The sequence below is a fragment of the Microtus pennsylvanicus genome, chromosome 17, assembly GCF_037038515.1.
Source record: "Microtus pennsylvanicus isolate mMicPen1 chromosome 17, mMicPen1.hap1, whole genome shotgun sequence".
NCBI lineage: Eukaryota > Metazoa > Chordata > Mammalia > Rodentia > Cricetidae > Microtus > Microtus pennsylvanicus.
The window spans coordinates 37,660,982-37,730,384 of record NC_134595.1 but is presented as its reverse complement, the minus strand read 5'-3'; the positions used below and the strand labels follow the sequence as shown (position 1 = coordinate 37,730,384).

At 49.8% G+C, this 69,403-nt stretch overlaps 3 protein-coding genes across 10 annotated transcripts; 1 reads left to right on the top strand and 2 right to left on the bottom strand.

Moving 5' to 3' along the window:
• Positions 1-107: 107 nt before the first annotated feature.
• On the bottom strand, positions 108-13,268 carry Wnt6 (Wnt family member 6). 3 transcript variants are annotated; one of them, XM_075951325.1, is made up of 5 exons: positions 12,714-13,268; positions 3,833-3,897; positions 2,705-2,925; positions 2,140-2,474; positions 108-861 (listed from the first exon to the last, which is right to left on the bottom strand). In XM_075951325.1, the coding sequence occupies exons 1-5, from the start codon at positions 12,791-12,793 to the stop codon at positions 285-287; spliced, it is 1,278 nt and encodes a 425-aa protein (XP_075807440.1). In that variant the 5' UTR covers positions 12,794-13,268; the 3' UTR covers positions 108-284. The 3 variants fall into 3 exon arrangements, with proteins under 3 accessions (XP_075807440.1, XP_075807441.1, XP_075807443.1); XM_075951326.1 differs by lacking the exon at positions 3,833-3,897 and having other exon boundaries at positions 12,714-13,265; XM_075951328.1 differs by lacking the exon at positions 12,714-13,268 and having other exon boundaries at positions 3,833-3,898.
• Positions 13,269-33,977: 20,709 nt separating this feature from the next.
• Positions 33,978-43,583, top strand: Prkag3 (protein kinase AMP-activated non-catalytic subunit gamma 3). Of its 6 annotated transcripts, none has more exons than XM_075951140.1 (14): positions 33,978-34,035; positions 34,358-34,397; positions 34,817-35,008; positions 35,317-35,699; positions 36,824-36,905; positions 37,038-37,096; positions 37,178-37,223; positions 37,401-37,455; positions 37,858-37,984; positions 38,130-38,295; positions 40,474-40,511; positions 40,671-40,817; positions 41,132-41,350; positions 41,868-43,583. In XM_075951140.1, exons 1-13 carry the CDS (start codon positions 34,003-34,005, stop codon positions 41,246-41,248), a joined length of 1,485 nt encoding a protein of 494 aa, XP_075807255.1. In that variant the 5' UTR covers positions 33,978-34,002; the 3' UTR covers positions 41,249-41,350; positions 41,868-43,583. The 6 variants fall into 6 exon arrangements, with proteins under 6 accessions (XP_075807255.1, XP_075807256.1, XP_075807257.1 ...); XM_075951141.1 differs by having other exon boundaries at positions 34,838-35,008; positions 41,868-43,582; XM_075951142.1 differs by having other exon boundaries at positions 34,856-35,008; positions 41,868-43,563.
• Positions 43,584-44,017: 434 nt separating this feature from the next.
• Positions 44,018-69,141, bottom strand: Cyp27a1 (cytochrome P450 family 27 subfamily A member 1). The gene is made up of 9 exons (XM_075951138.1): positions 68,424-69,141; positions 50,092-50,282; positions 46,397-46,596; positions 46,095-46,292; positions 45,806-45,978; positions 45,071-45,237; positions 44,812-44,893; positions 44,518-44,730; positions 44,018-44,367 (listed from the first exon to the last, which is right to left on the bottom strand). Exons 1-9 carry the CDS (start codon positions 68,679-68,681, stop codon positions 44,248-44,250), a joined length of 1,602 nt encoding a protein of 533 aa, XP_075807253.1. The 5' UTR covers positions 68,682-69,141; the 3' UTR covers positions 44,018-44,247.
• Between the last annotated feature and the right edge of the window lie 262 nt (positions 69,142-69,403).

Below are 69,403 nucleotides of genomic sequence, written 5' to 3'. Positions count from 1 at the left end.
GTGGGTCCTGTCCATTGGTTTAAATGTCTTTATTGATACTTAACTTGCCCAGCCAACCCAGTAATTCTGAGGAGTACCATCTCCAGAGGCCAGAGTCTGGTGTGTGGTTTTTTGTTTTTTTTTTTTTTTTTTTTTTTATTTCCATCTGGGAGGCCAAAGGGAGGGAGAGTTTGCATCGTCTCCGGCACTGGACCCTTCTGGGGAATGCTGGAGGGGCAGGGTCCTCAAGCCTTCGTAGGCACGTGTAAACCTCAAGCTCCCAGCCCCTGCAAGTGTCTCAAGGCTTAGATATGTATTTTCCCTAGAGAGCAGCTGGGTTCAGACAGCGCCGCCTGCTGGAATCCAGTGGTCCCGCAGATTGCCAAGAGGGCTGCGCGCATTTGCGAGGCAGGCGGCGGGTCAGAGGCACAGGCTGAGCTCCTTGCGCACGCGGCAGCGGTGGCACTGCACCACGCAGCACCAGTGGAAGCGGCACAAGCAGTTCTCCTCGAGCTGTACGCTCTCCTGGCGGTGTCCGCGACCGCAGCACAACAGGTCGCAGCCGCTGAGGTCCGGGGCACTGCTGTTGCAGGCGCGGCCGCGCGTGCCCGGCGAGCCGGTGCGCCGATTGGGGGCACAGAAGTCGGGCGAGTCGGCAGCGTAGAGGAGGTCGGCTCGGCCTGGAGGCTTGAGCGTGCGGACTGCGGGCAGCAGGGCTTTGCCGTCGTTGGTGCCCATGACGCGAGAGGCTCCGTGGAAGCGTTCCAGCAACCTTGCGCCCACCTCGCGGAACGGAGGCAGCTTCTGCCAGCAGGTGCGCAGAGCGCACGAACCCGACAGCCCGTGGCACTTGCACTCGGTGCGCGTGTGGCTCCGCACCGCCTGCAGGAGCAGAGGGGCGGGCGATAGGCGGGGCAGAAAGAAGCAGGGGACCAACAGAAAGCAAAGGAAGCAGAGGGTGGCGAAGGAGGGAAGGAAGGAAGGAAGGGAGGGAGGGAGGGAGGGAGGGAGGGAGGGAGGGAGGGAGGGAGGGAGGGAGGGAGGAAGGATGCAGGCAGGTAGACATACGGTTAGAAGGAGAAAATTCAGAAAACGACCGCTTAGAGGGGAGGAAGAATGACAAAGATGAAGGAGTAAGAGAGTGGGAAGTGGAAACAGTAGAGCAGAAATTCCAGGGTCCGAAGCCAGGGAGCGGGAGAGAATAGAATGGACGCAGTGGTGAGATTCTCCATTCTTCCTGGAGTGGGGAGAAGTGTCAGCTGTCGCAGCCTAGCCCTCCTGCCAACCCAGCCTCCTCATTCCTGCCCCTCGCGGCCCCAGGCAGAGCTGAGCAGACACAGCCAGCCGCCTGGGCCTCTGTCTCTGTCACCCCTCCCCAACCCTCTCAACAGGTATGTGGGCCTGTCCGGACATTTCTCTCCTAGGCCCCCTCCTTCCAGTTTGCCTGACGCCTTGGGCTGAGCCCTAAAGGACACAGAATGTGTGGAGGGATGTTCTTCAGCTACTCAGGAACTGAGATGTAGGATGTAGGAGGCCCCACCTGAATGCACTAAGGAGAACAGGGTCCCGTACTCTCTCTCCTCCCTTGCTTGCTGGTCTGAAGCTGGGTCTGGGCCGTCCTGGCCTCTGCCGATTTCCCACTGGACTCATGATCCTTCAGCCCCTTCCAAGTCAGTTCTAGGCCCCATTCTAACCCTCGCTTTCTCTGGTACCTCTACCACCAGACCCCAGACCTTCCCGTGGCTTCTAGTCTTAATTTCATTTCTAGCCTCTCAGAACCATGCTCCTGCCTTGGCATCCACGTCGTCATGTTTCAGAGGGATGCGCACCCCTCCTTGGGTCTCTACTGGCCCTCAGTACTATTCTAGACGTACTATCCCCCAACTCTGCTCACTGTTCCTCTCAGCACCCCCATCCCCAGCCCTCTAGAACGGACATCTCACCCGCCATGTGTATCCATGTCCCTGCCCAAGTTCCAGTCTTCCCAGCGCTCCCTGTCTTGCTCCCACACACACACCATCCTACAAGTCACACCTTTACTCGTGCCCACGCTACCACAAATACGCTGCCACCCACACTCTGCCACACCCACTGGCGCTCTCTTGCACACCCACACTTCCACACTCAGGCATGATACCTACAGCTCCTGCCCATACGCACCAGCCTGCCTGCCTCATTGTTGTGCAGTTGCACCAGTGCACGGATGTCGCCACGTCCCCGCTTGTGCTGTGCATCCATAAAGAGTCTTGACTTCTCATCCCCGAAGTCCACATCATCTCCACAGCCTCCCCACTCCCAGGCTGCACTGGCTTCTGGGGAACCTGCTGGTCCTGGAGGTCCAGGGGTGCCCAGAAGACCAGTGGGCCTAGGTGGTGCTCGCCCACGGGGTGCCTGGCAACCACACTGCAGGAGCTCTCCCATGGAACAGGCCTGCGTGACCGCGTGGCTGGCGCCGGCTGCAGTAATAGCAAACACGAAGGCTGTCTCTCGAATGTCTGCGGAGGGAGGACGGAGCCGAGGTCAGTGAGTGCCCAGTATCATAGATGGAAATAGGAACCCCCTCCTCAGCCTGTCCTGGGCCATCTGGGAGACAGGTGTGGAGGGGCAAGGTGGACAGAATGCCTATGGGTAAAACAGAGATAGGGTTCAAGCAGCTTCCCCAAACCTGCCCCTCCGCCCCCCCCAAGGAAAAAGCGCCTCCCTCCGGGGCCTCTCACACACTAACCCTGCTGCAAGACGCGCCCAAAGGCCTTGCTGTGACTGGAACAGTTCCAGCGTCGGAAACGGAACTGGAACTGACATTCTCGGACCCCCAGCCTTGCGCCCCGGGCAATCTCTGCCACCACTTCCGGCTCTGCCTGGCACAGCTCAGCCTGCCGTCCTGCCAGCCGCCTGGCCTTCCTGCAGATGCTGGTAGGATCCATGACCAGGGGACTACCCACAGCCCTGGGGAGCAGAAGAGCAGGTCAGGAGATACACCCCAAACACAAAAGACCTGGGGTAGAGTTGGGGGGGGGTGAAGAAGAGGGGACTAGCCCCACTCAGCCCACAGCCAGGTGCTGCAGTCTCTCAGTCCTACCCCTGAGACTGATATTGCTCCCCCCCCCCCCCCGTTCCCTTTCCAAGTCTGTGCCCCTCTCTACTAAAGTATAGGCTGAAAACTGCATCACAGCAAGGATTCCGTCTTATCCCTCCGTGGGCATCTTCATTAATAAACCCTTAAAGGAACTTAGGTGAAGGTAGCTGTCACCAAGGAGGCCAAGGTTAAAATTCAATAGACCTTGCCCAAAGGGGAAACAAGGAAGAAATTAGTAGAAAAAAAAGATCAAGAAAGCTGTTTTTTTTTAAAAAAAAAACCCACCCGCTTAATAAAAGAAAGTATTCTAAATAAAAGTAATAAAAGTAGATCCTATCAAGGAAGGATGTGGGCTGCAACCCGGACAGCCCCAGTACAAAGCAGGGGCCATCTGAACGACAAAACAGCCAACGAGGTACTAGAGAGTCTCGGGAACCGAGACTCTGAGTTCAACTTCTTCTGTAAAATGAGAAATTGTTGCTTAGATGGCTGAGGTGGGCCTCCTACCCTGCTCCCCTCCCCCGCCCGTTTCCCTGAGCTAGACAGCTGGAGGAAGGAGCTGGGAGCTGCTCAGCATTGTTGGCAGATAGGTGATGATGACCCTTCTCTTGCTCCAGGGTAGCTGGCTTTCCCAGAGAGAGGTGGCGCCAAGCCAAGCCCCGTGTGCTAGCGTGGTATAACCAACAGCAGGGCGGAGGGGGGGTGATGTTTGGTTTGGTGGGTAGAGACCTGATGGGGAGTTCTGCACACTGTCAGCAGCCTCTTTGCCCTGCCCACCTTCATTCCACCTGAGGAGAGAGCTGCCACTCGCTGTCCATAGGTTGTCAGCCAGGAATTCACACCTGGGGGGAAACCGCTTGAATCAGATAGCTCCTATTTGAACACAGCTAAGAGCTCGGGCTTGAAGGGATATGTGGGCAGAGCTAGGGAGGTTAACTGGAGACCATTTAAAACCCTTCTGCAGAGGGCAGGGGAAGAAAGATTGAGGGGTGGGGTGCACACTGGAGGCAGTGGGCTATAAACCTTGGCAATAGAGGGTGACAGGTTGGGGTGGCCACCTTCTCAGCTTTGCTTCCGTGCACAACCGCCCCACAGTCCCCTGGTTACTCCACAAGTGCAGGCTGCCCAGGCATGTTCTGAGATGTGATGGTCTTAAATAGCAGCCGGAGGAATGTAGGTCTTAAGGTAAAACTCTCAGCACTGGAGATGAGGCGCTCAAAGAGGTGTTTGCAGAAAGATGTGAAAGCCCCATCTCTCTCTCTCTCTCTCTCTCTCTCTCTCTCTCTCTCTCTCTCTCTCTCTCTCTCTTTCTCTCTCTCTCTCTCTCTCTCTCTCTTTCCCTCCCTCCCTCCCTCCCTCCCCCCCCTCTCTCTCTCACACACACACACTTATGAGAGGGGATTAGGAATACTGTTATCCCTATCCAAATACTTCAAGATCAAGCATCTCTTCTGGGCAGAAACATGCAGCAGAGATTCCCTTATATTGAGCTTGGGACCTGCCCAGCACCAGCCCTAACCCCTCTCTTAGCCCCAGAGAAGGAACAGATGGAGTAATGAACAGTGAGCCAAGGTTAAGACAGCCCAAGCTGGCTCACCACGGCCCAATGACCTTGGAGAATTGATCAGTCTCCTCTGCTCCTCCACCTGCCTAAATACCCTACCCCCAACTGAGACTGCTATGGTCCCATTGGTACTTTGTCCATTCCCTGTTTGTATCCCCTCTTTACTAATGTCTAGACTGAAAATTGCACTACAAAAAGAATCCGGTCTTATCTTTTTGTATACATCTTCATTAATAAATCTGTCCACTTATCCACCTCATTAAAAAAGGATTTGGATTTGAGTGGCTTCCAGCAAGGTTGTTCAGGTAGGGAGATAAGGTTATGAGCTTCCTCGTTGTTGGGAGAGTCTTTTTTTTTTCTTCTTCTTTTTTCTTTATCTTCTTGTGGAAGCTTTTTGGGTCCCTGATTTATATCCCTGCGACATTTATTCAGAAGATTTGCACGTCTTGAATTCTACATTATAGACAAATAGATGCAGCTATATATTGGCAATGAATGCTTACCATATGTTCGGGAATGAATGAGCCATAAGCCCCCCTCGAGTCCAGGTCCCATTGATGTGGTGTCATTTCCTGACTCTTAGTGTCGCCTCAAACATGTCCCCCCCCCAGATGAGAGGAGCGAGCCTCTCTGCAGCTGTTCAGCTCCCCTCTACCACCTGCACACTCTACTCCTCCTGACCGCATGAGGCTCTGAAAACTCACAGTCCCCATCTCCACGGCACCCCTACTGCTAAGTTCCCCCCAGCCTCACCCCCACCCCACCCCTGCCCTCGGCACACTCCCTACTTTCCCAAGGTTGGATGGGCTTATCTTCCCAAGGTCACTCTGCCCCGTCCCTCCCCCGCTCCCGCCTCCTCCCTTAGCAGAGCAGGAAAGAGTTTGGGGGTAGCAAGGAAGAACTGCTAAACCCTCTTGGCCTTGTCCACTTCCCAGGAGCTGGAGATAGGAAAGGAATCATGGGGCTCTGCAGGCAGGGCCCCCAGGAGGTGGGGCTGGCCCTTCACAGGGTTGAGGGACTGGCTGGCTTCCTGGGAACTTGTTTACCAGCTGGTCAGGAGGAGGGATGGGCAGTGATAACACTGGAATCCCAGGGGACCAGCTTGTTCCCTGCCCTCCTGTCCTCACTCCAGTCCTAAAGGCATAGGAAGTGAAACTCCAGAGAAGACACAGGGTAGTGAACAAACTACCCAGCCCTACCTCGGACCCTGGTTTTTGTCAGTTCTGGGTGGGCTGAGCCATTCCAGACCAGTCAGTTTCCTCTGTGGGCTTCAGAAGAAACGGTGGGTTGCTGATGCAAGAAGCCCTCCAGTCTCCGTGGTGATGTCTGACTCCACCTTGGAGCAGCCCTCACCTCCTCTCTGGTGCCCTCTCATTTACTTTGTTTCCAGTCCTTTTTTTCCCCTTATGTAATGAACTCTGCTTTGGGGGACTATGGATCAGTGGTGACCTGGGGTCAGCCCAGAGAAGGTGCACACACGTTTAGAGCAATTTGTATATTTTAAATCCTTAAACGCATGGTGGTAAAGAATCGATACACGACATACTCTCTGGGATATAATCTTACTGCCACATGTGGGCACAGAGAACATGGCTTGCCCGAAAAGAACTCAGTACAGACAAGAAGGGACAAGCCGTAACTGTCCTGGCCTGCACTGAGAATTCTCCCTCCAGGACTACAGTTGATGGGTCAGTGGTCTACTAAGATGGCATCAGAGTCCAGCCAATTCCTACCAGCGGTATCTGTGACCTGTGTGACCCAGAGACCTCAATATTTGGCTTACTCTTCTGCCTCTGGATTCGGAGAATAAAAGGGGATGGTGAAGACTAGCTCGTTCACCTCAGCTACTTCACGGTCACGCAGGTGAGCAAGATGAGCAGAGGTGATGGTTGCTGGCCACTTCCTGGAGGGGACTCCTCATTGCAAAACAGGTTATTTAAAAATCAAAACAGAGGCCGGGTGGTCATGGCGCACGCCTTTAATCCCAGAACTCAGGAGGCAGAGGCAGGCAGATCCTTGTGAGTTTGAGGCTAGCCTGGTCTACAAGAGCTAGTTCCAGGACAGCTAGGACTATTACACAGGGAAACCCTGTCTCGAAAAACAAAAAACAAGAAAAAAAATAGAAACAGAGCCAGGCATGGTGGCACACACCTTTAATCCCAGCACTTGGGCAGCAGAGGCAGGTGGGTCTCTGGGAGTCAAAAGCCAGCCTGATCTACATAGCAAGTTTTTGGCCAAGAGCTTCGGCTATAAAATCTCCACAGCAACAAACATCCACCAACAGGAGCTGGTCCCGTGGCAGCTCCTCAGGAAGTTGGGGTAGAAGGATTGTGAGCTCAAGGGCCTTCTGGAAAACTCAGTAAGATCCTATCTCAAAATAAAAAGTTTGTCGTAGAACCCTTGCCTGGCATGCTTGAGGCTGTGGGCTCATCCTCCAGTGCTGCGAGAACAGAATGTGACCACCCAAAGCTGGTATGGAGATAACTGCCTGAGCCATGAGAAGACCCCAGGTGGCCTCTCACGGTTGTACCACACAATTCATTGCTGCTCTGGGGCCTGACTCCATCCCAGGCCACATTTCTGGTCTCAAGGCCGCTTCCTCGACAATTGTAAGCCATCAGGATGTTCTTAGCCAGCATCCCTCCAATCTCACCTTAGAGGTCTGACCCTCAGGAGCCACAGCCTGCATCCTGGCTGTCACTCATTTGAATGTGCCTTGCTTGTGATTGCTTGTCTTGTCTCCTCAGTCTCATTAAAGACAGGAATCTCACAAGTGCGCATGGTGTCCTCACTTCAGTGGGACACACTCAGGGCTTTGGGGGTCCAGGCGTGAGCTGGATCTAAGCTCTGTCACTTGCTTGTGTAATGTAGTGTGAGTTCCTGGCATGCGAAACACACTTAATATTTGTTAGATGGGCGGTAAAAGTTAAACACCAGTTCCTCGACTGGAAAATGGACATCGTAATCCCTCCCCGCCATGTATACTGGCCTGGACAGAGAGTGGATTCCATCAAATGCTGTATTCTCAGGCCTGCTCAGTGCAGGGCAAGAGGTTGGGATGTAGGTGGTAGGTGTGGGATCCCCAGAATGTCCTTTCTGCAACATTCTGTCTTTCCTGTCCACTGTGGGTCTCCATTCAGCCTATCCAGGGACCAGGGCGCCCAGGATCCATCCTCTTGACCAAATGGCTCACTGAGGCCAAGGGACCACAGACTTCCTAGGAGTGCCTAACCCCTAGGAAAACCTCACAGCAAGCATGCCAGTCTCTCCTACCCGCCCCCAACTCCTTACCCCCAAGATCCTACATCCAACCCCACCTCCTAGGAGCCAGCAGAGGGAGCTCTGAGCCCTGGGGCTGTGGGTGGGGGTGTGTGGAGGTGGGGGAGGTGGGTGGTGGAAAGGGGGCAGAAAAATGTTGCCTGACGGCTGCTGAGGCTGCCGGGCCTGTGCCCGCCCGCCTGTCCTGTCCTGCTCTGTCTAACTCCTAACTCGGTAATTACTGCTCCCCTCCCCCAGTCCCTACCCCCATCCCAACCACCACATCAAAGCCAGTGATGCCCCAGCTCCATTAACCCCTGCCTCCCCACTGCCCACCTGTGGCCCCCACTCGCCACTCGCCCTTCCCCACGCAGACACATTTGGTTCCCTGTGTCCTTCCTCACACTTTTGTCTTTTTGTCTCCATCTTTTTTTTTTTTTTTGAGAGGCAGGGGCTTTCCCTTCCCAGACAGAGTTCACTGTGCAAAAGAACTTCCTGCTTGCCAAAGCTCCGGAGGCAGTGCCCTCCACTGGATGCCTGCTGGACAGTTGTTATACCTTCTGCTCTTCCGTGTAGAATGGCGAGCACTCTTCTGAGGGTGGGATGGGGGAGGGAGCAAGGAGCCCGTGAAAGCCTTGTCCCTCATCTTGATTCCCACCCCCATCACACACAAGGAGAGAGCGCTGAGAAAGAGGCAGGGCTCAGAGCCCCAATCATAGCTACCAACATGCAGGCTTAGCACTGGGCAAGTCCCCTCCTGTCCCTGGACCTTCTACCCTCACCACTGACCATAACAGACTAGGTTACTTCTCGGTCCTTTCTAGATCACATGCGAGATTAAAACAGAGGGCTCCGGGCGGGTATAACCAGCCAAAGTCTCCTCCTGGCCACATTTCTCAAAATGCCGGCTAGGGGGCGCTCTCACCAGTCTGCAGTGGGTAGGCGTCCGGTTCCCTGAGGCCTCCTGCTGGCTGGCCTGGGCTGGCTGCTGCCCGCCCCATTCCCTCCGCAGCTGCACTTCCCCATCAAAGTACACATTCTGGAATCCCCCTTGCAGGGCCCTGGTGATGGGGCCTCCCACTGACCTCCAGCCACCAACTCCTGGCTTCAGATGTGAACGGGGCAGGAGGGAGCCTCACACCCCCAGCCCCCACTACACCCCAGGAAATGTCACAGTGCCAGGACTCTGGTGGGCCCAGGGCATGTTCTGGCCGGGATCAAGCCAGCGTCCTTTAGCCCCTGCCCTTTTCTGCTCTTAGCCTCATTGTCTCCCCAGAAGGGAAGCTGCCAAGGCTGAGGCCTGGAAAAGGGACTGGATGGCTACCCCACCCCCAAGCCATCCCTACTCTGGAACTTGGATGTGAGTAAGCCTCAGCATTGGCCAGGAGAGGTCAAGGGCTCCAGATAAAGACAGGATGGTCTAGTGACCAGGACGAGTATGGGCACACAGAGCATCCAGAAAGCCTGAGTACCAGCAAGAGGTCTGGTCCTTTTCCTGCCTCCCTGTGGGGTCAGCAGCGAGCCTGCCCCTGGGTTTTAGCTAAGTGGATGACTGGGTGTAGACTTCTTCCTGGTGAAACAGGGGAGAATTGGTTTTGCTCACAGGGAGGAAAGAGGAAGAGCGAAGAAGGGAGATGGACTTGGCTCTTCTATGAGAGTGTGCTATTTTCTACAGCCACTGATTGAAGGTAGAAATAAAGATGGCTCAGACATTGTGGAGAGGGGAGCAGAGGAGGAGGGGGGACCTGGTGATCCAGGAGCCAGAGCCTCTTTCCTGCCCTTACTCTCAGGACAGAGGGAGGGCAGAACACAGGTTGGATGGATGGCCTGGAGGCAGGAACTGAGCAATATGACCTCAGGAGGGCCTGGCCAGTGTCCTGGAATCTGGGATTCTGGGATTCACAAAGATATGGTTACACTGGAGAGATACACAGAGGCTGGCGGCAGAGTTTGGAAGGCATGCGCCGCCACATAGCAAGACCCTGTCTCAAAACTAAACAAGAAAAATTAAAAATAGAAATCTTGCATTGCCTTGAGAGGAGGTGGAGGGAAGAGAAAGGTGGAAGATAAATGTCTTTGGAGCCAGAAGGCCTGGTTCCTGAACTGACTGATCCAGGGCCTGGGTCACTCTCCTCCAGGACCCTCTTTTTTTGGGGGGTGGGGTTTGGTTGTTCTGTTTGTTTTGTTTTGTTTTTTTGAGACAGAGTTTCTCTGTGTAATAGCCCTAGCTGTCCTGGAACTCGCTCTGTAGACCACCTGTCTCTGCCTCCCTAGTGCTGGGATTAAAGGCATGTGCCACCACTACCACCCAGCTCAGGACTCTCTTTTAGTGGCCTAGGCAGTCAGAGTCTTCCCAGCCTCTCTCATGACCACAGCTCGATTCTGGAAATGGCTACTGTAGGCCACACTGCTTTTCTGGTCACCCACGGAGTTTCTTCCTTTCTCTGAGAAGAGGGCAGCACAGAAGGTCCCAGACACCAGTTCTGAAGTACCTAGCTCTAGTGAGACTGGGGAGCTAGGGTAGAAAGTGGCCAAGAACCTCAGGCTAATACCAAGCAAGACTTCACCCACAGGCTCAGGCCTGGCCTGGGAAGGCTATGATGGGGGAGGAGCATGAGCAGGAATCAAAGACCATGAAAGTCAACCTGGGATCAGACCAAAGGAATAAAGGAAAGGGGCCAAGGCAGGTGGGAGGCGCAGGTTCTCGCTGAGACACAGCTGAGAGAGAAGCATGTGCTGGCCACCTTATCACGCTGGCCCTCACTCTTCACTCAGCTCCCCACTGCAGCTGTGGCCATGAAGGCCCCTGTGTTCTCCCACACCTGCCCTCCTCCCCTCCTCCCCCACTCCCTGCTTCCCAGCTTCAGGGTCAATCTCCAGAGGGCCCAGGCCCCTCTCCCTCAGCTTGGCTCCCACCCAGCAGTCCTTCCCAAACAAAGGAACCCTCACAGATACAAACCCAGAAAACCTGTGTCCGGCACCTATGTTCTCTTGGGGTTCTAGAACTCTCGAGACAAAGGAACAGGACAAAAAGATTCCCAGAAAAGACAATTACCAGTAAAGTGCGGTAACTTCACAGTTGCCCAGTGCTCAGAGCATGGTAGGAGCTCCGGATTGCAGTGGGGTGGAGGCCACTGGCCCCTCAGAATGACAGCTTTGTGGAGGAAGTGGTATTTTAATTTGTTAGAAAGAACAATTTAGACCAATGGGGAAGGAAGAACGAGATGGCAGGGACAGCCCTGCCCTGCATCTTGAGAAAGAGTAAAATTAGGAAAGGTGTCTAAGAGGAGAGAGGGAGCTCTTTACCAAGTATTACTTTTGACTCTTTTCTCTGAATTTAAGGGAACCCCACTTTTCATCCCCAGGGGGCCTATGGGATGAAAAGGTGGATGGGGAAGAAGGCTCCTAATGTCAGATCATTCTATAGATCTTCCTTCCCTGTCTTCTCGGCAATCCTAGCAGGTAGGGAGACTGTTCTTTAAAAACTGAGTTGGTAGGGTAGGGTGGGGAAGTGATTCGCTTAAAACCACAGATTTAATGGCTGAGATTAGATCCGGCTGTCAAAACTGCTAAGGACTGCATTGCAACTAAACTAAAGACGCATGTTCCCTAACCCGAACCTGGGTCTTGTATTTGCCGTCTCACTGACACCCACGAGGATGTCTCTCCCGCATCGCGGAAGGATAGCGGCCAACGGCTTCCTGTGTGGGCATACTACTCAATCTCAGTCGGAGAGAGGGATGGGCCTGCCCCACCCCTGGGTCCAAAGCCGCGAAGGCGGGTGAGAGAGGGTAGAGAGTAGGAGTTCAGCCAATGAGGCGGCGATATGCAAATATAGAAGTCCTTGCTTTCTTAGGATTGGCTAATCCACTGCCCAAAACCCTCCTCTCTGAACACAGAGCTATTCCGGGCGGGTGTTTGTGGCTCTAAAAACTAAGAGGAAAAAAAGTCTTGAGGATTTGGATCTGAGTTGTCCCAGCGGGGCCCCCGCTTCTCCTCCCCTATCCTACCCCTCAAGGCTCAAACCTCTGGAAATCTTCGCATTCTAGGTGTCTGCTCAGGCTAAATCCAATCCCCAGAGTCCAGTCTGAGAATTTGCCCCATCTCTCGACTGGCCTGGCTCTTACTCGCTTCACTAGGACACTCCCCGGTTCCCACATCTCCGCTACACATTTTAAAAAAATCTTTACTTCCCACGTCTGGAAGGGCCGGCTTCCAGAATCTCCTTCCTGTCTTTCTTACTTGCTGGGGAGAAAGCAGTAAAGAAAGTCAGAGTCCTGACTCAGTTTCCCCATTTACATTCCCTTTTCCTCCACACCGCCCATGCTGAAAGAGCCAGCAATGGTGAGGCCATAGGTATAGGTAACGGACGGACTGAAAGAGGCAGCTGTTTGACCCTCTGCCTTACAGCTTCCCACCTTGTTCCCATCTTTCCCCTCAAATCCAGCTACAGAACTCTCCTCGCTTTTTCTCCTGTCCTCACCTAATCTCTCACTATGGATCTCATGACATCCAGCAGCTTTCCCTGACCTACCTGCCAATTCCTTGCGATATGAATTGGACACATTTCTTTGGGGGAAGGGAGAACACAGGGGGAAGAAACACAATAGAATATCCAGGCATAGGGAGTGTCAAAGTGGCACTTCAGATGTCTGGGGCAGAGACTAGAAAGGAACTGTCTGCGAGGGTCCTGGTGCAACCGCCCGGTGGTTGGGATCTCTGAGCGGGTAGAGCCTGAAGGCAGCAGGATCGCGGCACTGAGCCCCAAGACTGGCTCTGGGTCCCCACCCTCTGGCGTTTGGAATTGCGCGGGGGACAGTCCCACTCAGCACTCACCACCACAGTCCACCGACGTGCGCAGGGCACAGGAGCAGCAGCAGCAGCAGCCCGAGGCGGGAGGGCACCGGCGGCAGCATCGTGAGCGCTCTACCGCAGTCTGGCACGGGTGAGGGGGGCGAGGTTGCGGGGTGAGCCGGGGCTCGCGGACCGCCGGGCTTTAGGGCAAGCGCGGAGACCGAGGCGGCTGCCGGGAGACGAGGACTCCGCCGGCGGCGGCGGTGGCGGCAGGGGGGGCCATCCCCGGCGAGGAGGGCGCGGCGGAGGCGGAGAGCGGACCGAGCAGCCTGTGTCTCCTGCAGAGCTCGCTGGAGAGAAGAAATCAGAGCCGGGGGCGGGGGTGGGAGGGGAGCGGGGCCGAAGCGTGGGCGGGGGAGGGGGACAGGGGGGCCTCGGGGTGGCAGTTGCGACAGTCAGGCGGCGGGACTCCTGGGAAGGAGCCGTGCGCCCCGGGGCGGCGGGCGCAGAGCGCAGCGAAGGGCGGGAGCCGGGTGCTGGGGCGGGGCCCGCGCGCGCTCCTGGGTGCGGGACCCGCCCGCCTGCTCCTCTTCTCGCCTCTCCGAGGTTGTCCTCTGCCATCCCCGGGCCCGCTGCGCTGAGTGGCTGGAGGAATAGTAGGGAAGAGTAATGGGGGAGGAGGTGGGGGGGAGAGGAACTGGGAAAGGGGGACTAGCTGGGAGAAGTTTGACAGGTTTGTTGACTGTAAAGAGAGAAAACTTCCCAGGAATGAGGGAGTTTGGGGGGGAGGGAACATTGTGCAGGGAGATACAGATGGGGGCTAGTGAGGAAGTCCGCTCAGGACGCGGGATGCTCGCTCCACACAGGCTGTCCAACTCGACTGCCGGCCCAACACACTTCGGAGGCGTTACTTTCTTGCGGATAGCTAACTCCGTGTTACTTGCCCCTTCTGCAGCCGCTGCCCCAGCAAGGGAGCCAGCCCGAGGCCTGGGTTCTAGTTCCCCAGCCAGCGCGGGGGGGGGCGGACACTGTGGGGGAGATAAGACTGCAAGTGGAGCCTCTCCAGGGCCTGCGCTCCAGCATTCGCTACTCATAAGTGAGATGGAGGACCGAGCTTGCGGACTTCCTAGAGAAGAGGGGTCAGCGCTTGCTGTAGTGGGGTCTCGCTTGTCCTCGGGTCCCTGCCTCGAGTTTCTCCCCCAACTTGGCCCGGGCAGAAGGGGTGGGAGAGCCAGCTGCAGGTGAGGTGGTTTATCTGATTCTCTAATGCCACAAAAATGTCTTTGATGCCCCTGACCCCCTCCCCACGCGGAAGAGATCAAAGGCCTCGTGGGGAGGAGGGACAGCTCCATTCATCAAGCCAAGTGGCTGGCAGCGGGGCGGCAGCCTCTGCTCCTCTGGCCTGGGGCAGAGGCCCCCCGACGTGCCCCAGGAGTGGCGAGGGACAGGTGGTGCGGACATTCCGAAGCAGGAGCCAATTTCTCTGCCACCACTATCTAGAGGGCCCATCAACCTTAGACAGGGACCTTAAGCCCACGTGGCAGACATTTCACACCAGAGGGAAAAGTTCCTTGTCGTTTGGGGTGGAATTTAGAAGTGGAAACCGAGAACACTGCCAATATAGACAAACACCACTGGTGGGCGAAGAGAAGGCAAGGTCCTGAGTCGTCCAGAGAACAGGGAAAATGAGTGAAGATGAGATTTGGGGCCAGAAAGGAGGCGTGAAAAGACCACAGATGACTCCATCAGGAGGGGGAGCGGATTGCGGAAGGAAGGTGAATGACAGAAGAAGAGAGAAGAGGAGAAACCTTATCCTAGACACAAAAATAAGGCCTTGGATTGTCTGGAGACCCCCAAGGCAGGGCCCTGGTGTCAAAGATGTACCAGTGAAGTCCTTGTCCTGGGTACTGAGGTTTGAAGAGTGTAGGAGCACTCTGGGGAAGGAAGGAAGTAGGGAGGAGGGAGACAGCAGTGCTCAGGCAGATAATGGACCAACTGCGTTCCTCCCCTTCTAGCGCACGCTGCTCCAGCACGTAGCAGTTTTGTTCATCCCTTGTATTAGGCAGTACCAAGGCTGAGCATAGCACATTCAAGGATATACCAGACTGGGTGAATACTGAAGCTAGCTGGTGCCAACCTCGCATCTAAGTGGGCTTTTTTTGGGGGGGGGGTCCCTGGAGGCTGCAGGTGGCCAATGACCAGCTCCCTGGGAGCCAGCGCCTCTGTTCCAAGCCCCTTATCCCCACCCTGCTACTGTTATTGCAGATTATGAAATACTCTCCCTGTCCTGCATTCTTCTCCGAGGCAAGAATTTTAATGTATTTGTCTTTGTCATCAGGGGACCTGAGCTCTGGGATCGCCCTGAGGAGGGAGCGCCCCAAATCTAGTCTTTGCTGATTCCAGACCCCAGGCTCTCTCAATTATCCCCCCCCCCATGCCCTAGCCCTGCCCCTTGCCTCCCCCTCCTAAGACACTGTCTCTCTGTGGGGTGGATAAAAATGATGTTATTGAAACAACAGAATTGGGAGCAGTGGCAGGGAGCAGGGATCAGCTCAGGAAACTGGGGCGTTTGCCAAGAAGCCTGCTCCCCCGCAGGCGGCCCTTCTGCCCCCACCCCCCACCTTTCCTCTAAACACACACAGTTGGCCCCACCCCTCCTGCAATGTGCTCCAGCCAGATCTTGCAGCCATCCCTGGACTCTCCAGGCCTTCGTCCATCTTCCCCACTCCCCCACCCCCAGCCCCACTCCAGAATCGGTTGGCAAGTATTGCTTGCAGAAGCATCAGAGCGGAGAATGCTGAGGCCTGGGACCGTGATGAGACAGTCCTTCTAGAGACCCTACGCCAGAGCTTTGGTCCCAAGGGGGAACCAGGGCTCTGGGGAGCACCCTGCCTTTCCACTCCCTTTGTCCTTTGGTTGGAGACTGGACAGACTCAAATCACTTTTGTCTTTATGCCCCCTCAAACCTTCAGAGACCTGAGTCTGGACAGGTTCGGGAGGTTTCAAGTCACTTTTACCTTAGGAGACTTTCCAAAAAGCAGTCGAAGACTGAGACACAAACAGTTATAAACCTGTATGCACGCGTGCACACTCACACATATATCAGAGGGACACAGGTAAATGGACACCCTACAGAAACCACACCCTTGCCTCCCCTTCCACAGTTCTAGGTAATTCTCATGGGCAGATACAGATGGGGAGAGCTGATGGGCTGGCTGGGGCTGAGAGTCACGCCAGCCTCCCTGACAGTCACACCCGTGTACACACAATCACACACGTACACATGCCTCTGTATAAATGCCTGTATAGAGAAACCTTGCTGGAGGTCAAAACGGAAAAGGCAATAGTGTAGCAATGGCAGCTTGAGTTTGGAGACGATAGTCTGAGCGTTGGGAGCCTCCAGCTCCCCCTCCATCACTCCGCCTTAGCGCTGTGAACCTGTAAATTCCAATTCTAGGTTCTGGTGCAAAGACCCTGAAGGGGAGACACAGGGTGGAAGAGGAAGGAGGGGCAGAGGTGGGGACTGTGGAGGGAGAGAGAGAGAGAGGCAGCTGGAGACAGATAACATCGCATCGCACCGCTGCAGGCAAAAGCAGAGTCCTCTGTCTTCACTGGATTCTCTCTCCTGCCTTTAGTGTCTTCATGTCTCCGCCATGTACAGAATTTGGTCTCTAAATCATTCCACTGTGATTTTTTTTTCTTTTCTCAGGATGGCTGAGCTGCAGGAGCCCAGGAATTTAGGCCTGTGAACCTTCCCCTCTGAATAACCTTCATTCTTTCCTCACTCCCTCCTCCTCCTCTACGTGTCTAGCGGTGGGGTCTAACTCTCAGTTTCAGGAAGGACCTTGAGAATTCCCACAAGCCCTGGGTCTCTGGGGCCCAGAAGAAAAGAGATAGGAAAGCCCAACCTTTAGAGAGATGGAGAGGAGAAAAAAGAAAGAGAAGGGAGAGAATCATTTCCGCTCCTCTGGGTATCCCAGGCAGCTCTATTCAACTTCCATACCTGGGCAATATATCCCCAGAGTGTGCCCATTTTTTGCCTTATCATACCTGCCTCACAGGCCCAGATCCCAAGGAGATTCCATCTGAGCCATTGTCTCCACAGACACCGACCCCACCTCAGAGCCCACCTGCCTCACCTCTTCCCATTTCTATCCCTTCTCTCCAGTCCAGTCCAATTGGAGCAAGAAATAACCTGCCCAGGAGAATCTTGAAATAGGGGGCAGGGGCTGAGCACAGAGGGGTTGCTACCCACCGAGGCTGTGTTGGGAGGATGCCAGAGAACATCAGCTTCCACTTAGTTCGACCCCAGCAGACCAACAGGAGTTAGCTCAGGAACCTCTGCAGTCATCTTGCCCCAGGCTGTCGCCTGCATGGGTTGTCCTTTGTTGTTTTGTCTTTGTTTTTATGATAGTGGATCTGATTCTCGAACTCAGGGCCTCAACCATTCCAGGAAAGCATATTATCTTTGCGTTTCATCCCACAGCCTAACCCCTGTGGTTTGGACTGGGGTGGGGGTGGGTGGCAGCCTAGTCAGAGCTCCAGAGGCCTCTGTCCTGTGAACTACTGACTGCTGGGTCTCTCAGTCCAGCAGCAGGAAGCACCGTGTGCTGGGCAGCCAACTAAATAGTAGGGAGTCAATCGTTCTGATTAATCAAAAGAAAGACAAGAAGAAAAGGAAACTAGCCTTGACAGCACCTGGGAGGATGGAAGGACCTAGGAACGTGTTTGGGGAGCATTGAGCCACTCAGAAAACGAAGTAGTTTCTCTAAAGAGGAACACTCTAAGATCTAAGAAGATAATCAGGAGACACAGGAGGGAAGGGCATTTTAAACAGAGGGAACAGCTATAGTGAAAGTCCTGCTAGGGCTATGGGGGTGCACAGGTGGGGTCAGTGAGCATGGGGGTGCACAGGTCAGTGAGCATGGGGGTGCACAGGTGGGGACAGTGAGCATGGGGGTGCACAGGTCAGTGAGCATGGGGGTGCACAGGTCAGTGAGCATGGGGGTGCACAGGTGGGGACAGTGAGCATGGGGGTGCACAGGTGGGGGTGCACAGGTGGGGACAGTGGGCATGGGGGTGCACAGGTGGAGTCAGTGAGCATGTGACAAGTCTGGGAGGCGATTAGGCTCAGGGATTTGGGGTGACCAGATGAAGAAAAGCTCTCTAGTCATGAGAGTGATTTTTTTGTTTATTTGGTTTTCGTGGGGGTTGTTTTGTTTTTGAGATGGGGGGAGTCTCTGTAGCTTTGGAGCCTGTCCTGGAACTCACTCTGTAGACCGACCAGGCTGGCCTCAAACTCACAGAGATCTGCCTGCCTTTGCCTCCCAAGTGCTGGGATTACAAGCGTGCATCTCTACCACCTGACCCAGAAATTTTTTTTTTAATTATTGTTTCAAAAGCCATGGAGTGCTACAAGCTAAATTCATTGCCAACAGAAAGAAAAAGAGGTGGAAGGAGAGTTCTGTAGTACAAGAGACCTAACACATATAAAAACCAAAAGATGCGGGGCTGGAGAGATGGCTCAGTGGTTAAGAGCACTGCCTGCTCTTCCAAAGGTCCTGAGTTCAATTCCCAGCAACCAAATGGTGGCTCACAACCATCTGTAAATAGGTCAGGTGCCCTCTTCTGGCCTGCAGACATGCACACAGACAGAATATTGTATACATAATAAATAAATAAATATTTAAAAAAAAAAACACCAAAAGATGCAAAGTTGTGCTCCAGTGTTTAGGCGACAGGCAACTTACAAATGCTCAACTTACCATGAGGCTGTAGATAAACCCTCTCTCAACTGAGTCTATCCCTCGTGGGCAATGTATTCGGTCCATCTAACCCACTGAGCCTGGCCCCTCGCGAGTATGCTCAGAACCCTTACGTTAGTCACTATTTCATATAATATATACTGTACTGAAATGAAGAGTGGAAAGGGTGAATGGGGGGCAGCCCACAAGATGGTACTTTATAGACATGAAGGGTTGAATATAACCCTGAAAAACACAGCATTCGAAACACACAAGCAGCACAGAGTACAGGAAGGATCATCTCATGTTTCCTCCTGGTTGGGCTGCCCAGGAGCTCAGGAGAGCATGCCTATGTCTGCCTAGGACTAGTCCTAGAAATGAGATCCAAAGAGTGGTGTCTAGAGGATGCAGAGAACTTTCCTGCGCTCGCTCGTAAGGGCAAACATTGGTAAGCGGGGCGAGCCAAGAGCAGTTTGTAAAAGTTTGGGGGTAGTTTCTCTGAGGCTGAGAGAAGGAGGCAGTTGTGTCTCTAGGCCCCCGTGGAGAAGGATAGCTAGCAAAAGTCTGTGTCTTTTCATAGAAGTTTGTTTCATTGGTGTGCAATTAATTGTACACTTGTTTTATGCTCTTTTCTGTATTTGCTATTTCACTGGAGAACAAAGGTGTGTCTGTATGTGTGTGTGTGTGTGTGTGTGTTTATATAGATACATGGTCAGATTTTATTTTTACAGATAGGAAAGCCACAAAGGTAGAAAGAAATTCATTGTCTTACTTTCCTTGCAGTGCTGAGATTTGAACGCAGGGCCCTATGGTACATCACATGTCCGGCCTAGAAATATCCTTCTATCTTCAATAGGGGCAACCTTCGAGTTCTACATGGTCCTTGAACCAAGTATATAAAAGCCTGATGGAATTGCAGAAAACAGGGTTGACCTTTAGGAAGGCCTGTCTATATGCTATAGAGAAACATCAGGATGTCTCAGAGTTTTAACCCCTAACAGTAAAGTGTCATTTATCCTGCTAAAAGTGTTAACTTGGGGGAGGGGGAATCAACATTGGGTAAGGCTGTGTCAGGGAGTTTGGGTTGTGAATTCGAGATACTCCCAAAGTAAACATTCATGAAGATCTGTCAGGCAGGCAGTTAGATATACGGGCCTGTAGCAGAGGGATGTAGGGTGCAATTAGTTAGATCTATGAGCTGAGTCATTGTGATGTAGGGTACAATTACCCTGGATTTCCCAGGGGACAGGATGGGGCTGAGAGTAGCCTTGAGGAAGAAAGGTCAGTCATAGCTAAATGAGGCATGCGGAGGATGCAGAGGAGACGGAGGAGGGGCTGCAGACAGAGGCAAAGAGCCTGGCAGCTTTGCTGAAGTCAAGGTAAGGGAAACCCCAGGAGGCAGAGAGTGGCATACTTATCAACCCCTCTAGGAGATCAATAATAGAAATGTCTTCTAGAAAGCAGGAAGAAAAACACCAAGTGAGCTAAACCCCAGGTCAATTTTGCTGATGCTCAAACATCATCCCACCACTTCCTTGCCGTGAAACTTTCACTGGCACCTGTTGGCCGGCCAAATACAACCTGCATCCTCCTGTCCCAGCCCAGTTCGACTCTTGCTTGTCTCTCAGCCTTTTTGAATTTTGTCTCCAGGAAAAGTCCTGGCTGTCTAAATGGCTTTTAGTCAAACCCTAAGCTCCGGACCACCCACTCCCTTCTGTATTCTCTGACCTCAAGTCTCCGGCAGCCCTGTTCAACTCCAACTTCCCCCAAGATCTTTGATACCTCCTGCAAGCCCTCCACTTCCCAGCACTTTAAATCTGCTTTGTAAGAAATAAAGCATTTAGGTTGGGTTTGTGTGTGTTTCTCCTCTTTTCTCTCCCGTTTGTGTTAGAGGATTTGAGCTGAATCTCTCACCTGAAGGTGACACTTCCTAACTTTGAACTGCTGTCGGATTACCAGAAAGGGGATGGTATTCTTCAGTGGAGGACAAGCACGGAAGCTTATTGGATATAGTAGCGTTTCCTCACCCAACCAGGTCTTCTAAGCTTAGACCAGAAATTGGAGAGTCCATCGGATTCCTAGGCTGGGCCCTCTCCAGGCCCTGGTGGTTAACTCCACACCCTGGTTAACTCCAAGAGCCACCTCACCCAAGGACAGGCCCACAGCGCCATCTCCTGGCCAATGGCGCACGGTTCCTTAGGAAAGAATAAAAGGAGTGGGGGGGGGAGTGAACCCAGAATGAAGTCCAGCTTGTAAGGCTAGCAGTACAGCTTAGGGGCTCCAAAACTAAAGCCTCGAGGAGGCGCGGAGAAAGCCCTCGTGCATTGGGACGGAGCTGTTCATCTGGCCTTGCTTTCTGGAGATTGTGCCAACAGTGATCAGAAGTCCTCATAGGACTTCTGAATTGCAATCAAAAGAAGTTACTCAAAGGGGGAGGGGAATCCCTGTCTGTATGTGAAACTCTAAATACATTTTTGAGTGTTTGAATAGCCGCAAGTAGCCATGTTTACAAACAGGTATGGCTTGACCACTCGATAGACTATTACACAGGCGCCAGCCACAGAGAAATCCTGTCTCAAGCCTCACACACCCACCCCCTCAAAAAATTACACAGGCTTTAAAATGTGAAGTATGCTCATTGTATTGGAACCAGAAACGTCCACTATAAGATTGTGCCAAGTGATGAAAAGAGCTCCAAACGTAATGCCCCAAAGTCTCAGTTGGCCCAGACAGAGTAGTCAAGGATGGCCTTGAGCTTCTAGCGCACCCCCTCCACCTCCCCAGTGCTGGGATTCTAGGTGCGATCTCCATTCCAGGCTTCTACAATGATGGGAATTGAACCTGGGGCCTTCTACATGCTAGCCTAGGACTCTACCAACGGAGCCACATCCCAACCTTGCTAATTTTGTTATTAAAACATCAGCTATTTAATTGGGGGAAAAAAACCAAATAAGTGGGGAATTAATTAGGAAAATGTTTCAAACTCGTCAGGCTAAGTGTCTTTCAGGGACAGTCATGGTCAGAGACTTGCGGAATTTCTCTAAGCATTTCTCCCTTAGCACAGGCCTGGCCCAGAGTGTGTGCTGCATAAATGCCTGTGGAGCCCCAGGTGAACATGGCACTGGGCCCGATACACCCGCCACATACCACTCTTTGCCGTTCTTCTCTGCCCTTCAGCCCGTGGCATCCAGTTATTCCTTCTGACTGTGTGAGGGCGCAGCCCACGCAGGAAGGCTATCACTGAGCCCCACAGACCAACCTTATGCTTCCCTCTGACGGCGCCTCCATTCCAAGTCAGCACCGCATGGCCAGAGGCTGGTTCCCTGTGAGCCAGGTCTCACATTTCAGATTCATATGGAGACTCACCGAGTGGGAAGTGACGCCACCTTGGGCGTGTAAAAGGGATCGGTAACAGGATGGGTTCTGTCAACTCCAGTGTTGAGATGACTTTGGAGTGTCAGCAGTTTGCTCTGAGTTACTTCTGTAAAAGGCGGGAAGGAATAGGACTGGCTGCACGAAGCCTCCACCAGTTCCCTACCCAGAAGCCCGGAGTACCTGAGGGAGTTTGTAGTGTCCCTTGCCAAGCTGAAAGGGTCATGGCTTTGCCGTCTTTGTCATTGGCTGTGTGGGCAGCCCCAGCAAGGTCAGCGACATTTTCTGCCACCCAGGCTTTGATTCTGGAGGATCCGATGACTGGAGACCTACACCTGCCGACTGCACTCCTGGATGCTGGTGAGAAAGCCCTTCCTGAAGGGGAACCTGGGCAATTCAGTTCTGGGTTTACATGGATCCATAGAACCATGATCACCATCAGGAGTGAGATGCTCATTCCCGCGTGTGATACTACGCCAACCCCCCCCCAATACCCGCTCACTCCCCAATCTGTCTACCCCACACTGGCATGTCCTAGACAAGCCACCCAATGCAAATCAGATTCCCACGGAGACACCACTGCTGATGGTATGCCCAGAGTGACCCACAAGATACCCAGCATGCTCAAGAATGCCCTCCTGACATGCCCGTATCCCACATTTGCCCCTGCCTTTGTCACAAGGCCTACTTGTCGCGCTCACATTCCCACTGTTTGCTTCCCCGGCACACCAAGTGTTTCCACTGCTCAGACCCTAACTCCACTATTACGGCTTACCTACCACTTTGGGTCATTTTGCTTTAAGTTTCAGAAGGCAAGCAAGATCTTTTCAGTTGAATTCAGATGTGGAAGCCCCCAAAGGGAGTGGCACTATTAGGGGGTGTGGCTTTGTTGGAGTGGGTGTGGCTCTGTTAGAGGAAGTGTGTCACCAAAGAGGTGGGCTTCCAGGTCTCATATATGCTCAAGTTATCGCCCAGTGTCTCAGACCACTTCCTGTTCCTGCAAACCAAGATGTAGGACACTCAGCTACTTCAGCACTATGTCTGCCTCATGTCCCCATGTCCCACCATGATGATGATGATGAACTGAACCTCTAAAGAGTAAGTGAACCATCACAAGTAAATGGTTTCCTTTATAAGAGTTGCTGTGGTCATGGCTTCTCTTCACAGAGATAGAAACCCCTAACTAAGACACCAGAGTATGATAAAATTCAGAAAAATCACTTATTAGTTCTGAAAATGTAGGCAGAGAACTAGCTGGCCTGTGCCTTCCTTGAGGATCTTATCATTTGGGGTCAACTACCCCAAGCTGTCTAAGGATTAGACAGCATCCTGAAGGCACAGAGAAAGACCAGTACCAAAAGATACCAGGGTCAGGAGTGGTGGCACATGCCTTTAACTCCAGAATTCAAAAGGCAGACACAGTTGGATTTCTGTGAGTTCAAGGCCAACCTGGTCTACATAGTGAGTTCCAGGACAGTCAGAGCTATGCAGAAAGACCCTGTCTCAAAAAGAAAAAAAAATGGTACTAGGTATCTTCTTCAAAATTATTTATTTTGTTTGTTTTATTATTTTATTTTACGAGACAGGATCTCCTACCACCCCAGCGTGGCCTCAAAGTTGCAATGTAGCTGAGGCTGGTCTTTAATTCCTGATCCTCCTTCCTCCACTTCCCAAGTTCCAGGATTACAGGTTTGCACTCCACACTCAGACGAGATAATGGTTGTTATTATTATTATTTTAAGTTTGTTTCTATTTATGCCTATGTGCATATGTCACATGAGCACAGTTGCCTGCAGAGGCCAAAGGAGCTGGAGTTGCAGGTGGTTGTGAGCTGCCTGACATGAATGCTAAGAACCAAATCTAGCTCCTCTGGAAGAGCATCAAGTTCTCTCTCTCCAACTACAGAGCATCTCTCTATGGCCCATATTTTTTTAAGTGAAGAATTTAAGGTGAGGATCAAATATTCCTGCACTAAATGAGGATAATTCCCAAAGAGCCAGAGGTATCTACGGCTCCATCACCTTGGAACTTTAAGTTAAAATGAGGCACTCTAAAGGATAGGTGCTAAGTCATAACAGTGTACATGGAACACAGATACAGCAGATACACCGAGAGTCAAGTGAGTTCAAGGCCAACCTGGTCTACATAGTGAGTTCCAGGACAGTCACCTGGGGGACAGGACCTGTACCTAGAGGTTAAACTCACGCCTGCTTTGAGGGGAAAGGACGGCACTCCAGGGGCATCAACAGGACCCAGTGTCCCTGAGCACAACAAAGGACAACCCAAGCTGGTCTCTCACCCTTAACTAGGGGTCTCTATGTGTCTGGTACACCTGAGAGGCTGGAGGACCCAATCTGGCAACTTGTCGGTCTTTGGCTTTTTTTTTTTTAATCCCAACAACGGTGCGCTCCAGGAAGGCCAAAGTTCTGGTCTTGGGAGCTGAGTGCTAATTTTGTATTCCAAGTCTGGCGCTTTCCCCACAGGACAGGGAAGAGTGGACCTGGCTGAGTCCGAATCCAGTGTAAATCACACAATCCTTGTGTGGTGGATCCCAGAGGCCAGCAGAGGGCGCCATATCCTAAACAAATTAGAAGCACTCAGACTCACCACTTCAGCGCTAGAGACACGAAAGCTCCTTGCGGGTCAGTGGAGGGGCTGACTGGACCCCAGAGGCTGTGGTCAAAGTCCTGGGAAGGGACAGAGTGAGCCAGGGGTCCAGGGCTGTTCTGGGGAAAGTTGTTTCTCTCTTTCTCTAAATTAGTGGTTCTCAATCTTCCTAACGCTGTAACCCTTTAATACAATTCCTCATACCGTGCTAACTCCCAACCATAAAGTTACTTTTGTTGCTACTTCATAACTGTAATTTTGCTACTGTTAAGAATCGTAATGTGCCGGGCGGTGGTGGTGCACGCCTTTAATCCCAGCACTCGGGAGGCAGAGGCAGGCGGATCTCTGTGAGTTCGAGACCAGCCTGGTCTACAAGAGCTAGTTCCAGGACAGGCTCCAAAGCCACAGAGAAACCCTGTCTCGAAAGAAAAAAAAGAATCGTAATTTGCTGGGTGGTGGTGGGCGTGCGCCTTGAATCCCAGCATTTGGGACAGTGGATCTCTGTGAGTTCGAGGCCAGCCTGGTCTACAGAGCTTCCGGGACAGTTAGGGCTGTCACACAGAGAAAGTCTATCTCGAAAAACCAAGATAAAACAACAACAACAACAACAACAACAATCATAATGTAAATATTTTTGGAGATACAGGGTTTTCTATGGGGTCGCGACCCATAGGTTGAGAAACACTGCACTAGATTACTATTAGAGTTTACCCTCAACCATTAAGAGTATCATTCCGTTTTAACACCACCCTCCCTTGGGTGGTGTTAAAATTTTTGAACTTTTGAGGGGGATATTACTACTTCCATTATAGGAATGTGGGGATCAAGGCTCAGTGAATATTTGCTGTGATTCGCTGCGAGTCACGTGACCAGTACCAGGCATGTTTGCGGCCAGGCAGAGCAAGAACTCTGTTGACACCCTAAAACAAGGAAGCTACACTCTACCCAAAATTTGTTGGGTTTTTGTTTTGGTTTTTTGTTGTTGTTTTTTTTTTGTTTGTTTGTTTGCTTGCTTGCTTCTGGTGCTCGGAGCTGAATCTAGAGCCTGTTGCGTAAGAAAGGAACTTCAGCCTTACTGCAGAGTTCGCTGTTGTTCGTGGTGAACTAGAACTATTGAAGACAGCCACACAGCAGCTCTGTAGGTGAGAGCTTGAACCTGGCCTAGAGGTGACGTTTATTTTTATAACCTGATTTTACTTCTCTTTTGCAGAAACGAGGGCTGAGCCTTTGGGGGCACTCTCAGGGAAGGTGGAGAGACCCCGAATTAATTCTCAGAAGACAGGCTACATTAGAATAATTTCAGCCACATGCCATGGTGAACTCAATTGAATTTGCTTTAACTAATTTGGAAATTGGTTGGATCCCTGGGGCACTGGGAGGAGGACCGGCTTTTATTTAATTTAAACCAGGAACTCTGGTATGTTTTCCTTTTATCTTAGCCATTTTCCCAAATACAGAGGTGGCAATAGAGTTCTGGGGTCCTTGTCCCACGTCCTGCAACTGCCACAGAGGAAGGGACCAACATTGCCTGCTATTTATTCCACAAGGAAACATCCCACAGCCCAGCTGTTGGTCCCTGGAAAATCCTTATCTAGCCCAGAGTCTCAGGGTGTGTGTGGGGGGTCAGGGAATACCTAGTTCAAATGATTGTCAAGTTCAGTTCCACTATCCAACCTGGATTCGCCAATAACATCCTCCAATAACCAGGTTCAGCTGGGCTGTCCAGCACAGGCTCGCCCTTCCCTGTTTCTCTTATGCACAGCAACTTTGCTTCAGGGCCCATCATTCTCACCATTGTCTGTTTTCTGTCTGGATGCAGTTAGTGCTCTCTTATCCCAGCCCTGGGGAGGTAGAGACAGGAGGATCCCTGGGGCTCTCTGGTGGCCCAGCCTAGCTGTGTCGGTGAGCCTCTGCTCAAGGAAAATACCCTGCCTTGAAAGTCAAGCTGTATGGGTCCTGCGGTAGAGCACCCAAGGTTGTCCTCTGGCCTGCACATGCACATGTGTATATATGCACACACTCACGTGCACACATACACGCACACAGGCACACACACACAGGCATACATACATGCATGCACACACACGCACACACACATGCACACACGCACGCACACAGGCATACACGCATGCATGCGCACACACGTGCACACACACGCACGCACACATGCGTGCACAGGCACATACACACGTGCATACACACAGGCATACACACATGCATGCACGCACACACACACATGCACACACGCATGCACACAGGCATACATGCAGGCATGCACACACATGCGCACACACACACAGAGGCATACACGCATGCATGCACACACATACACGCACGCACACAGGCATACATGCAGGCATGCACACACATGCGCACACACACACAGAGGCATACACGCATGCATGCACACACATACACGCATGCACACAGGCATACATGCAGGCATGCACACACATGCGCACACACACACAGAGGCATACACGCATGCATGCACACACATACACGCACGCACACAGGCATACATGCAGGCATGCACACACATGCGCGCACACACACAGAGGCATACACGCATGCATGCACACACACACGCGTGCACATACACACACACGACATGAGACTACAAAATAAGAGCCAGTGGGAAAATTGGGGAGTCCCTGAAAGGAGAGCTCCCCACCAGGCTTTGTGGGATCTGAGAGCAGAGGTGGTCTGGGGACATAGATCTTTGGAGCCTTCCAGAATGTTCCAGGCTCAACCTGCTAGGTGAACAGCAGAATGATTCTAGTACCAGCAACAATGCAGGAAAGATACCAAATTTGAAAATCTTGAGAAATTTCCTGCGACTTAGCATAGCAAAGGGGCAACGAAAATATCAAATGTGCTCAAGAAGAGGCCAGATATGGAGAGAGGAAAAGAGACAACAGAAATGAGCATCAACCTGTGTGGCTTACCAAACTGAGGACCAGATGGGTGATGGGTGCAGCTGTGGATGCCTGTACACTCAGATGATGACAGAGGACCAAACGCCATCCTGTGTCGGATCTCAGCATTATGTAAGTATTTGAGGACCTCAATACACTCTCAGGGGACAGGAGATGGTTCAGTCAGTACTGTGCCTGTCAAGCAAGCATGGAGGCCTGAGTTCAGATCCCCACACCCAAGTAACAGCAGGCATGTGTGCCTGTGATACCAGCACTGGGGTAGGAAGGGTGGGGAAAAGGCAAATCCCTGACACTCATAGGCCAGCAGATTAGCCAAATTGTTGAGCTCCACGTTTGGTGAGACACCCTGTCCCCAAAAGTAAGGTGAAGGGCTAAAGAAATAACTCCGTGGTTAACAAGCACTAGGTGATTTTCCAGAGGCCTGGAGTTCTGTTTCAGCACCCATGTTGGCTAGCTCACACCAGTCCGGTAACTCCAACTTTAGGGGATCTGATGTCCTCTTCTGACTTCCACGGGCATCCGCACTTACTTTCTCACGCCCACGCAGTCAGTCACACAGATGCATATGATTAAAACAAACAAAAATGAATATTTAAAGTGTGAGAAATTCGGGAGATAAAATTTTAAAAAGAGATGGAGAACTGTTGAGAAAGAGGTTGCTATCAACCTCGGCCGTGCATGTGCCCTCTCAGAGAAAGAGAGAGACAGAGACAGAGAACATCTCTGAAGCCCTGAAGGGAGACCTGAAGGTTTGCCCAAAGAGAGGCGAAGACATTCTGGATACTAACAACCGTCCACAGTATCCCTCCAGAAAAAGGTCCTGGGGAAGCCCGTGAGGTCCCCTGGGTGGTACTAACAAGACACTGGTTCTATCCAGGTCTGTGGACCTGTGCTGTTCTCCAGCCATAGACAGGGTGGGCAGAACTTTTGGGGTCTGGTGACATCACAGAGGCCACTTTCTCAGTGTCTGGACCACTTAGGCCCAGGCTACCCCATTTACAACTCACCAGTGGTAGATTTTACCTAGGGCACTCCCCTCAACCTCCTCAAGGTGCTTTCATCCCTTTGACATAAAAAAAGTAACACTTTAAACAGGATCTCCGACCTCATGTGCCAGACAAATCTGCTCCGCAGTGACGGCGGCCAAATTCACCCAAGGGTCAAGGTACACAGCCCTTATTATATGTCCAGTGTGCAAGACAGCCAAGAAGTAGGGTTACACGAAACATAACTCCACAGCCAGAGATGAAAACCAATCACCAAGTCTATAGCTGAGGGCAGCGCCTTCTGCTGATTCACCTTGCCCAAGGGGATGGGTGGGGTGGGGCTGGGAGCAGCGGTCACGAAGCAGGTGCAGAGAAGGGGGCAGGGCCCGGGCAGGGTCGAGGCAGGGCAGGGAAGGGTAGAACCCTGTTAAATGGAAAACCACAGGCTTTTCAGAGTCGGACAGCTCTGTCCCCGCTAGAGGTCAGCTCAACTTTGGTGGCTGTGAAGGTGGGAATCCGAGCTATCCCACATGGTCTGCCTTCTTGGAACTGGAAGTCTGGGGATGTGGGAAGCAGATGGCGTGGTGCTGGGCAATAGTAGCCACTTACTGAGCACCCAGTAGCTGCCAGGCCTGAACTTTGCACAAGTCTTCTCGCATGTCAGCGATGGCTGCTGGAATCCAGAAATGGGAAATGTTAGTCTTGTCTCCATCACTTGATATTTTTATCAAGTTACTTAACCTGTTTTTGCCTCTGTTTCCTTATTTACAAAACAGAAGTAATAAAATGGTTCACCTCACGGGGCCGCAAGGGACCACATGTTCAGCTGCCTGTGAGGCATTTTGCAGTGTCGGGGAGATACTGAGCATTGCATAGTAGTCTATCAGCACACGGGAACTGCTAAGCCTAGCCCACTTCAACGGTGTACACATGCTAGCCAGAGAAAGGCTTGGCAGTTTGAACAAAGGTTCGACTTCTCGGTGGCTCCAACAAGGCAATTTGTTTCCAACATATCTGTCCAGAACTAAGAAAGCCTGATACCGATGGGGTTGCGGATATGCTATGGTCTGACTGCGTCCCCAGAGTTCATATGTTGGAAAGGTCTCACCTATATGACTGAGATGGGGTCTTTGACGGGTAATGAGGGCAGAGTCTTCCCTTGGGAATGGATCCATGCTGCATTCATGAGTGTAGGCTTGTTATCTTGAGAGTAGGTTTTCCATTTGAGCGAGTTCAGCTTTCTCTTACACTAAAGCATTGTTCCCTTGCCTTTCCGCCTTCTATCATGAAGTCCCTGATGGCTGAAGGTTCTTGATCTTGGATTCCTTTTACCTCCAGATCCATGATAAATAAATTTCATTGTAAATTACCCAGTCTGGAATGTTCTGTAAGGGCAACACAAATTAGATGGAGACAGGTAAGTAGATCTCGATGAGGGTAGAGGAGGTTCTGCCGTTTTCAACCTACGTCTTCCACCATGGTGATCTAATGGTTAAGCCGGTACTAACTATCATATAATAAACCCCATTAGGAGACGACGGGGTGTTTCTGCTTTCCAAGGGCACTCTTATAAACTTGCACGTGATAATGTTGCTGAAATCTCATTGGCCAGGTTTAGTCACATGGGCACAAAATCTGCAAAGGAAGCTGGGAAATGTAATTGTGGAGTCTTACTGACAGAGGAAAAAAGGGAGAAAAATCCATGGGTTTGCCTACCCCACCGGAAGAAAACATTCATATTGTCTGAGAGCAGTGAGCCCGTTCCAACTGGACACCAGTTCTCTGAGGCATGAGTATCCCATTACCAGGTGACCCTGTTCTTATATCCCATAGCTTAACCTGTCCTTCATAATGTCTATTAATGGCAGTGGAAGAGAAACAGGATAATTAATGCATTCCAGAATAGGAAAGGATGACCAATATACAGAGGCCACCTAAGTCCCGGCAACACGCCTGACTGCTGACCGCTGTCTCTTCTCTGGACCTCAGCTTCCCATGCGGAGCAACTTTGCCCATGAGAAGCTAGCCCTTACCCAGAATCCACTGCAGCTGTGTGTGGGTGGCATACCTTGTCTTCCAGCTATTGGAGACATGCAGGGTAGGTGATAACTGGAGAGAAGGGTCAAGAGAGGCCTTGATGGTCACGTCTGTGGATTCTTTGCCAAACTGACACCCTCAAAACTCCTGGAAGGCTTATTTGGCTCCAAATTTGAGAAACCACAGCCAATGGTACCGTGTAAGCATTGTTCACACGCCAGGATTCTCTAGACTTGGAGTTCTTGCCTGCTCTCTCTCAAACTGGTGTGGCTCTCTGAGAAAACTTGTTCGGCTCTAAAAGGAATTCACCTTTCCTTGGCACATTTATTTGTGGGTTTTTTTTTCAAGACAGGATTTCTCTGTGCAGCTCATTGTTCTGGAACTCGCTTTGTAGACCTGGCTGACCTTGAACTCAGAGATCCTCCTGCCTCTGCCTGGGATTGAAGGCGTGCACCACCACTACCCGGCTGGTTTTTTTGTTTGTCTGTTTGTGTGTGTTTGTGTGTGTGTGTGTGTGTGTGTGTGTGTGTGTGTGTGTGTGTGTGTGTTTGACAGGGTCTCATATATCCCAGGCTGTCTTGAACTCCCTATGTAGCTAAGGATGCCCTTACATTTCTGACCCCCTGCCTCCACTTCCCGAGTCCTGAGATTACCAGTATGCACCATGATGCTGATTTTATGAGGAGTTGGGGATCAAACCATGGCTTCAGGCAGGCTGGGCAAGCACTCTGAGGTACATTCCCAGTCATCTTCTCTTCTATTCATTCCCATATCTCTTCTCATTCCTCTTCATTTTCTTTCCTTTTCCTTTCTTTGTATGATGTAAGCCTGGAATTCGGGTTCTCACATTTGAGATCAATGCTGTCTGTCACTGAACTTCATTTCTAGTTCAGAAATCTCCTACTCCGTGTGTGCCCTCTGACCAATCCCACTGCCTTGGAACCACTTGGGCAAGGACTGGAGACCCCGCCCCACCGTTGTTGCCTCTTCCAGTGGCCTCTACTGATAACCTGAGTGTTTCTCTCTTGTAGGGCTTTGATAGTAACAGCAGTAGTTGACACTGTTTGCGTTCACACTGGTTGCGTGAGACGTCCGCTCTGTGGATCATCCCCAATGGCACGTGATACAGTGGAGCTGGAAAAGCCACCCCCAACTCCCCCAGCACAACCTCATGTCCCCTGCACAGATTCAGAGCAGGTTCAAATCACACCACCGCCTTCTCCTATGAGGCTCCAGTCTCCGTGTTCCACACAGGACCCCCTCCTCTGGAAAGTTTTCCCTAGCTGCCTGATGCGCAGGGATCTGGAGCATCGTGCACCGTGGCCGGTGTCCTTTGCGTCCTCCTTGGTGCAGAGCTGCCCTTCCTTGTGCAAATATCTTTCAGCTCATTTGATTGCTGGCCCCTGGGTGGCCAAAATATGTTGGCTGGATGTGATGAAAAGTCCCTCTGGGGATCAGCCAGACCCAATTAAGGTCTATGCTGGCTGTCTGCTTGCCAAATGGCCTTGGAGAGCATTGCCCGTTTCCTCAGAGTTCGTTTCCGTGCCTGGATGATGGAACGAAAACATCCCGTAACAGAGACCGCCAGATGGGCCTACTGTCTAGTTTTCTTGACTTTTCGAGGTAGAATTGAATTTTAACTGGAATGGCTGCCCATAATAATGACTGAGATCCTAAGCTCCCTGCCCCTTGAAGCCAAACATGACCTCGTGGCTAAATTTGGTCATTTAGCCATAAGTGAAAGCGAGGGAGTAACTTCCCCTTTAGGGCTTAGAAGATGCATGAATTCTTTTTTTTTCCCCTTTTCCCTTCTTCTGGCTGGAATGCTAGTGCAAGGGTAAGGTAGAAGCTGGGATGGCCATCTTGTATTCAAGATGGAAGATGCTCTGAATGAGTTCAAAACCACCCTATCAAATCTAGACTGCCTAGAGACTATTATTGTTTGAAGTACTCTCTCTCTCTCTTTCTCTCTCACTCTTGTGTGTGTGTGTGTGTGAGAGAGAGAGAGAGAGAGAGAGAGAGAGAGAGAGAGAGAGAGAGATGTGTAGTGTAGTGTACGCATGCATTTTCAGAAGCCAGAGGAAGATGTTAGGTGTTCTGTTTTATCAGTCACTGCCTTAATCCTTCCCGGGACAGGGTCTCTCACTAAACCTGAAACTAGTCTGGAGACTAGAAAGCCCCAGTGATCCTTCTATTTCCACATCTTCACAGAAAGTGACCACATCTAACTTTCTATGTGGGCTCAGGGGATTTGAACTAAGGTCCTCACGCTTGCAAAGCAAAGTTCTTACTCATTGAGCCACCTCTCAATCTCCTGAGGCATTCATTGTTTGTTTGTTTGTTTGTTTGCTTGCTTGCTTGTTTTGGAGACAGGGTCTCACTAGGATCTCACAGAGATCCACCTGCCTCTGCCTTCTCTGCTCTTCTGATGCATTCTTTAATCCGGTCTTTGTTATGACAACCAACTATCTATCTGAATTTTGTGTTTGGAAGTGGTGCTCCTTAAAAACCTAAAGCAAATGCCAGTTTAGAGACTGACTAGCAGCTAGCAAGGGAAATATCACACCCTGGCAAGCTGTGGACCATTGTCACATTTCCACAACATGTGGCAGGGACTGTCTGTCGTCTGCAACGCCTAGGCACGTGCTGACGGCCCCCTGTGCTTTAAGCTGGCCCCATTTGCTGTGCCTCAGAAGTTCCACTATCTAGCAACAGACCCAGGCTCCAGAAACCCTCCTGCACCATCAAAGACTCCTCTCTGCACAGTTCTGCCCCCCTCCTCTCAGAGGCAGCTGCAGGTGCTTTGAAGGAAGAAAGGAAACACGTTCAATAAATCCAGCAGGAAATCCAATAGTCTATTCCTGAGTGTCCATTCTAGGACCGTGGGGTCCGGATGGAAGACACCGGAATGACAAGAGGAGGGGAGGGACAGGGAAAGGGAAGCTAGAGCAGCTGGGTCAGCGGTCCCCATTTGGAACTCTGACTCAGGCCCTAGGAATGCTCAGGAAGGGGGTGAGCTGCCACCGCCACCGGAGACAGGCTGGGTTCCCCTCTGGCGCAGGGAAATGCCAGCCAGTACTCATGGTGGGTTAGGGGCTGGGCTCCCGCATACTCTCTTGTCTCCCAACCACTGGTCGACTCAGGTTTTGTTCCCTCTACACACAGATATGAACCCTTGCTCTCAATCCCATTTCGCACCTTTGAGATGACCAGAAGAGTGCCGACCTGCCTGACCCGCCCTCTCCATCACTTTCATCTTTCACCCTGAACTGGCCCGCCGGACTCCAAGGGGGGGAATATCTAGATATCCCCTGGCTGCTCTATCAGGACCACCCACAGCCCCCTCACCTACTTCCAGCCTCGAGGGTATCCTTCCTAACTCATCCCACCCTCGGCTAAGGAAGTTTGCACGGAGGAGAAAGTGAAGACGGTCAACCTTCCTCCACTGAACTCTCAGATAAGAGTTCCACCTCCGCAGCGCCCCCAAGCCGCGGTGAGGAAAACAACTGCGGCTGAGCGCTCCCTCCCAAGACCTGACAATCAGAGAGAACCCGATCCCTTAGGGCACGCTGCCAGGTGCCAGCCCAGAATAGTGCCACCCCGCCGCCGCCTGTCGCGCACTCGCTAGCGGACTAGAGCTGGCCGCATGGAGCCTGAGCTGAAACACACACTGCCTGGGGTACCGGGGTCCCAGGGGGCCGGCGCTGGGATGTAGAAAGACAACAAGCATGTGGCCGTGTCTGCGTGTGTTTGACCCGCGCGCGTGTGTTTGACCCGTGCACTGTACTCTGTGGGTGTGAGCGGGCCGGATCCGTGCATGTATGTATTTTGCGTGTACGTGTCTGTGTGGGATTCTATGGCTGTCAGGAGAGTGCGAGCGTGTATGTTGTACATATCTGTATACACGTGGTGTGAGGGAGGGAGTGCTTCTTAAAGGGGACAAGCCAGGGACTTTAGAACAAGAAGCTTTTTCCCAACAACGCAGACACTTTATTCCATAGACCCTGACCTGGAGCCACAGAGGGGGTCCAGAGAGTCAAGGTGGGTGGAGCATTGCTGCCTGTGGGACCAGCCTCTTCTCAATGGCTCCCTTGTCTCCCAAATTTCTGAACCCCAACCCCTAACTCCTAGCTTGGTTTTTGTCAAGAAAGGACCCTGCCCTTCTCCTGCCTTCTCCCTACTTCCTTTCCCCAGCGTGTGTCCCTCCCCCCCACCTTCCCTTTCCTCTTTGATGAAGATCTGAACCCCAGTGCTAACCTTACCACTTCCCAGCTGTGTGATTTTGGGCAAGTTGCTTAACCTCCCTGAGTTTCTGGTCCCTTGTTGCTAAATAGGAATTCCGATTTACACTATCTGCCTCGGAAGATTTCTATGAATAGAAAAGGAAAAATATGTCCGGGGAGGGGTATTTGAAAGCTCCCAATACCCTCACTAATGGCATTGTGTTTGTTTTGTTGTAGCATGCCCTTCTAATCAAACAGGTCCTTTCATCCTCCCAGAGATGAGCTTCTTAGAACAAAGAGAAAACTCTTGGTTCTCACCAGCTGTGGCCACCAGCCCAGAAAGGACCCGCGCACCACGGGGTGTCAAGGCCTCCAGGTGGACCAGGCAGGAGGCTGTGGAGGAAGCAGAGCCACCAGGTTTGGGAGAAGGTGAGGCCAAGGTCAGTTACGGTGACAGGGACAGCAGGGATTCCAGAGTGGGGCCTGACCTGAGATCTCTCCAGCACACGGAGCTAGACAGATCTCATCTTGTGCCCTCGGTCTCCCTATACGAGAGGCAGTAACTGCAGCCAAGGCAGGGCCCCGGTGCAGCCGCCTTGAAAGATGGGAGAGAGCTGTCTGCTAGGACGCTGAGACTCCACAACCTCCTGGTGCCCCAGTTCTGCCGATCACTGAAAGTTCAGGGAGCGTGCTTTGGAAGATGCAGTTGCTATCAGCCTTGCCTCCTTCCCCAACAGGTGCCCAGTCGGGACCAGCTGCTGAGTCCACCAGGCAGGAAGCCACATTCCCCAAGGCCACACCCTTGGCTCAAGCTGTTCCCTTGGCCGAAGTGGAGACCTCCCCAGCAGGGTGGGACCTCCTCTTGCCCGACGACGGTGCAGCCTCAGCCGTGGATTCCAACACGAGTGACCCAGAGGCCTGGGACTGTGAGCTCGAAGGTCTGGGGGAGGACAGGCCGCGGTCCTGCCCGTCCCCACAGGCCCCTCTTCTCAGCTTGAGTTGGGATGACGAGCTACAGAAGCCTGGGGCCCAAGTCTACATGCACTTCATGCAGGAACACACCTGCTATGATGCCATGGCCACCAGCTCCAAACTGGTCATCTTTGACACCACGCTGGAGGTAAGACCCTGACTTGGCCCTAGTTAAACTCGGGGCGCAGCCTGGGGCCTCTGTGGCTGCCATCCATAACCTCCTGGATGGATCAAGTCATAGTCCCTTCAAGTCCCTTTCCAGGGCTCCTTAGAGTCTTAGAAAGGGAAGGGAGAGAGCATGTTCTGCGAGGACTCCCCTAACTGCCACTATACTCTGTCACCTTGAGTCTGCCAAACCTGGGGTTGGTTGCTTTACCTCCATCTTCTCTAAAACTGGGGACCAGAGGCTGGCTCCTCCCTGTTTCAAAGGAGTCTTAGGACAACCCGGGACAAAGAAAGAACACTTTGTTAACTGTGAAGTGCGTGTAAGACATCACAGTGTCACTCGGGACCAAGCAGAGGGTACTCTGGCGACAGGAAACAACAGCTAGTGTTCTGGTAGCTGTTCTGCCACTGGCTAAACTGACTCCATTGTGATCGCTGTTACTGCAAATGATGCGTACATGCTCAAGGTGGGGTATATGTGTCGTCCGCAGAGCCCAGCCTGGTTCCGTGAAGCACCGGATGTGTACTAGAGAGTTAGATGCAGTGGTCCGCATTTGTAAGCCCAGCACTGAGGGGACTGAGGCAGGAGGGTCTCAGGTTCCTGGCCAGCCTGGAAACCAAACATCAGCATAACAGAAACAGAGAACAAAAGGACAAGAGAGAAGAGGGGAAAGAGTTAAGGAAATGGAAGAGACTGGGCGGAAGGAACAGGATGAGAACTAAGTATACTCAGCGCATAGAGGTAGTTTTGCTTAGAACAGGGTCAAAATAAACATCCAATTTAGTGAAGAAATTGTTGTAGCTCTGAATACGTTATGTGAATACCGAGTGCTTAGATGAGCAAAAAACGGTGCCATGTCTGTATGCACACGACTCCATGCGGAAACCCTGCTGTGTCTAGTGATGGTTCCTCGGTGCCTCTGGGCACAAGCAGCCTTATCTGTGTGGTGATCATGATGGCTGTGGTCTGGTCATGAGAAAGAGGCGGACTCATGTGGAGAAAAACCAGAATGAAGACCCCGTGGGGGGTCCCAGGTATAGACAGCAGGTGGGGAGCATGAGGCACTGCCAGTGCTCACCCCGCCTTTGTCTGTTCCTGCCCCCCAGATTAAGAAGGCTTTCTTTGCCATGGTGGCCAACGGCGTGAGGGCAGCCCCTCTGTGGGACAGCAAGAAGCAGAGCTTTGTAGGTGAGGAGAGGTGGTTGGGGAATGGCGGGCGGGATCCCCCCCCTGGTGGAAGAACACCAGCAGGGTGGTGTCCTCAAAGAGCCTTGCACCTAGGCCTGACCTTGCCCAACTTGTCACCTGTCAACCCTGCAGGCATGCTCACTATCACAGACTTCATCCTGGTATTGCACCGCTACTACCGATCCCCCCTGGTGAGTTCTGGGGTGTCATCTTCAGGAGGCCTGATGCTCCGGGGCTCATGCCTGACCCTAAAGTCCCACCCATGCCTTTAGGTCCAGATATACGAGATTGAAGAACATAAGATTGAGACCTGGAGGGGTAAGTTGGAGAAGACTGTGGGGTTAAAGTTAGGGCCCATGGCCTGGGACAGTGGTGGGATTTCCTACAGGGCACAGGTCACCCGGGAAAACCTCAATGCCTGCAGCAAGGGAAGCTGTTAGGAGACAGGGTGTGGTAACTGGGAACTCCTGTGGCCTAACTTGGGTTTTTCTTCAGAGATCTACCTACAAGGCTGCTTCAAGCCTCTTGTCTCCATCTCTCCCAACGACAGGTAAACATCTCGTTTGTTCACCTGAGCCCTACCCCTTCTCTGTCTGTCTCAAAGGTTCTTGTTGTGACATTTACTGCTTGCTTGAGTGTGTGTGTGTGTGTGTGTGTGTGTTATCATGCCTCACATGTGGAGGTGAGGGGACATTTTATAGGAGTTGGTTCTCTTCTTCCACTGTCTGGGATGCAGGGATTGAGCTCAGGTCATCAGGCCCAGCAACAAGGGCTTTGTGGGTTGCCTCAGCCTCCTAAATCCTGCCCATGTGCTAGCCCACTCAGTTCTGTATTCGTTCATACTTCTTCTGGGAAGCAGAGGGATGAGGGGACCCTGGTACCCTGTTTGGGGGCTTCAGATGGAGAGTCTTTCCCATGTTGCTCCTTGTCTTACTGCTTCCATTTTTTAAAGTCTGTTTGAAGCTGTCTATACCCTCATCAAGAACCGAATCCACCGCCTGCCCGTCCTGGACCCGGTCTCCGGCGCTGTGCTGTACATCCTCACGCACAAGCGACTACTCAAATTCCTGCACATATTTGTGAGCCTGGGATGGTGGGAGCAAGCGGGGAGCCACGGGAGACACTGAAGGTCAAGTGCCCTAGCCCAGGCAAAGGGAGGGAGGAGCTGGAGCCCCTGGGGGCTGCTTGATCTGATGAGATCACCACCGTGTCTCATCCCAACAGGGCGCCCTGTTGCCACGGCCCTCCTTCCTCTGCCGCACTATCCAGGATCTGGGCATCGGCACATTCCGAGATTTGGCTGTAGTTCTGGAAACAGCTCCGGTCTTGACCGCACTGGACATCTTTGTGGACCGGCGTGTGTCTGCACTGCCTGTGGTCAATGAATCTGGTACTACAACCAGGGCAAAGGCTCTAGCTAGGGTGGGCAAGGAAGGGCCTGACCAGGATGGAGCCCCAATCTGCAGGTCATCTGCTGTAGGGCCCAAGATGGAGTAGGAATAGAAGTCTCTGCTTGCTTTGAACTTTCCGAGCCTCAGTTTCCCCAACTGTGAAAGGGAATATTTTTCTGGGCAGGGATGTTGTTTTGAGATAGGGTCTCACCCTGTAGCCCAGAAACTTCTATGTAGCCCACACTGGCTCCAAACTCATCGCAGTTCCTCTGCATCTGTCTCCTAATGCTGGAACTTGGGAATGCACCACTGTGCCCCGTGTGTGAGGGGACTCGGATCCTTTCTGCCTTCGAGGGAGGATTGGTAAGATTACCTGCAATAAGATGACTGTGGTTATAGAAAACAGAAGATCCTTTTGGTGTTTGGTATTAGTTCACCCTAAAACTGACCATGAGATCTTGTGCCCCCAGCCAGACCCCAATGTCCTGTTCTAGAAAGGTCAGAGGAACAGCAAGAACATCTCTTTAGTTAGACTATGGCTACAGGTATTTCAAGAGTGTCTCTTTAGTTAGACTATGGTCACAGGTATTTCAAGAGTGTCTCTTTAGTTAGACTATGGTCACAGGTATGTCAAGAGTGTCTCTTTAGTTAGACTATGGTCACAGGTATGTCAAGAGTATCTCTTTAGTTAGACTGTAGCTACAGGTATTTCAAAGTTGGGTCCGGGGAAATGGTTCAGTGGATAAAGTACTTCATGAATAAGCATAAAGACCAGAATTCAAGCTCCTTGGCACTCATAAAAGTGGGGGTGGTTGGAAGCCTGCTTGCAAACCCCGGTCACAGGAGGTGGCAGCAAGGGGACTCCTGGGACAAAAAGCAGGCTAGCTAGCTAGCTGAGTTTTTGAATATCGGGTTCAGTGAGAGATCTTGCCTGAATAAACAATGTGGAAGGCAATAGAGGAAGATCCCTGGCCTCTGCACATGCACGGCCATACACAAATACACACCCACCTACACATGTGAGAATACCCACATACACACATGTCAACATGTGAGAACACGCACATGAGAACACATACACATATCCACAATGTGAAAACACACATAGACACATGCCCACATGAACATACATACACACACACATGCCCACACATGTGAGAACACGCACATGAGCACACATATACACACATATGAGAACACACACACATGATCACACACACATATCCCTACATGTGACAACACAGACACTACACACACAAAAAGAGGTAATTCAAAGTTTATATTAACAGAATGAAGTTGAATATTGTGAAGAGCTTTTAACTTAGTCTCAAATATGAAAATTTTCAAAGGAAATAAGATGATAAAGAATAACATATTTCCAAGATCAGCTCATTTTTCCGAAATAAGAAAGTAAATTACAGACATTGGATCATGTCACCCCTATGCACGCCAGTCTGTCTCTTACAAGAAGTGTATTTAATGCTACCCAACCTTGAATAACTGGGCAGCTGAGATTGCTCAGCCAATAAAAGCACTTACCAGTCAAGCCTGGTGATCCGCGTTCGGTCCCCGGAACACACACCAAGGGGGAAGGTGAGAACCAGCTCCTGACCTCCACGTTCATGCTGTGGCTCATGCACATGTGATCATAACAGATAGTGTGTAAAGGTCTTCATTCTGTTTATTTATTTAGGTGTGTGTGTGTGTATGTGGGTGCCCATGCGCCACCGTGCATATGAGGACATGGGGACAACTTTCAGGAATCAGTCCTTTCCTCCCACTGTGTGAGCTCCGGGGACCGAATTCAGGGTGTCAGGATTGCAACCAGTTCCTCTATCCACTGAGCTATCTCACTGGCCCTTAAAGTATTTTTTTTAAAGACAAAAGTTTTTTTGTTGTTTTTGTTTTATATTTTTTTATTTTTCAAGACAGGGTTTCTCTATAGTTTTGGAGCCTGTCCTGGAACTAGCTATTGTAGACCAGGCTGGCATTGAACTCACAGAGATCCATCTGCTTCTGCCTCCCCAGTGCTAGAATTAAAGGTGAGCGCCACCTCCACCCGGCTTGACAAAAGTTATCAAGGGACTAATTTCAAAAGTCGTCCCCATGTCCCCTGAAGAGCACCCTGGTTCTGAGCTGTGCTTTCCCCTGTCTTTCTTCTCCACCCCCTGCTGCAGGTCAGGTCGTGGGCCTCTACTCCCGCTTTGATGTCATCGTAAGTGTCTGAGGGGACTGGGGTTGCTACAGGGAGGCTGTAGTGTGAGCATCAGTGGGAAGTATCTGTGGCTACCCTTCGCAAGTGTGTCGGAGTGCAATTTCCCTGGGCTGCAGCCTTGCTAATGAGATCATCTATTACCCTCTCCCCCTGCCCCAGCACCTGGCTGCCCAGCAAACCTACAACCATCTGGACATGAGTGTGGGCGAAGCTTTGAGGCAGAGGACGCTGTGTCTGGAGGGAGTTCTCTCCTGCCAGCCCCACGAGAGCCTGGGTGAAGTCATTGACAGGATTGCACGGGAACAGGTACCTTGCACCCCTCCTGGCATGCCCTCAGCACAGATGGCCTAGCTCTTCTTTGCATAGCTCTCGCCATCCCTGTATCCTGGGCACTTGGCCTGATTTCCCTTTCATGACCAACTTCTGGCATCTGCATTGGTAGGTGTCTGGTCCTGTTCATAGGGCCCTTATGCCAAGATCCACAGCCAGCTGAGTGGTCAGAGCCATGGCCAGCTGTTCCCAGGAGATGTCCTTTGCTCCTTGAGCTGTGTTAAGCTTTCCCCTTATTAAGCTGCTGTAGCCAAAGGCTCTGCCCCTCCCTGAATACTGTGGACCCGCAGGTGCACAGGCTGGTGTTGGTGGATGAGACCCAGCATCTTCTGGGCGTGGTCTCCCTCTCTGACATACTTCAAGCGCTGGTGCTCAGCCCCGCTGGCATCGATGCCCTCAGTGCTTGAGAGTACCCAAGCCATCTTCCTCACCCGGAAGTCAATGAAAGGATCTAGGGGAACTTGGCCTTCATCTTCTCCCACCTGTTTGCTGGTTCTGCTCTGGTACAGGTAGGCTCTGCCATGAGCTTTAGAGCTAGTCCCTCAGTCTTTCAGAACTCCTAGATATCAAGTTAGGATGGCAGAAGTGCCAGTCATAATAGAGCAGTCCCCACAGAAACTGTCAACGAAGGCTTTACAGACCACTACTTTGTCCCATTTCCAGCTGAGGTCTTGGAGGTCCTGCTGGAAGGGTGAGATGGAGGTGGGGCATTCTGAGCTCTGGGAAGGCATAGCTGCCTGCTCCCTAGTCTGTTCCCGATGAGAATTTCTTGAGAATAAAGCAAGCTAACAAACTCTTGTCAAATGCATTTCTATCATCGGCATGGACTAACATGGGAGGAAGTTTCCAACTGTTGCTCATCTCGGTGAATTTGTCAAATCGCAGACTGTCCTGGCACCATGCTTGGTTGGGGGGCCTCTGTCAAAGGATGGGGCAGAAATTCCACCCAGCTGGAAGTAGGGTGAGATCCTGTTGGGAGAGCACGTCCTCTTCCGATTTGGTCACCATCTCCTCTTTTTCTCACAGGCTCTCCAGCCTTCCCTAATTGTCCTTGCTATACCTATACTCTCAGAAGCCTTTGAGCATGCCCAGTACACCAGGATGATGAAATTAAGAACAGTCAAGTCAAGCCTGAAAGTTCTGAACCAGAGGCACTGCGATCAGCCTAGGACAATCTGTGCGCCCAGTCCCTTCTTACACCTTTCCTTCTACTTGGATCAGGGCTGAGCTCAATGTGGCGGTGAGCATGCAGCCTATGAATTTAGCTGGGAGCCCAGAGTGCTTGGTTCTGGATACACGTCCCAGCTCCTCTCCTAGGAGCCGTGGTTGATCTTTCCCCACAGAAGCTACCATTGTGCCACCACCATGCTCCTGGTGCTTCCTGGCTGGTGCACCATGTTCCTGGCACTTCCAAGCTGCTGGCAGCCAACGTTGAGTAGCCCTTGATTCTAAAACTGCCTGCTGGGGCTGTAGGCATTCGTCATGGTACCCAGCGGGTAGCTATTCCTACCTACAGCTGCTGCAGTGGTACTGTCACAGTGCCCTTTCTGGGTGCCCATAACGGGTCTACCATCGGGGTCTTCAGAAGCATGTGGCATTGTCAGTGCCCCTGGCATGGCTGTACCGTGGGCTCCTCAGCTCTCCCCACTGAGCAATGTCTGCTCCCCTCAGTGTCCCCTATGCCCCGATAGATTCAGATCCTTGAGGATGAGCTATCAAGAAAAAAGAAACAAAAGATCAAGCCACAGCCCTGGATGTCACAAGTTTACTCAATGACTGCAGCCATTGAAATGAACTTGTGCAAACTCCTTGTGTCTCCTGAGTTCAAAGACTTGAAAGAAAGCCTGCAATTGGCAAAAGCTGCAAGTGGCCTTTCTTTAGTGCACTGAATGCTATTCTTCCGAGACCTTTTATTTAAAACAAAATGATAAGGAAAACATTTATTAATTATTCATATAGTATGTGGAACCCAGTCTACAAATGCGAATCTGCAGGAAACATGACTGATCCTGTAATACTGGATGTCATTTCTACAATGACCTCAGTTCACCGAGTAGCAAGAAATTAATCTCAGTCAATTCTGGGTCTCGTCGTCTGCTGTTACCCTGCCCCGTGATGGCATGGACTCTCACACCCAGTAGTCCAACACAGAAGGAGTGGATTCGTATTTCTACAGTCTTTTAAGATTCTTCCTCCTTTACTTATTTTATTGTGTGTGCATGCAGGTCTGAGTGCCACCGTGGAGTGCAACTGTGTGTGTACAGGGTGAGTGTCCCACGGTGCAGATCAGTGGACAACCCTCAGGCATGAGGGTTGTTTGAGACAGGGCTTCTTTGTCATGCTTCTGGGGATCTCCTGTTCTACCTCCCATCTCCTGGGACTGGAGCACAGGGATTCCAGAGTCCAGACTCCACTATTCCTGCCTTGTCAAGCTTTACGTAAGTTCTTGGTCTTCAAACTTGTGTGCCCAGTGTTTTACCCACTGAGCCACTGAGTTATCTCCCCAGCTCCCTTGCTTTTCTTTCCTCCTCCCCCTCCTCCTCCCTCTTCCCATCCTTCTTTCGAGAAAGGGTTTCACTATATAGCCCTGGCTGGCCCAGAACTCACCGTGTAGGTAAAAATGACCGTTGAACTCATAGAGATCTGCCTGCCTCTGCCTCCCAAGTGGTGCGATTAAAGTCATGTGCCACCATGCTCAGCTGGATAGTCCCATATTTTATTTTTCTTGGGTGCGTGGGGGAATCTTTATACTGTTGCGCATCAGTGGCCTTGCCTTTAGTACCTCAAGTACAGACTATGAACACTGACCTCCAAACCGCAATCCCCAGTCACATGACACAGACACTCCACTCTGTTGCTCAGGAGTTAAACTCCTGGGCTCAACTGACTTTCCTGCTTCAGCCTCCAGGGCAGCTGGGGCTATAGGCATTCATCGTGGCATCCGGTGGTGGCTTTTACTGTCTACAGCTAAAGTGGCACTGTCACGGTGCCCTTCCGGGGTGTGTGTGTGTGTGTCCGTAACAGGTCTGCCATTGTGGTCTGTGGAAGCATGTGCTACTCTCAGATCCAAGAAGTAGGTCCAGCAGGGCAATCATCATGATTCTAAGGTGCACCCCCCCTCAAAAAAGAGGGTCAGATGCTGATTGATCAAAAAGAACAACAGAGAGCCCCCCAAATTGGAACTTTACATTTTATTTCAAATTGTACCCAAGGATTGCTGCGTGATACAAGGTGCTTTACTGTCTCCAGTACGTGCTGCTCAGCAGAGATCGTGCCAGACATTTGGGGTCTATGGGAAAGGCATAGAGCTCCCCTGTCAATCAGGTAGCCTTACATGTGACATGAGACCGGCCAGAGACTGCTATCCAGGGCTTCTGGCCAAGCCCCATGGAGGCAGGAGCCCAGCTCAGCATTGTCTCCGCAGAAAGTGCAGGTTCACCTTCTTGCTGGGAACCAGGACAATGCGGGCCACAGACTTCACTTCCGTCATCTCAGGAGCCAGAGCCACCTCATACTGCTGTATCAGCTGGCAGGGAGAGAGGACAGGGCCACTGGAATCTTGAGCTCCAATTCCTATTCCCTCTGTGGACTTCTACCCTGGACCTCCCTGCCCCTCCTCTCCCTCAATCCCTTCATCTTACCTGAGCCACACAACCCTCTCCACATCCCTGCTCACCCTCGAGAGCAGCAATTTCATTTCCAGTTCTGCAATCCTTCGGCCCAGGCAGGACCGAACCCCGTAGCCAAAGGGCACGGAACCGAATGGGTGTTGGATCCTGGAGTTTTCAGTCCCTTTATTCCTCAGCCATCGGTCAGGCTGGAAGCTCTCAGGCTCAGAAAAGACACTGGGATCCCGGGATGCCACATAGTGGCAAAACACAAACTGGGTCTATGGAGGAAGAATGGCAGTGTGACCATCAGCAAGGGTAACAGGCACTCCTGGGCAACGGGGCACTCCAGGGCAACTCACATTCTTGGGGAAAAGGAAGCCATTGAGTTCAATGTCCTTTTCTGTGATGATTCGGGAGTTTGAGGGGACCACAGGGTAGAGGCTGTAGAGAAAAGAAAGTCTAGGCTCTGTTTCTAGATTGGGTGAAGGGTGTCCCACTTATCCCCGGCTTTCTGGCGCGAAGACTCTCTTCCCATATCACTCTTGTCCCTAGCCACTTCCCATTACTGTGTGATTATAATCCCCATATAGACCCTATGCACATGGAATCATGTCCTACCGCAGGGTCTCCTTAATGACAGCTTTGAGCAGGGGCATGTGGACAAAGTCCTTGTGCTTGGGCACCGTCCCAAAGGGCACCACGCCCACCACTTCCTTGTGCAAGGCCTCCTGGATCTCTGGGTTCTTGGAAAGGTGATACAGGGCCCAGGTCAGTGTGTTGGATGTCTAGGAGATAGAATGGGAGAGAAAGATGAAGGAAGGGAGCAATTTCTAGGGGAGAGGCTAGATAAGTGGGGGGAGGGTCTGTGAGAGGCTATAAGAAAGCTGCCTTGCCACCAAGATGGCAAGAAAAAGAGATGAGGGTTCCTGGGGATCTCTGTGCTAAGCATGAATCCACAGGTTGAATAAAGACCAATATGGAGGAAGGTTGTATTTCAGCTACAGATGGAATGATAACAAGGAGAGATTATGCAACCAAAAAATGCTAGAAATGAGCGCCCTAGGTACAGAGGGTGCTTGTGGACAAGTCTCCAATTCCCCATCTAAACTGCAGCAAGAGAATTGGAATCCTGTGGGATGGAATCTCCCAACTGTCATAGACAGATGACAGACAGACAGACATAGACACAGACACAAAGACACAGAGAGTGACACAAAGAAAAAGACCCAGGGGCCCAGACACTGATGGAATTCCCCTGACAAAAAGGCCAGAGTGAGTGTCGGGAGGTGGGGTGGGACCAGTACAGGATAAAATCAGGGAGTCCCTGGCTTCCCTGTCAGCCTTCCTAAGTACCGTGTCCACGCCAGCCAGGAGCAGCTCAGGAAAGGTGCCGATAGCCTCCTGAGGACTGAGCAATTCATTGGTCAACAGGAAGTGCAGGTAGCCGGATACCTGGACGCCATCTGGCCCAGCTGCCTGTAGCTGGGCTTCTACCTCCTTAACTTTCTGATCAATCAGCTTCTTCCCTTCAGGGGTCATGGAGAACAGAGAGTGAGTTTAAACCATCTTAAAGGCAGGGAGTGTGAAGGCAGTTATGGGAGAAGCCAGCTTCCTTCCCTGGCCCCAGATTGGGACAGCTCACCAAAGGAAAAAATGTTATCCCAGCCATTCACGTATCGCTTCCAAAAGGGCAAAAAAGGACGAGTCCACTTGGGAAGGAAAGTGACATAGACTGAGTTCTGGAACATGAGCCCAACAGATCTGATGAAGGTGGCAGTGTCCTCGGGGATGGTGGGCTCCAGGCAGCCGATCCTTTTCTCAAACAGAACGTAGCAGATGGCTGAGAAGTACAGAGGCTGTCACAGCAGGCAGAGCTAGGGGCCTGAGAATCCAAGGTTCTCATTAACGCCCATTCCTGCCCCCAGCCTCTCCCAGCAAGGGTACCTTCCAAGGCAAAGTTGTAGAGGAGGTGAGCAATGTCTGTCACCTGGTCCCCGGATGCACTCTCTGCCCGCACCCGGTCCAGTTGGGTTATAAAGTCACCAATCACCTCATTGAAAGCATCTGTGTAGAGTGCAGCCTCGGCGGGCTTCAGCAGCCGCTGGTTCAAAGCCTGACGAAGGTGGTACCACTGCTCTCCTTGTCTGGGGAGTGCCGAGAACAGCACAGGTGAGCATGGGATTTGAATACATGCTATCTCCCACCTGCCCCCAAGGTCCCCAGAGAGTTGTGGAAATCTCAGACTTCTGGAATTTAGAATGAGGCCATCACCGACTATAACTGACATGATCTCAGAACCACAGAACTGCCTAGCGTGGCTGCATACCCCTGTGATCCCACCATGAAGCTGAAGCTGGGAGGATCAGGAGTTTGAGAGAACCCTTTACTAAAAAAACTGTTTTTGAGTGCTGCCTGGACTTCATGAGACCCTGTCCAGGGTGAGTGGATTTTTAAGAAGGAAGACAGCATGGACCACAAAACCTCAGAGCCCCACCACAGCACTGTGTGCATGGGTAAGATGACCTGGAACCAGATGACCTAGGGTCAAATCATAGGTCTAGCCAAGGCTGGCGGTACATACCCGAATTCCCTAGGTATTGGCTGAGCTATCCTAAGTGGGAGACCCACCTGGACTCCAGAACAATATCCTATCTCCAAACAAAAACAAACGAACAAAAATCACAGGTTTACTGAGGACTGACTGGGCGACCTCAGGAAAGGCTCAACAGCCATGTGCTTGGGTTTTACCTCTGTCTGCGAAGGATGACCCAAAGCCTGCCATAAAAGGGTTGTTTGAGTACCCAGATGAGTGCTTGGCACATGGTGTTTAGTAAGCATCTTTGAACTATGTAACTCCGGAATCTTCTGTATGTGAAATGATAAGAGCTACACCCAGGCCTTCTGTGAGGAGGTTGAGGAATAAAACGGGAGCAAGTTGGGGTTCCCCTGCTACTAGGGTTCTAAGCACCCATGCAGTTCTTAGTTCGGGGCGTGGGGAAAGGAGACCCACAAAACCCAAGTGAAGACCCCCAGCTGTGCGTGCTTGCACACTTCCGGCAAAGTGAGTGTGAAGACCGAGTTAACAGCACTGACAGCTTAGAAGAGCAGAACGGAACTGAGGGGGACACTTAGCACTTCAGTACTGAGAACTGGAAATTGCATTTTATAACAACAATTACTATTAATTAGCCAGGCATACTTGTACATACTTGTAATCCCAGAACTCAAGTGGCTGAGGCAGGAGAATCAAGATCTCTGAGGTCAGCTGAATAATGAGTTTAAAACTAGCCCGGACTACATGAGATCTTGTCTCAAACAAAGAAGCAAACAAACCAAAACCAATACTACTATCAAAATTTTAGACAATTAGGTTTTTTGTTTGTTTGTTTATTATGCAGTGTACCACCTTCATGCACGTTTGCAGGCCAGAAGAGGGCACAAGATCCCATTACAGATGGTTGTGAGCCACCATGTGGCTGCTGGGAACTGAACTCAGGACCTTTGGAAGGGCAGTCAGTGCTCTTAACCTCTGAGCCATCTCTCCAGCCCAACAATTAGGTTTTAAAAAGGAAAAAAAAATGGTTTGGAGAGATGGCTCAGAGGCTCAGAGCACTGGCTGTTCTTGCAGAGGTTTACTTCCCAGCACCCCCATGTTGGCTCACAACCACCGGTAACTCCAGTTCCAGGGGATCTACTGGCATCTGCGAGCAATGCATGACCCCCGTACACAGATGCACATGAAGGCAAAATACCCACACACAGAGAATTTTTTTAAATCTTAAAAATATAAAGAAATTTAAAATTTTGAAATAAGCCTCAACCCTACCTCCCAGGAACTTTGTTTGTGTTTGAGGAAGGCCGTCCCTAAAATAAACTAAGAGTGTTTAATGACAATCAAAGCAGACCCATGGGGTTGTTGAGGCTCTTTCAAGCTCAACATGCAGACCCTTAACAAAGGCCCAGTCAGAAGCAATTCCCTGCGGGGAGCGCTGCTTTGTAAAATAAGATTCTAAAGACAGATGTGCTAAAACAAGGCAGGAGAAACAAGCAGCATAGCTTTGAAAAATAACTTTTATTTATCGATTATTTGGTGTTTGTTTATTTGTTTGAGACAAGGTCTCACGTAGCCCAGGCTGCCCTTGAATTCATGATCCTCCTGCCTCCACTTCCTCAGTACTGGATTGGAGACGTGAGCTACTCACCTAGCACAAAGTCACCTTTAAATGACACACATAGAAAACTGGCTTTGGGGTAAGAGGCAGGACTAGACCCCCAGAGGGTCCTATCATGTTCAACTGAGTTGCCAGGGCAGATCCAGGCGGCCTCTCTCTAGTCCACAGGGTCAGGGAGGCTAAAGAGATCTTAAACATTATTCTCTAGTTTCAGGATTTGGAACAAAGATCCCAAGAATTATTATCTTAGTTAGGAAACTGTTCACCTGGGAAGGAGACAGAAACAAGAAAGGAAACCCCAGAGACTAAACCTGTAGACATCAGAGGTAGCTACAGTGAGCCTATGACCAGGTCATTTTCTTTCTGAAGTATCGAGGCTTATATAATCCAGACTCTAGTTTGCTATTGGCTAGGGGTATCACCTCTGACATGTGATGTAAAACCTCTTTTGACTTCGTTCCTTTGTCTGTAAAGTGTAAAGTAATACTATCCACTCCTGGGCTTGCTGAAATGGTCAAACGAGACCCTTGCTGTACAGAGGCCAGCCTGGTGTCTGGCATTGTCCAAATGCATGGGTACAACCAATGTGGGAGCTATACCAAAGCATGATGGGAAAAGCCACTCACTATTTTTGGAGTTCCACTGACACAGTTAAGAGACATCTGAACATACCTAATTACAACCAATAATAGGCGTATCAACCGATAATCCCATCGCCCACCTCTATGAGCTCCTAAGTAAATAACACTCCATCCTTCAAGTGTCTCTGCTAGAATAATCATAACCTTTCTAGGCACAACTGAAATCCCTGTCTATCTTCATGAATGTGGGATGCATCCATGAAGTTATAGCCCATGATTTGTGTGGAATACAATACACTCTGAGACATATTTCATGAAATTAAATGGAGCTCTCCCAACCAAATGATAATAATACTTTCTCAACTACATATTGATGTATGTTCAACTATAATGCAGAAAAATGGATCCAAAGCCAGGCCTAGTGGCTAAATGGATGCAGCCTGTCATCTCAAGATATTCCTGACAATTCCCTGATAGACACCCTGCTTCAAAACTTAAAAGTTACACAGGGACTGGGGTGTAGCTCAGTGGTTGAACAAGTGTCTAGCAGGTGGGGCCTCAGGTCCAATCCCTACTACCACAAACAAATCTGAAAAGGCCTTGCTGGTGTTTTTAGTTCAAACACCCTCTAGCACAGATCTGAAACACAAAAACAAGAAAAAGGAAATGATTTGCTTGTCCAAAATAGCACGAAGTATTGGGAGAACACGCAGTGGCTGGTCCCTGGATTTCAACCCGCCCCAAGGGCTACTTTCTAGGCAAGCGGCAGGCTCAGGGGATGCAGGAAGGCCCTGCTCTGCCCTGCATCTGATTGGCTCCTTGTGCCTACTCTCTTTCCTTCTGGTCCTCTGTGGCCAGGCCCCAGCCGCTTTAAGCCCCGGCTCACGTGACGAAGATGCCATATTTGAGGCCCTTGTAGTCCCGGTGATCCTTCCACTGCTCCATGCGGTCTCGTATGGGGAACTTGCCCTCCTGGCGCATCACTTGTTCCAAGAGCGGGGCGCTGGCCAGATTCACATGGGTCTGAGTCCCAAAGGAGGTTGTCCACATCGGACCATACTTGACCGTGTTCAGCGCCTGTGGGTGTTAACCAAAGTGGAATAACTGGAGTCCAGTCGGGATGGCATTTCTGGAAGGAGAAATGGAGTGGGAGAGGGTCTAACGGCCACATCAGAACCAGTGGGCGGTACAAACGTGCCCTGCGCACAAGGAAAGGCAGAGCGGTGGCCAGTGGTTCTGCAGACAGAGACAGAAAAAGAACAAGACTATTGATGCCAATGTTGCCTGTAAGGGGTGGGAGGATCTGAGGCCTAGGGAGGAGTATGGATGTGTGGGAAACTGAGGGTGGGGGCTGGTGCACGTTATGTGCAGACAGCTGTTTTAGGGAAACTGTGTAAGCCTAAAGTTCCTTCTTAGCATTTAACTCTACCGTAGCAAAAAAGTACAATGACATATTACGTATGAAAACGGCATAATAAAACCCATCACTCTGCATAGCAATGTAGACAATAAGATAAATAAGGCCAGGGCGACGGCTCAGTGGATAAGGTGCTCGCCATCAAACCGTGACCTGAGTTTGAAGGTCAGTACCCACATAGTAGGAGAGAACTAATTTCTGCATGTTGTCCTCTGACCTATAAACACACACACAAACACACACACTGAAATATGTGCACACACACACACACACATATATATACCACACCATGCACACACATATATGCACATATACAACAAATAAATACAGAAAAAAAACTTTAAATTTTTAGATAAATAGAAAAATGTTTAAAGTTAAAGAAATAAATCTACTGTAGCTTCCGGTTTCATTGAGTTGAAAATAAATGTAATTACCAAGAGAAAGGTAAAAAAAACACAATTAGGAATTCTAAGAAAAGCATAACTTGAGTTGAGACATTCAGGGTCAAATATGAAGTAGGCTGTATTTGTTTGTTGGTTGTTTGGGGTTTTTTGTTTTGTTTTGTTTTTTGGTAACAACAACAAAAGTAATGAGTGCTTATCTAATTCCTAAGTCTTTTCTAAGGCCAGGGGTGTAGCTCCAGGGTGGGGATGGTGCCTAGCGCGCACAAGACCCTGCACACAGATGGCTGCATCCTAAACTTTCTAAGGCACTTGCTAACTGGTACTCTTAGGATCTGGGAAACTGGCTTCGCTAAGGGCTAGGAGCATCCAGTGGCGGGAAGCTTGCTGACCTTGCACAAAGCCCTGGCTGCTGCAATATATTGACAGTTACTGAAAAGGAGAGAGAAAAGAAGATGGGGCGGGGAGGGCTCCTCAAAGGAACCTACAGGTGTGAAGCAGAATTTACTAGCTGAGTTACACTCACATACTGAAAGAGAATAAAACCCTGGGGTTTTCAAGTCACTTCCTCTTTCCCAATTGTTGCTGGAGACAAGAGAGCTGAGTCAGCTCTGCTACAGAACTCACTACAGCTCAGATTTACAGACAAGAGACTCACTTCTGAGGTTCCAAAAGGAAACACCACTTGACCTGTAAAAATGTCAGTCTTCCTGGTTGTCTTCAGATCACTACAATATAATTGCTCCCATTCCAGTGGTCCAGAACCCACCCTGAGTTAACAAGGCTGCCCACTTCTCAGAAGCCAGTCTTGACAAGACCCCCACATCCATCTGTTCACATGTCCACCTCCCAGGGACACGGTCGTGGTGGGTGTGATAGGATCCTGAACTGTTCAAGCACAGCGACTACTCCTATTTCCCCTTAGGAAAGTCAGAGTGTACACGCCTGGCTGGTGGGAGTCTCACATGGCTTGTCTCTATTTTGGAGGACGATTATTGATATTTATAAAAATCACCATAACTTCACAAGTGGAGTACAGGATAGTCACAGAATGGAATACGATATCAACTAAAAAAGCACAAAGTGGCCCTCCTGTACTAACACAGAAAGAAACCCAGAGTAGGGAGTCAAAAAAGAATGTAGAGCTTCTGCCTAAGAAAACAGGGCTGGAGCTGGGGAGATGGCTCAATGCTTAAAGCCCTTGCAAGAGCAGCAGAGTTTGGGTTCCCACACACCACATAATGCAGCCCACCTGGTTCTGGCCTTGGAAGGTGAACAAAGGGGATCTCTGAAGCAAGCTGAGTGAGTGGGAGAGTTCTTGCCTAGCACACAGAGGACCAGAGTATAGTCCCTAGGGGTCAGGGGAGAGGACAAGGACACAGACCACTAAAAGTGGAGCTAGATGTGTGCCACTTGGGAGGCAGAGGCAAGAAGACCAGCCTAGCCCACATAACAAAAAAGAAAAAAAAAACTTGATGTAACATTTTTATTACAATGTAAACAGTCGTAGAGAGTGTCTGCAGTGACAATGGTGCTTTGTGGAGACATTTACTTTCTTCTTTATACTGTGACTAATTTTCCAAATTTTCTACCACAATCTTGGAGTCAGGAAAAATTACTTTAAAAAGACTTAGTATGGGGACTGAAGAGGTGACTCAATGGGAAGAGCCATCTCTTCAGAGGACCCAGGATGGATTTTTAGCACCCACATGGTGACTCACAGTTGCCTGTAAGTCCAGTTACAGGGGAGCTGACACCCTCTTGCAGCCTTCACAGGCACCAGGCATGCACACGTTGCACAGACATGCATGTAGGCAAGACGCACATACACATAAAATAATAACCATTTTGAAAAGAAAGACTAGACAAATAGCCACTGAGCTGGCCACAAGTGCCTTCCCTGCAACCCATAGCTTCTGAGGTTTCCTGGCTCTCAGGGCAGGGGTTTCAGTTTCTTCCTTTTTCCTTTAGACTTCTCTCCTTCAGCTTACTAGGTGGCACTTAGCAAGGACCTCCTTATGTAAGGACTTATTTTAGAAAGACATCAGGATACTTGCTGAGAGACGTGTGCTGCCCCATGGGCCGAACATTAGGAGGTAACCCGAGCCAGCTGGCCGGTTCCAGAGCCCTCACAGAGTGCTGCCTCAGAGTGGCCTTGCTGAGCTAACGTGTCATTAGGATGAATGAGAGAACCAGCCCTCACTTGGTGGAGCTCCCGAGACGGAGAGTGAGGAGCTCATCAGCATTCACCTGTGGAACAGGAAGCTCCTGTCCCATCCTGGACACAAGCGAATGGCAGTAAACACTGCAGAGAACACCTGAGCACAGTCCACATCCCAGTGTGCCAGACAGACAGCTGAGAAGTGAATTATATATGTTACAAAACTACCTCCTAATTATTTTGTAGATGTCTTTTTATTGTTGTTGTTTTGTTTTTTTTTTTTTAAAAAAAAAAAGAGCCAGCGGTGGTGGCTCACACCTTGAATCCCAGCACTAGGAAGGCAGAAGCAGGTGGATCTCTGTGAGTTCGAGGTCAGCCTGGTCTAAAGGGCAGCTAGGGCAGTTAACACAGAGAAACCTGCCTTGAAAAACCAAAAAAAAGGGGGGGGGGTCTGTCCTCTGACCTACACATGTGCTTTCACTTATACATGTACACACACACACACCCTAAATCAAAGTTACAATATTTTATCATTTTTATGCCCAGTAAGAACGATAGCTTAAAAACTTCAACAAACAAAAGAAATGAACAGGAAATTAGCACTGATAAAGGACAAATTGAAACCCTCACATGTTGCTAGGAGACAAAACAAAGAGATACTTGCTGTGAAAAAGTTTGACATGGAATAATATGTGACCCAGCAATTCCAGTCCTGTGTAGACAAGAAATGAAAACATCTCCACACAGACTTGTCCACAATGTTTACAGAAACTTAACAGCAAATGGTAGGCCAGCCTAGATATCCACCAATAGATAGAGAAACAGATAACCAAGCTATAGACACACAATAGGGTATTGTTCGGTCATAAAACAAAGTACTGACTCAAGCCATAACTTGGATAAATCTTTTTTTGTTTTGTTTTGCTTTGTTTTTGAGACAGGGTTTCTCTGTGTAGATCTGGCTGTCCTGGCACTAGCTCTGTAGACCAGGCTGGACTAGAACTCACAGAGATAGATCTGTCTGCCTCTCTGACTCTGCCTCTCTGCCTCTGCCTCTCGAGTGCTGGGATTAAAGGCATGCACCACCACCTACCTCCTGGTTTAACTTGAACAAATCTTAAGAACCTACGATAAGAAAAGAAGACAGATACAAAACAAAAGGTCACATGTGGTTCATCCTCTCCCTGTCCCCATTAGAACTCTTTTATCCAAACACTGAGTGCATAAAAATGGTGGTCAGGGACTGGAGAGATGGCTCAGAGGTTAAGAGCACTGGCTGCTCTTCCAGAGGTCCTGAGTTCAAGACCCAGCAACCACATGGTAGCTCACAACCATCTATGAGATCTGGTCCCTCTTCTGCAGGTGTACATGCAGGAAGAACACTGTATACATAATAAATAAAATCTTTTTAAAAAGATTTTTTAAAAATGGTGGTCAGGGATACCTGCAGTCCCAATATTCCAGAGGCTAAGGCAGGGGGATTGCAAAATAGAGACCAACCTAGGCTACATATAGTCTTCTTCTGAATTTGAAATTTTCTATTACTGTATTACTCTATTTCACCACTAGAAGCAAAAGATCATACGTATGTGTTTGTTTACATGTGTCACTTTCATGTACATATTAAATGTATCTACATACATGACAAATCTTCTAATAGCTTCTTTTCAGCTAAAAGTTTATAGTTGAGAGAACATATAAACTAACAGTGTTGAATTAAATCAAATGCCTTGTGTTCACATAAAAAAATAACCTTTCAATAAACAAGTTAGCCTAAATTGGTTGCTAAACTAAAAATGAAAATGTCTTCAGAGTCATTAGCGTACTTCCGTGTCCCAGCTGGAAGGTCATGTTTATCTCTGCTAGATGTTTTACAGTGTCAGGGCTTGACCCAAAGTCATAAAACTATAATTCCAGCCTAGAACAAAATGATCTCTGCTGTAACTCTTTGATAAACAAGACTAATACTGTTGGCAGGAGGAAAGCACACACCAAAGCTGGCAGCACAAAATACAGGGTAGGCACGCAACTTTCTTGTGCTGGTTATTTTAGATCACAGAAGTCTACCTGTGACCTAAGAGTAAATAGGCAAATGAAAGCTTAATACCCTGTTTCCTGCATCCTGTGTAGCAAGTTAACTTCTTCGGCAAGGAAATAGCATCTCTCAGTTCAGTTTTCGTAACTGTAAAACTTTAAGACAATTCTGAGGACAATTCTGAGCCCTCTCGGTCTCAGCAGCAGTGCTCTTCCCTCCCGGGGAACCAAGGACCTAACAACTATACATGCACATACTGAAATGTTGGGAACTTTCCATCTCCCTGAGTCCTTGTGAATGTTCTCCAACTAGAACTCAGTTTTTGAATAGGGGCAAGATAGCCCTTAGGTGTTGACTCAGTTCCTGGTGTTTTGACTCAGTCCCTGGGAAAGGGGCAAAGTGACCCTCAGATGTTCCCTCTTACCTCATCTGATCTGGCAACCACTCTCCAGCCAATTATTGGTAATCGCCCCTTTTGCATAAGCCAATCATAATAGTTAAAGAACAACCCCCAGACACCTCCCTTGTTTCTGTGGCTTTTTCCTTTAAAAGTAACCTGTACCAGCTATTTGAGGTCTTTCTGGCCTCTCGAATGCTGAAAGACCCTATCATGACAGAATTGCTAAAATCCTCACGCTTTTACATCAACTGTGGTGTGAGAGATGGTCTCTTGGGGTGACTCCTCCTCAGTGATTGGACTCTAGGGTCCAACAATAATGAATCTAGACATAACAGCTTAAATCAATTACATAAACATATAAACTTCTCACACACCTTAAGAGGTCCTAAAATCACATTAAAGCAGGTAACAGGTATAAAACATCTAAGTTTAAAACTGGAAGAAAAAAAAAGATTGGTGGTGATGGTACACACCTTTAATTCCAGCACTCAGGAGGCAGAAACAGGTGGATCTCTGTGAGTTCAAGGCCAGCCTCATCTACTGAGTGAGTTCCAGGACAACCAGGACAGCCAGGCTACACAAAGAAACCCGGTTTTCAAAGCAATAACAAAACAAACAAAACAAAAAACCCTGAAAACAGTCATAGAGATTCATGTATTTTTGGCTTCTTAAGTTTTATAGAAAAGATCATGTGTTTGGATTCATGTTTTTCTGGGAATTGGTAACACGGAAAATTCCAGTCCTGGTTGGTATCTTCCTGGATTTTCACTCAAAAGGTACTAGGACTCCACCAAGCTAATTACCATAGATAATTTTATATGCAAAGAATAAAACTGAAATGTATTTTGATTAGAATGTAAGGTATGAAAAATATTCTCTCAATAAGGAAAAGAGTAATCTTGTCTAAATTTTGAGATGACGAGGGTATTGGTGAATGAGCCTAAAGCTTTGGGGATGCTGGCTGGCTAAGTGCCCAGGTCACTGGGTTATATTCACAGCCCTGACACCGTTTTCTTCTTTCTACTTAAGATACCCTTTAGTTTGAACATGTTGCCACACGTCTATGTCCCCAGCACTTGAGGCAGAGGCAGGTGAATCTCTGTGAGTTTGAAGCCAGCCCAGTCTGCACAGTAGGTTCCAAGTTAGCCAGGGCTACATCATGAGACCCTGTCTCAAAAATAAAAAAAGAAAAGAAAAGAAAAAGAAAGAGATATATAGATACTCTTATAGCCAGGAGAAAGAGGAGAGAGAGATGGGGAGAAAGAGAGAGAAGAAGAAGGAGGAGGAGGAGGAGGATAGAGAAGAGAGGGGTGGGGAGGAAAGAGGAAACGATTGTTGATTTTTCAAACTCTCTAGAAAAAGAAAAAAGAAAAATGCTTGCCCATGGGGATACCACACAGCCTAGGCCACACAGGGCCTGGTAAGCCAGGCACAGGCTTCATTCCTGCTTTTTTTTTTCTTTAGACAGAATCTCACTAGAGAGCCCTGAGTGGTCTGGAATATGCTATGTAGACTACACCTCCCAAGTTCTGGGGCTAAGGTATAGGCTGGTTTTATGCAGTAGTGGGCACTGAGCCCAGTAGGACCTCACTACCCAACTGCATATGTTCTTCTCTCCAATGAAGGGGCTGGAGAGACAGCTTGGCAGTTAAAAGCACCGGCTCCTCCTCCAGAGGACCCAGGTTCTATTCCCAGAATCCACAAGATGGTTTACCACTGTCTGTAGCTCAGAGTGCAGGAATCCATGCTAGTTCTATCCTAGGCCACAGAGGCAAGAGACTGTAGTGCCCAAAGCAAGGAGACACAGCAACAATCTGTGATAGACACTCAACTCCTTTTCATGCCATGCCTACACTCTGGGAACCAAAACTATGAGAATCTGGAAATAGCAAAGACAAGTGTGAATGGTTAGCTCTGCTTGCTGAATGGGACCAAGCCCAGAAGACGACGACGATGAAGTCCGGGGAAGTGGCAAACCCTAAAATGGTTCTCATGTAGTCCATATGGCAGATGTGATGGTTTAAGATGGTAGAAGGGATGTAGGGAAGAAGTCACTGAGCCACTTTGAGACAAACACAGGACACATGTAGACCAAACACTGAACAATGGGAGAAGAGCAACACCCCTGTTTTAGAGGATGCTGGGAGTCAGTCCTGGTAGATCAGGGAGGGGTCATAGAAGAGACTATGATCTCTCTTTCAGTGCCTGTCCATACTGCATCTAATCTGGGTTTCTATCATGTCTTAGTTAGGGTTTCTATAGCTGTGAAGAGACACCATGGCCATAGCAACCCTTATAAAGGAAAACATTTAATTGAGGTGGCAGCTTACAGTTCAAAGGTTCAGTCCATAATCACCACGGTGGGGATCATAGCTGCATGTAGGCAGACATGGTGCTGGCTGTATCTTGATCAGAAGACAACAGGAAGTAGACTGTCTCACTGGGCAGGATCTTGAGCATATATGAGACCTCAAAGCTCACCCTCACAGCCACACGCTTTCTCCAACAAGGCCATACCTACTCCAGCAAAGCCACACCTCCTAATAGTGCCACTCCCTGTGAATTTATGGGGGCCAATTACAGTCAAACTACCACATAACCACCAATTTCTAACTTGACAAATGGCCAATGAAGAATCTGTATTCTAGAACTCATAGAAACTCCCCAACAGCCAGACTTCAGAAAGGCTTCGCCTCCATGAAAGACAACAGGACACGATCGATTTTCTGATTTGACTTCTTCTATCTCACTCTCCTGTTGACCTCTTTAGCTATTTGGGTTTTTTTGTTTGTTTGTTTGTTTGTTTTTTGTCCCAGCTTGTTTGTTGTTGAGACAGGGTCTCTCTATATAGTCCTGGCTGTCCTGGAACTCTCTATGTACTCCAGGCTGGTGTCAAACACACAGACATCCACCTGCCTCTAACTCCCAAGTGCTGGGATTAAAGGTAGACATCACCATACACAGCCTTGTCAAAGCTTCTTTGAAGGTTGGCAGCCAGTTAGGGCCAGTTGAGCAGATGCATGGGATTGGCAACAGCTCTAGTTTATTCCAGAAAGAAAGTGCTCAAATATATCTTCTAGACAGGCTTGACTAACCTTCACAGGATCATGGTTGTGTACACTGTAGTCAGATGTTGCCTAAAACAAACAGAGCGGATTTGGCACAAACCCTTATTAGTAAAATTAACCAAGTCTTCTGAGAAGAGTGACCTGTTTCAGAACTTTTTTTAGTCGTTCTGGTTAAAAGGCCAAGGGCAGATTTAAGGGAATGACCTCCAACCTGCCAGCTTTGTAAATATCTATGCTAACAACACCTTGAACCTCAGACTATGAATTTTTAATGAACTCTCTGACCCTTCAGGAAGAGGACAGAATCAGAAGCCTGGCTGGAGCTACCTCAAGGCAACTTTTTGATTGGTCCTATTTCACTAGATTCTGAAGTGTCCTGAGACTTCTTGCCCTATTCCTTTTAGGAAACAGGTTCAAACCTAGGCACAGTGGCGCATGCCTTTAGTCCCAGCACTGGGGGAGCAAAAGCAGGTGGCTCTCTGTAAGTTCAAGACCAGCCTGGTCTACAGAGTGAGTTCCAGGACAGATAGGACTACACAGGGGAGCCCTGTCTCGGAAAACAAAAGGATGGCTGTAGGGGCCGAATTACACAGGCCAATTTTTTTACACGGTCAGACGGTCAGAGAATTTTGAGTTACCTACAAGGCGCAATCTGTACCTGCCACACAGAACAAGGTAGTTGCCTGGCTTTTGATAGTTAAAAACAACCCTACGCCGTCCTAAACAAGTGGCCAGGATATGCTAATGTCGTTTTGCTCCTTCTATTGTAAATTAGGAGGCTGCCTGGAAAAGAGGTGTTTTTTAATCTGTGTGACAAAACAGGCATGGACAAAACGTGACCTAAGTTATTTTTTGTTACCTAAAAAAATAATGTTAAAGAAAACTTTGAGTTACCCCCCACTTAGTTTACCTTACTATAAAAGCTGTTTAAAAAGTAAGTGCGGGTGATTTTTTTTCAGCTTGTAAATTATCTCTAAAACTCCCTGTCCATACTGTTGTGTAAAATGTGCCTCCTTTATTCCCACACCTCCGCTCTGGCACGAGAAATGTTTTCTGTCAGGGCTGGTCCCCAACAGATGATGACAATGAGGAGGAGGAGGGGAAGGGGGAGGGAAGGAGAAAGAGGAAAGAAAGGAAGCAAGCATGTGCAGAACAGAATGTCCTGGAAGGAAGGGACTTCTCAGGCTGGAGGGTATCCTGCAACTCACATTGAGCTATGATTGCCTGTGTTTGGGGGTTGGGTGGGTGGGGCAAGGATGTAGGGGGTCGGCATCTTGGACTTATTCTCTTTTTACACTATAACAAACTCTCTAAACCTAAAAGTATCTCTTTGTGGTTTTACTAAAGGGAGGACTGTTGGAGCAGTGGATCCCAGAGGTGCATAGCAGCTAGCCTGCATATTCAGAGCGGAAAGCCTAGGGTCCCGGAGGTGGTGCTAAATTATAAGTACAGTGCCTAGAAGGCACTAATTTGATTCCCTGTGAAGAAACGAGGGGGGGGGGGGCTGCTGAAGAACACTGTTTCTCTCAAAGGTGACAACTACGTGAGCCAATGAGTCAAAAAAAAAAAAAGGCGTGGTAAATGACTAAACAACATGGTATGTGATTATCCTAGTGAATGGTTTCTGGGCTGGAGTGAGCATGAATGGGGCTCTGGGCTTGATCCCCAGCACTGCACGAAGGAAGGAGGGAGGGGAAAAGAAAGGAAGGGAAGGAGATAGGAAAAGGTCACTGAACTCTAAAAAATAATAAGAATAAAAAAAGTACTAGGGCCCTGTTTGGTTTAGTGATGGGTCCCTTAAGGAGCTCGGCAAAGCATATATACTGCTCACACCAGCCAGCAGCCCTAACAACCAAAGTATACTCACCAAGCCAACGCCTATTTTGCCTTGTCAACTACCCAGGCCTTGAGAGCTGATAGTTACCGATAAACAAGAGTAAACAGGCACAGGTTGCTCTTTTGCCTAATCTGATTGGCAAATGTCAGAAAGAGGGCTCACTCTGGGTCACAGGCTTGGGAGTGCGGATGGGACCGCCTGTCTTATTGCTGTCAGAGTGCCCCTCAGAGACGCAGAATCCACATCTCCAAGTAACCGGAGGTGTTAACCAATTAACAGCATTCCAGCCTCCCCTGGTTCTGGATCTGGGCTTGGAGGAGCCTCCCACCACATCAAACCAAGCAAGCGGGGGAGGGGGGGACGGACAGGGGGGGGGACATGGACGGAGGGACGGGGGGGGGGGGGGGGGACGGGGGACGGGGAAGGCGGGGGGGGGGGGGCGCTACCCTGACGCAGGATAAGAGGCAAGGTGTGCAGTTTACTTATGAAGATGTTCATGTTGGAAACTAAACCAAGGAACATGCAGACCAAGCGCCACTATAATCCCAGCACGGAGGCTGAGGCAGGGATCGCCTGGGCTCGGGAGTTAAGGATCAGCCTGGGCAATACCGTGAGACCCACGTCGGTAATCCCAGTACTTCAGCCAGGAGTAAGGCAGGGGGATTTTGAGTTACATAGTGGATCTGAGGCCAGGCGAACTGGATACCCTACCTGGAAAACAAAACAGGACAGAAAACAACAGCAGTTGTATTCACTACAACTGTTTGGCTACATACGATTTATTATCCAGTGGATGGTCATTTCACATGTTTCTATTATATTTCTTTATCATCACTAATTTTCAGGGCTGGGGATGACATCCAGAGCCTAGCGCATGCTAGGAGATCGATCACAGAGTTGTGCCACAAGCCCTACAAAAAGACATTTTTGTGCAAGTGTGCCGCGATTGCTTCGCAGTCTGAAGAACGTCCATTCTTGTGTCAGAAGACAGAGTTGTCACAGACTCCAGAGACTCGGGCCAGATGTCCTAATAGGAAATTCCCCTGATTTTGCAACCCTGAGAAACAATGAGATACGAAGACGTGAGAGCAACAGAGGATCTGAGGAGCGTGACTCAAGGCTTTGCAGGTCGCACGCTGAGGAAGCTGCGAGCGCTGCTTAGCCCCGCCCCCAACTCCTACAGCAGCCCTGCTTGGAGCCTGATAGAAAGCTTGGCAGAACAACACAGACAGCATTGTTGGTAAGCTCCAGCATTCTAGAGCAAAAGTGAGGACAAGGAGTGAATGACCCGAGGCAGAGGCTGAACCTGGGGACATCAGACCCCAGCGCTCAGAATTTAGGGGATGGAGGTAGACACAGGCCAGCCCTTCAATTTACAACCCTATCTTTCAGCCATGTAAACAGTTCACAAAATGACACACACATGCAGGGGTGACGGGGGCCACGGGGAGTATCTCAAACCAGGGAATGTTGAACAAGAGATACAGACTAGACGACATCTCGTCATGCCCAAGATCAGTATTTTTTTTAAATATTTATTTATTATGTATACAATGTTCTGTCTGTGTGTATGCCTGCAGGCCAGAAGAAGGCACCAGACCTCATTACAGATGGTTGTGAGCCACCATGTGGTTGCTGGGAATTGAACTCAGGACCTTTGGAAGAGCAGGCAATGCTCTTAACCGCTGAGCCATCTCTCCAGCCCCAAGATCAGTATTTTTAGAAGGTAAAAATTTAATAGAGGGGCTGGAGCAATGGCTCGGCAATTAAGAGCTCTGACTGCTCTTCCAGAGGAACTGGGTTCTATTCCCAGCACCCACAACAATCTGGAACGCCTGTCCTAGGGGATCCACTGCCAGCTTCTGACCTCCTGGACACATGGTGCCCAGGCATACATTCATACATTTTATTTTATATAAATAAAATAAAAATAAATCCTCAAAATATTTTAATAGAAACTTATTGTATATTTGGGGCTGGAGATATAAATCAGTAGTTAAGAGCACTTATTACATGAGCAGAAGACTGGGGTTCAAGGCCCAGTTTTTTTTTTTTTTTTTTTTTTTTGGTTGTTTGAGACAGGGTTTCTCCGTAGCTTTGGAGCCTGTCCTAGAACTAGCTCTTTTAGACCAGGCTGACCTTGAACTCACAGAAATCAGAAATCTGCCTGCCTCTGCTGCCTCCCAAGTGCTGGGATTAAAGATATATGCCACCATCTCCTGGCTTAAAATAAATATTTTTAAAAGGAAATTTAAATGCAAATTTAACATATGTTCACATTGCATTTTTTCCAAGATGTTTGGTATTACTTTTTATTAGAAAGAAAAAATTGTAGGCCTCAGGCTATATATAGTTCAGTGGTACAAAGACAAAGAGGCTTCCAATTTTTATTTTATTTTATGTATACCATATGTGGTATAGGCATGTTGGGGGGGGGGCTAGAGGAAGCCATAGGGTTCCCTGTTCTATATTCTCCACTTTACTTCCCTGAAACAGGGTTTCTCACCAAGTCTGATGTTCCCCATTCCAGCTAGGCTGACTGGCTAGTGAGCTCCTTGGATCCACCTATCTCTGCCCAACCCAATTCTGAAGTAACTTAAATTAAATGCTCAGCTTCTTCTGCTTCTTCTTCTTCTTCTTCTTTTTCTTTTTCTTCCTCCTCCTCCTCTTCTTCCTCCTCCTCCTCCTCCTCCTCTTCTTCTTCTTTCTCTCTCTCTCTCTCTCTCTCTCTCTCTCTCTCTCTCTCTCTCTCTCTCTCTTTCTCTCTCTCATGAGTGTTTGGGCTTAGACCTCAGATCTTCAGCTCGTTCAGCAAGTACTCTTAACCACTAAGCCATCTTCCCAGCCCCGGGTTTTTTTCTCTCTTTCTTTTTGGCAGAACCCAGGGCCTTGAGCATGCTATCTTCAGCTTCTCGGGTGGCTGCTACATGCCTCTGCTTGCCCTGTTTCTCTGAGGTCCCTTGTTTTCTGACATCCAAGATTGTAGCAGGAACTGTGCTCAACCAGCTGCCCCCAATGCCCAGCCAGCTTCCCTTTTGTGTGACAATCTCCTGGTTTGAGTAAGAGAGCCCCCAAGTCTGGCTTTAGGGATGAGGCTTCTCGGGGCTGTGCCTGCCCAGGAAAGAACAATTAAGTTACACCAAGGCTTTCAGCCAACTTCTGCCACACAGCAGAACCAAGACACCCAAAGGAAAACAAAATGATGACTTTTATGAGTCTTGATATAGAAAGAGTTTAGAGGACCAGGCTAGAAAACGTCTGTACGGCTGTAAATAGAGCGTCCTAGGCAGTTGTGGTGAAAGTTCAGGAGATTAAGAGCTACGTCTTCTTAGAGACTAGCTAAGCAGTCATGAGCAGAATTTTTTAAAGAATGAACACGGGTTTAGAGAAGGCCAAATTTAAGATGATAACCTGGGGTATTTGAAAGAAATTTCTAAGCAATATACAGAAGGAGTTATTTGGGTAAACCACACGCAGTAAGATTCAGGAGCAGTGGCAATGACCTAATGGTAGAATTTATCATTAAGACAGTGTTTGCGGGTGGGATGGGGGTGGGGGAGGTGGAGGGAGCAGGAGGAGGGGAGAAGGGGAGGGAGTGGGAAATGGATTTGGCATGAAAATGAGAAAAGATACCTTTTTGGTTTGGGTTTGTTGGTTTGTTTTTCCTTTTTATTTTAAAAAAAAGAGCTCATACATGCTCTTTGGGCTGATGAGAGAGGGGGAGTTGATTGGGGGAGGGGGAGGGATATGGGAGGCGGTGGCAGGGAAGAGACAGAAATCTTTAATAAATAAATAAAAAGAGCTCATACAGCTCAAACAATGGAGAGAAGGGCTGGAGTGACGGCTCAGTGGTTAAGAGCATTGCCTGCTCTTCCAAAGGTCCTGGGTTCAATTCCCAGCAACCACATGGTGGCTCACAACCATCTGTAATGAGGTCTGGTGCCCTCTTCTGGCCTTCAGGCATACATGCAGAAAGAATATTGTATACATAATAAATAAATAAATATTTTAAAAAATGGAGAGAGAGGAAAAAAGACTGTTTCTCTGGGCTGCAGAAAGTCCAGGTTTCATTTCCTAGCACTTCTTAAGGGTGTGTGTACTTGAGGGGGCGGGGTGACGGTGAAAATGTGGAAACGGAAGCTAAACGTAAAGAGTGAAAGGAGACGTGGCAACGGGCGGCTGAAGTACTACTTGCTGAGATTAGCACTCAAGAGCCAAGGCACCCAGAGAGAGGCCCAAGGCACCCCACAAATTATTCAGGCTGTCCCACTCACTTCAGATCCAGAGGTTCTGGGGTAGAACGCTGCTAGGTGGAACCTGGAGGCCGCTTTGCACGGCCACCTCCCTAGACCTCAGCTCGTCCGTTCTGCGTGCAACCACCCAGCTGCTGTTCGCGATGCACACAGCACAGTAGCTATGGGACCACAGTGGTTCAGAGAGATTAAAGACAAAAGGAGGAGCAAGGAGAAGGAGGGAGAAGAGGATGGAAAGGAGGAGGGAGAGGAGGAGAAAGAAACCTTCTGGGACCTGGCCCAGTGGGTTAGAACCCTTGCTGCAAAGCCTGGTGACCTGAGTTCTATCCCCGGAACTCACATAGTAGGACAGAGTCAGACACGTGTCATGTCATGCTAAAGGAGATAAATGTTTTAAAAAAAAAAAAAAAAAACAGAAACCAAGCCTAGGAAGCCAGGCAGGAGTTTTGCAGAGGGGCACGGCCGCCACAGAGTCCTCCTTCAAAGGCCAAGGAGAGCCATACCTAGGACTCCAGAAGGGTAGAGTGCAGCAAGCAAGGCTGCTGGAGATCCAAAGGGGCGTCCCAACCCAGCATGCAAAGCATGCAGGGTTTGGGGCTTTACGGCATGTCTACACTGAAGGGTTTCACTTTTACAGGACTCCAAGACCTCTCTCTCTGGCCAGTTTCCCCTTCTCTCAGTCTCCTCATTGTCTTGGACATAGGTCACTTTGTAACTTTACTGGGGAAAAGAAGAAAGGGGTTTGTCTTGAGTAGCAGATCAGACCCTAAACTTTTTTTTGTTTGTTTTTTTGTTTTTCGAGACAGCATTTCTCTGTAGCTTTGGAGCCTGTCCTGGAACTACCTCTTGTAGACCAGGCTGGTCTCGAACTCACAGAGATTCGCCTGCCTCTGCCCCCCAAGTGCTGGGATTAAAGGCGTGCGCCACCACCGCCTGGCCGGACCCTAAACTTTTGACTTGGTGCTCAAACAAGACTTTTGGGACTACTGGCACAAATGAATGCATTTTGCCTTGTGATATTGAAATTGGGAGTGGTGTGGTATGGAATGCTATGGTTTGGATATGGTCTTCCTCAAAGATGTGTGTTGGGAAAAAATCTACCTCAAGACCCAGTAACACCGCTTTTGGGTACATATCCAAAGGATGCTCAATCGTACCACAAGGGCATGTGCTCAACTATGTTCATAGCAGCATTGTTTGTCATAGCCAGAACCTGGAAACAACCTAAATGCCTCTCGACCGAAGAATGGATAAGGAAAATGTGGCACATTTACACAATGGTGTACTACACATCAGAAAAAAATAATGACATTTTGAAATTTGCGGGCAAATGGATGGATCTAGAAAACATCATATTGAGTGAGGTAATCCAGACCCAGAAAGACAAATATCATATGTCCTCATTCATAAGTGGCTTTTAGACATAAAGCAAAGAAAAACCAGCCAACAATCCACAACCCCATAGAACCTAGACAACAAAGAGGACCCTAAGAGAGACTTACATGGATCTACATAGGAAGGAGAAAAAGACAAAGTCTCCTGAGTAAATTGCGAGCATGGAGGTCATGGGAGAGGGTAGAAGGGGAGGGGAGGAAGAGAGGGGAGTGGAGAAAAATATATAGCCCAATAAAAACAATTTAACAAAGGAAATAAAAGGAAGGTGTCAGAGGAAAACAAAAAAGAAAAAGAAAAGCAAGGCTGGTCTCTTCCTATACTCTCGCCTCCTTTCTTACTGTATGACCTCTCTCTTGTACATCACAAGCAAGCGCCTGTCATGTGATGTCACTCATCAGGATGCATATAGTAACAAGACTTTCATCAGAGGCTAAACAGAACCACCTGTTTGGACTTTCAGTTTCCAAAGTTGGGAACAAAATATACTTTTTTCTTTACGACTTGTTCATTTTTCAGCATTGTGTTAGAATTAAACAAAACAGACAAAGGCTTGGGAGCGCACCCAAAGGACACCCAACTATGGGAGTTTTCCATCTCAGCAGAGACAGTTTGACGAGGAACCAATTCTAACAGACACAAAGCAAGTTGTAGAGACACAGCCTTCCTCGGTACTGCTGTCACTGGGTTTTACGGATGTACAACACTCGTGTTATCACACCAGCCACAAGCACATGCAGCAAAGATTGATTATATTTCTCATGGGACAGCTCAGATCCACACCATCACTGTTTAGAGTTTTCCTAAAACTGCAGCCCTCAGCCGGGCGATGGTGGCACGTGCCTTTAATCTCAGCACTGGGGAAGCAGAGACAGTTGGATCTCTGTGAGTTCAAGGCCAGCCTGGTCTACCAAGTGAGTTCCAGGACAGGCTCCAAAGCTATAGAGAAACCCCGTCTTGAAAACAAAACAAACAAATAAAAACTGCAGCCCTCTGGACTCTTTAAAAGACCATTCACGGGGCTAGAGGGAAGGCACACCAGGTCAGTTCCTTTGCTGCTCTTCCACAGGACCTGAGACTCATCCCCAGTAACTATAAACTAGCTACCTGTAACCCCAATTCCAAGGGATCCTCTTCTGCCAACAGACAGACACACTCAAAAACACATACACAGAAATAAAAATAATTCTTAAAGTAAGTCTTTAATATATATATTTTTTTTAAAAAAATATATATATATGGCATTGTCCTGGCTGGTCTTGTGTGTCAACTTGACACAAGCTAGAGTCATCAGAGAGCAAGGAGCCTCAGTTGAAGAAATGCCTCCATGAGACCCAGCTGTAAGGAATTTTCTCATTTAGGAGGAAGGGAGGACCCAGCCCATGATAGGTGGGGCCATTCTCAAGAAAGCAGGCTGAGCAAGCCAGGGCATGCAAGCCAGTAAGCAGCATCTTCCATGGCCTCTGTATCAGCTCCTGCTTCTGGGATCCGCCCTGGTTGAGTTCTTGTTCTGACTTCCTTTGGTGATGAACAGCAATGTGGAAGTGTAAGCCAAATAAACCCTTTCCTCCCCAACTTGTGTTTTGGTCATGGTGTTTCATTGCAGCAATAAAAACCTTAACCAAGACAGGCATGAGGGTGCACACACATAATTCCAGCTCTCAGGAGGCTGAGGCAGAAGAGTTATAGCCAACCTAAGTTATCTAAGGAAACACTGTCTTAACAAAACAAAAACGAACAAAACTCCATTAATTCAAGGTGCAGCTCCCTCAGTCTTCTGTAAAGCCAGCTAGAATTACTTCCTGTGCAAATCCCTCTGAGAAAGCTTCAGTCCCCAGCCCAGAGGCATTCCCCAGGCGTCTCAATTTCTAGAAGCTGAAATCAATCGAGAACTTTTCAGCCCTTTTGTTTCTTGGTTTAGAGGTGTGCAGGGAATGGTTTATTCTCATCACCGCCCCCCCCTTCCCTCCCCTCTCCCCTGGATTAGCTATGTAGACTGGCAGGCCTTGAATTTATAGCGATTTAGAGCCATTCTCGCCCAACACAACCCCTTCCTCTCCCAACTTGTGTCTGTCAAACCGCTAGCGACACTCATTGCTTGTTTTAGATCAAAGGGTTCTGTCTGCACCTTGCACACCCTTCCAGTTTTTGGCAGGAGCCTCAGACTCTGGCGACCTAAGTTCCCACTTCTCTCCCACATCCAGTTTCTCTATCTCGGTACCAGCCCCAGGTGGCTATGCCGCTGCCAGGTTACCTGGAGTTCATGCAAACGCAGGATATAGCCTCGGAGGAATAGCTGAGATAAAAAGCGTAGCGCTCCGGGTCCGGGAAGCTCCTCCAGACTGCGCAGCCGCCGCGGGTCCTGACCTCCTCCAGGACCCTCCACAGTCTCTGCCCGGAGAGCTGCCGGGATTGCAGCCTTGGCTCTGGCCCCCTGTGGACAGAGGCCACGGCCCACCACACGCGTGCCCAGGAGCGCCCACCTCAGCCTTGTGCAGCTCAATGCAGCCATGGATCGTGCCTGCGAAGCCAAGAGTTTGGATCCAGAGACTGGGTACCCCAACCAGAGGCAGAATCCTAGGCTCTTGGGACCGGGCGGCTTTAAAGGCAAAGGTGACCCGGGAGCCGGTCGATAGAAGGTCAGTCAGTTCTTTTCATAACCCTTTCCAATCAGGAACTATCGAAAGCATAAGTGCCAGAAGTTGACAGTGTTACCCAGCGAGAAGACCAGAGCTCTCTGGCATTAGCAGCTTCCTCCTCCACGGATTCCTAGGAACTTGGTTGGCTTTTAACTGAGCTGGAGCACAGAGGTCAACTTCCAAGACCCTCAGGCCCCACCCAGCAAGACCCGCCTTTGCTTGGCCCGCAAAGGACCCTCTCTGGTGCCCCTCACTTTTCCAGATGGCCCTGTACCGCACTGCTGTTCCCCGGAGGCTGAGGCTGTGTGTAGAGCTGAGCGAGCTAAAGCTGGCCAGCTGCCAAGATCATGTGAGCCCGGGGAGGAGGAAAACAGAAAATTGCGGTTATTAGTGGTGTTTTAAAAACACAGTGCCCCTATCGCCACTACCACCACACACACCTTCCTACCCCAACTGTGCTAAGGCAGGATTTTCCAACCGTCAGGTTGAGAGCAGATTTAGAGATTTGATTTTATTTTCGTTTTCCTGAGTTTTCATTTCCCCGGGTTTTTCTTTTGTTTTGTTTTTTGTTTTTGTTTTTTAAGACACAGTCTTA

Bases quoted from the DNA above. Each gene is read 5' to 3' on its own strand.
- Wnt6 (XM_075951325.1), bottom strand. From the start codon at position 12,793: ATGCTGCCGCCGGTGCCCTCCCGCCTCGGGCTGCTGCTGCTGCTGCTC. The intron at 3,898-12,713 runs GTGAGTGCTGAG...GTTTCCCCCCAG, and splicing joins CACGTCGGTGGACTGTGGTG to GTGTGAATTCCTGGCTGACA. The intron at 2,475-2,704 runs GTTAGTGTGTGA...CTCCCTCCGCAG, and splicing joins TGGGCGCGTCTTGCAGCAGG to ACATTCGAGAGACAGCCTTC.
- Prkag3 (XM_075951140.1), top strand. From the start codon at position 34,003: ATGGAGCCTGAGCTGAAACACACACTGCCTGGG. The intron at 34,036-34,357 runs GTACCGGGGTCC...TTTATTCCATAG, and splicing joins TGAAACACACACTGCCTGGG to ACCCTGACCTGGAGCCACAG. The intron at 34,398-34,816 runs GTGGGTGGAGCA...GTTTTGTTGTAG, and splicing joins AGGGGGTCCAGAGAGTCAAG to CATGCCCTTCTAATCAAACA.
- Cyp27a1 (XM_075951138.1), bottom strand. From the start codon at position 68,681: ATGGCTGCATTGAGCTGCACAAGGCTGAGGTGGGCGCTCCTGGGCACG. The intron at 45,979-46,094 runs GTGAGCTGTCCC...TGACCCCTGAAG, and splicing joins GGATAACATTTTTTCCTTTG to GGAAGAAGCTGATTGATCAG. The intron at 44,731-44,811 runs GTGAGTTGCCCT...CTTCCTCCATAG, and splicing joins GCTTCCTTTTCCCCAAGAAT to ACCCAGTTTGTGTTTTGCCA.